The following is a 71,520-nucleotide window of genomic DNA, read 5'->3' as shown; positions in this document are numbered from 1 at the left end:
AATTTTATTTTTATCTATTTTAAAAGCGGTCAGAAAATTTAAATTCCTTACATTAATTCTATTAATTCATTAAAAACTCCATTGATTTAGATAGAGTAACTACGCATGAGAGATTTCCCAGAAAAGCTATGCAAGCCATTGTGAGAAGGCGTCGACCTCGAAGCAGACCTAGGACAAGGTGGCTGAATCAAATTCAGAATCTTGCCTTTGGAACGCCTTGGGATCAAACCCGAATATCTTCCTGAAGTGGCGGAGGATCGACAAGCGTGAGCTGCTAATTTGGATGTCATGGGCCCGCGACCCCAATAGGGATAAGCGGTTGAAAATGAATGAACTACGCATGAAAAGAAATTGATAACAAGATTTTAAATCAGGAAATAGATAAAGACCAATTTTATCTAATTCGAAAGGGAGTAAAATTTTCCATCTGCCATTTTGAGCAAAAACTTTACATGACTTTCAGTAAAGCGATAAAAGAGCAACAAAATGTATTTTTATATCTGTTGGGGTATTTTTCATAAGTAATTGAAAGACTAAAGTAACTTAAAATCCATTCCCGATAGCAATTTGGATATTGAGAATCACTATATTTACGTATGATGTGTAATGCTATAGTAAGGAATAGTAATTTTCAAATAGAATTTCAAAGTATATATTTGTTTTCATAAGTTATTTATTTAGTAAAATCATTTAACACTATTTAAATGATTTTTGAGAATTATTACGAAGATTTTCGGCTTTTTTGAAAATAAAGAATTTCACCTTGTTGGTCAATATATAATATAAAAATTTTTGAAAATACAAATTAATAATGAAAAATCAGTGCCGAAATATCGAATGAAATCAATGTTAGACGGAATAAAAATTATTTAAACATGAATTTCAAAATTAATAAATCCCACAAAATGTTAGAAATCAATCATATTGTGTTCTAAACTCAATCCCAAAAAGTAATAACAAACAATTTCAAAAAAATACAAAATTATTTAACTCTTTAAGGACGACAAGACCCGGTGTCCCAATTTTTTCTTACGGCCTTCTAAAGTTATGTTTTGCTCCCAGAAGTCAGAAAAAATGATTTTTTCTGACCCCCAATTTTTGACCCTCTCGTGTTTAAACCTTTAAGGGCGATTAGATCACCCGTGACCCATAGAGAAGATAATTTTTCCTGGTTACCTAAAGTAGTTTCGTTCTAATGTTTGTGTTTAATCGCAAAGTAGAGGGTTGTAGAAATCTAGGATATTTTTTGCAAATATCCAACTATTTGCTATGTAGCAAATATTTAAGCTCAAAAGGGACGAATTTTCAAATGACCGCAATAATAAATGATTTTTATTTATTTTTTATATTTCTAATTCTTCTAAACAGAGACCTCTTGACACTAGAAACTACAATAACTAAACATAATATTTTGCATTAGAACGAAAATTATCATTCCCCGGGATTGTCAGAAAAATTATTTAAATTTTTGGGCTATTTTCGTACCTATCGCATTCTTAGGAAAATGTAATCCCAACTACCTCATATATAGTTATGGAAACTATAAAATATAGTAAGCATAGACCCATCCATATATTTAGCTAGGGTAACCAAATGAAATAGTTAACCAATATTAGTTACAGTATCTTTTCATTTAGTTATCATAACTAAATTAGATTAGTAACGGGTACTATAACATATTAGTTCCAATAACTAAATAAATGTGGTTGATACCCATCTTATTGACTGTAATAACTATATACTATATCATATTAGTTGTTGTTACTATATAGACCGAAAAATCTTCAACAGATAAGTAGAAAACCACTCTTTACTATTGAAAAAGTTGTCAAAACTTTATGAAAATATAGGCCCACTTATTTGCATTAGTTGTGAGAACTAAAAGGAATTAGTGACCATTATTAGTTGGGATATCGATTTCATTTAATTAACACAAGGAAATATAATTATATGAAACCATTATGAAATAATTGCCGCGACTTATCCACGTAAGTATTGCCCTAGGGGGAAGTGGGGCACCTTTGAAATTGGGATTTTTCTCCAATGTTAAGTGGAACTGAGCCACATAAAAACGTAATTAGCTTCTCAATCTGTCCGTGAAGCTAAATTATATCACTATAAGGCTCAATTTTATTTAAAAATAGGTGAAAAATTCCAATTTCAAAGGTGCCCCACTTCCCCCTATATTCTCACTACTAATAAAATTATTATGAGTAAAATGTTTTAACCCGCGACCCCAATAGTGATAAGCGGTTGAAAATGAATGAATGTTTTAAGATTATAAGAACTATTTTAAATAGATTTGATAATAATCACCCGATCAATTAATTTACATTAATAATTATATCTAAACTTTTCTAAGAGTGCGTGTGTTAGACTTCCCAAGCATTGATGTAAGACGTTTTACAAATTTTGTTTATCGGTTTCATTTTTATTGTTAATTTTCGGTCCATAAAAAATGCCTCGTCCTTAAAGGGTTAAACTTTATGTTGAATTTCTGAATCCCACAATACATTAGAAGTCAATCTTATTTTGTTTCAAACTTAATCAATTATGAATTCTTGGTTCACTTTTTTAAAATTAATAAATAAATTTTCGAACAAATCGACAATAAATTTAGTGGGCTGCATAGTAAGGAAAAACACGACGACTTGGCATAATAAAGACTCTGTAATCTTTGCTGTATGTAGCCAGTTGTTGAGTTTATTCACCATGTCAGCCGGGCTGCTCTCGAAAGATCACGATATTCATTGAGAATTTTACTATTTCTCGCTAATGTTGTAATTATCTCATTCTAAGATACTTTTCCTTGTGAACTAGAAGAGAAAATAAAAAAGGCGAGTGTGCAATTTGCAGTTAAAATATTCATCTCGTAACTCCTTCGACAGTTTCTTGGTAAGTCACACATCTTGAGGAATTGGCTCTTCGGGCAGCTTTTAGCACACTTTCCGGTCTTATCAAAAGACGTAGCAAGAAAACACAAAATGCAATTGACCGTCTCAGAAGAAGATTTCCTCATTGCCAACTTTCCACCTCATCTCCATCGCAAGATGCATTCCCTCGAGCATAACCCGTGTTTGAGTGTTTCTGGTGAAAAAAACCAAAGGCATATTTATCCGAAATTGTCGAAAGGGGAGTTTCAGCACAAATTGACGTGATGTTTTCTCACCGGACTCCGAAAAAAAAAGTCAATTAAATGTTGCAATCAGTGCAGAAAGTGGTCGTAAATTGCATTATGTGCTCTATTGCGTATCCATTGAGAGTTAAAAGTGATAAGCATAATTAATGGCACAGAACAGGCATGTTCATTTTCATGTAATTTACTCACTATCGCTGAGGACAGAGAAATGAGAAGAAGCAGGGAATGGAGATGGTTGGGAGAATTGAAATTTAATAAAATCATTCTGCCCGTCGCATTAACAATGAAATATGAGGCGTGATATCAAAGACGATCATCTGCCTGAGACGTCCAAATTTATATTCCAGGACAGCTGAGAGGGTGAGTTGTCTCTCAAAAATTTCAGCTGAAGATTGGCCCTGGTAGGAGGCAAAGGGTTCCTCTGCCACAAATTAATGATAGGGTTTAATTTAGCCGGTGACTTTTGGATGAACTTCGAGGGCTTATCGGCGATTGTAATCAAATACTTGTTAGTGAAGGGGAATTTCTTTTTTTTTTTCTTGCCTTCTTGGAGCATTCAGCAAAAACCCAAACATTTGTCACTCTAGGACACTCAATCGTCGCATATTTTATTGGGAGATTGAGAGATTGTCCCCTGGAGTCTGGTGAAAGGACCCCAATAATTCAAACATGTGCAGAAAGGGGAAGATTGGGTTATATTTCATAGAGCTATTCTTATAAAGCAGTAACTTGTAGATAAACCATAAGCAGATGCATTAAAAAAAAAAAACGATTTTTCGAGTATCTTGTTTTGCTTTATACATTTTCAGCTTAATAAAATTCTTGATTATATTAATTAGGACGATGTATAATAATTAATATTATTAGAATAACCTCTTGATGCATTACAAAAAAAAATAAAATCAGTGAAAGAAAGATTGAATCTCGATTTAATGTAGAGTTTTCTTAAATTACAAATGTTTTATCAATGTCAAGTGACCAATTGACAAAATACACATCTCAAAACAAGTTTTTCAAGCTTTTGTAAAGTTTTTAAACTTTTAATCACTTTTAGAATAGAACTATTCCTCAAATAAAACTCATGAAATCAGAAATCGCATCCCTTTCTTTCTCAAAAGATTTGCATGAGTTTATTCCACTCTTTTGGACTCAAAATTGGACTAAACTAAATTTGGTCCAATTTGGATCCAATAAATTTGGATCCCACTGTCCCATCTCTTTTGGAATGACTATACATCTTTTTCCTTTTTTTAACAAAATTTGCTTGATCGTGGTTCAAAAAATCTAAAAGGAGCGTTGATCAATTTTTTTATGTTGATCAAATTTAATGTTTCCGCTAATATTTTATAAAAGTACCGATGAAATTTCAAATATGGAAGTTTTTACCATTTAGAACTTAGATGTTTATTTGAAATGAGTTTAATTTAAATTCAATTCCTTTCAATATAAAAATTTGCCTTACACTTTCCTGGCAATTTTAAGGTTTAAAAATTTTAAACACTATTCCAGAGTTCAAAACTGCTTTTTTCTTAGTTTTTAACAATTTTCATGTTGGAACTTTTAAAATTTAAAAATTTCGAAATTTATTTAAAAAAAACAATTTCTGTAAAATTGAGAAAAAAGAGGGTGCGATTAACTTTCTTTCCTCATAACTTTAACACTTTTTAGGTGTAAAAATGTATCAACATTTTTTAATGTTAATTTTACACCTTTTTAAAGGTAAAATTAACATGAAAAAGGGTAACTTTAACCCACAATACACCTAAAAAAGGATAATATTTACAATGATTTTCGATCAATACTGTAGAGTAAAATTAACATTTCCGGAATGTTATTTTAACTTTTTCGGATTTCTCTCAGTGTAGAAACAGCTTAACCTTTGATTCAGCTTGATACCCCTTGTTTCAAAGTTTAAATATTTTCAAGTTTAAAAACTTTAAAATATTATTGCAACCGATTGACTGCTGATCGTCACAGTTTCTTTCTTTAATTCTTATGCTAGCCAATCTCATACATGAAAAACTTTTACAATTTATATTCGTTCCATACTAACACGCTACTCTATAAAAAAAAGATTTTCTTTAATAAATTTTATAATTTTTAGGACATTAATTTGTGATGTGTCGTAACCCTTGTAAATTTGAACATCTTTATTTAAAAATCGGTTACTTTTAAATTGTCCTTCACTGAGAAAAAAATGGGGGTGTGATTAACTTTCTTTCCTCATAACTTTAACACTTTTCAAGTGTAAAAATATATCAACATTTTTTAATGTAAATTTTACACCTTTTTAATTGTAAAATTAACATGAAAAAGGCTAACTTTAACCCCTAATACACCTGAAAAGCATAATATTTACACAGATTTCGGATCAATAATGCAGGGTAAAATAAACATTTCCGGAATGTTATTTTAACTTTTTCGGATTTGTCTCAGTGTTTTAATTAAAAATGAGAATTAAAATACTCTTAACACTAAATAGGTTTTAAATTTAAACACAATTTGAGTATAAATATGTACAAGACAAGTACTGTTTTCTGTACCTTAATCAATAGAAAGTTAAAGCCAATTGATCTAGAAAGATTGCAAGAGATTTCTAGCTAATGTTCCCCAGTTTCTCGGAGTCTCAGAAGAGTCTCGCCTCCAAATGAGTAAGGTTCACACTGAGCTCATCATCATTGAAGTATGGAGATGATAAGAAGTGGAGTGAACTTCTTGTATGGTTCTTTGTCTTCCATTTGAACATTGCATGTAGAGGTTGAGTAAATACTGTGAAGAAATTCTTAGCGCCATTTGAGATGCAACTTGGTAACCGATTTTCCCACAAATGGACAGTTGGAAAAAGCCATAGCCCAGGTAATGAAGACAGATGTTTGACTATGATAAAAATTGAAATCACGCAATTTGAATGACAGAATGAATATCAAATTCGTGGCTCATCCCTTTTGTTCTGAGAAGTCTCTCTTTGGCTCTTTGTTTGAATTAAAAAAAGAAGGGGCTTTGTGTTGCGCATCTTCAAAAAGTTCCAAAAATTATACATCTGTCCGCTGAAGAGGAGAATATTAGTCTCTGGGCTCCAATCCTTTTCCTGCCATTGTCTATTTGGAACAGAAGCAGCCGCGCATCTGCCTCATAAACCTCATTACATTTGGACTGGATGTGATCATTTATCAAAAAATTATTATAAAACGATCAGTCCAATTTGGGAAAAATTCAGTCTCTTCTTTGCTTCTTGTACATATCTCAACTCTTTGACTTATTGCAATTAAATAAGAGATTTATATCTCAGAAAGAGGAATGAGAGAGCCCCTGTCAAGACCCAGATCCCTATGAAATGTATTGAAGAAGCTCCTGAATTTGATGGTCGAAGATGGGCACATAAGACAAAGAGGTCCATCTGTGCCCTTCGTCAGGCTGTTTATGGCTCCTTAAGGATTCCTCTGGCGATAAGGGATGCCTCACAATCTTTTTTCCCAGGCGCTCCAGATTTTTTTTTTGCTCTTGCAGCTTCTCATTCCCATCGAAGACCACTGAAAAGATTAATACACGCAGATTGTGTCGCTGGAGATGAGAAGATGATGAAGGCGAATGGTTATTTCCTGTTCTTTCGGCCAAATGCACTGGGTTTTAGCATTTTGGCAGCACAAAAAAGTTAAATGATGAGATAAATGATCCATCTGGTTCCGCTTCTTTGGCGATTTTTACACGTCTTTCGCAAAAATCTTATACAATTCTGCGCAGTGATGAAATTTGTCTGTATGCAATTTATAATAATGTTTTCTCTTCAAAATTCAATCTGACGAGACTTTCACCAGTACAAAAAAGCAGTCCAATGAAAAAAATAATCCAATTGTGAAATGTGTAACACCAATTATCTCAATTGCAAATTAACGAAAATTATTAAAGAAGCCACAAATTATTAAATCAACTTGAGTTGTGTTGCACATTTAAAACAGGTGATTACACCAACTTTAGGGAACATTCTCTTTAACAGTGTTGCAGAATTGGAAAAAACTAATTTACTTATCAATTACTCACTAATTCATTAAATGTTGGTGTGATTAAAAAAAAATTAAACTTTTAATTTTAAACAATATAAAAAAACAACAATGATTAAGTTTGACAATTTTAGGTCCATAAACAGCTCATACGATCAGACTGGATCAGATAATCTTCAAACCTAACATTTAGCATATTTAGCTGAGTTTTATTGCTTATTTAATAAATATAATAGGGGAATGTAGTTATTCTTCGAACTTCAAACGTTGTTAAAAATCCATTCTAAAAATCCTTTTTAATCCCATTCTATTTTATTCTAATAAAAGAATAGAATTCTTGATTTAGAAAAAAAATTGAAATATTCAAAGGCTGACAACCTACACCTACAATTCCTTGTTATTTAGAAATAATAGACCTTCGAACATTGCGTTAAATCTCCAGTCTGAAACGGGTGAAAAATTATAGTTATGTTAATGGTCATTGGACCGACTTATGTATTGGGTATCCTAGTTTCTAAACGTTTTGCCTCTTATAGTAACGGACGAATGGTTAAACGGTTACATTGACAAATTTCATGGCGACAAAAAACTCGAAATTTCGGATTTTCAAAATAAGTATAACCCCATAAGGGGTTAAAAGTCGAAATACATAATAATAGTAATAGATATAATCTTAAGTGAGTTATAGTGAGTTATTGTGTTAAGAATTACATTCAATCAATAAATATTAAATTTTTGGTTCGCATAAATCCCAAATTTTTATAACAAAATTATCTAATTTGTATAATTAATATATAAAATTAGTGCAAGTAACGGAAAAGCTCTGTATTTTCTCTTCGCCAAAATTTGCATAATAACCTCATTTGTTTTAAAAATGAAATTTAAGTTACTGCTTAAATTTTATTTTTGTCTTATTCTTAAATCATTACCATCGTTGCGGGTGACTTTGCACTATGCAGTCCGTAAGACTTTCCTTGATCCTAACACTTACTGATGGTCTTCACCGAACCGATTTACCATGTTAAAGTATATAGGGATATATTATGCACAAAGTAACGTACAAAAATTTTCAAAAGGATTACTTGTAGTTTCAGTGAAATAGAGTATAAAATGCAAAAAAAAGGTATTTTGCCAAAAAACGGCTCAGTGAAAAGGTAATCGGAAGGTCTAATTCCAAAAGCGGTTTCAGGGTAGTAAATTGTCTACCATACGTCTCAATTATTTTTAATGCTTACTGAGACATTTCGTTTAGGTCTCAAATATTCAAAATAAAAAAAAATAAAGACAGCCAAAATATGAATATTTCAAAATTTTATACTTTGAGCATCTATATCTAAGTAAATACTTGACGTAGACTGGAATATAGAAACACTCTGCAAAAAGGTCTTGACATCAGCTACAACATACTAAAATTTCAGCCCAATCGGAAGAATTTTAGGACTTGACAGTTATTCAAAGTTGTTGCAAGAAGGGCCAAATCAAGATGACAAACGCGCCATATTGTAGATCTCGTTAATCATACCTTTAGATGTGAAGACCTTCATTGTTCTTTTTTATAAGAAATTGTTGATTTTTTATTCATCAAAAATATTCATCAAAAAGTGCAAAGTCGCTCGCACCGTATCCCAAGTGCAATCCTTTTTCCTTAATTTTTTTTTAACATTAGTAAAATATTATAAAATAAGTTCTAGTAGCACAAAATCCATTCACTAACAACTGAATACAAATAATTTTGTGTCACACACCCCCCCTCCTTTCATTTCAACTATGCATCTTTAAAGGGTAAAATTAAAAAATAACGAAAAAGTGCAGTCAACCACTACGACGGTATACTTCCAATGCTAAGACGACGGTAGACGCAATAAGCAAATAGTTCCGTCGATGTATACATCTCTCGATAAACGAGGAAATGCTTTAAAACTCAATTTATACTTTACTAGAATTACATTTTTTTAAATTGTGAATTTCATTTATATTGAATTAGGATACCAAAATTCCTTAGATGTTTTTTTGTATTCCCCCTTCCCTAATCCCCCTTACTAAGGTTTCAGGTCATGAGAACTATTTTGACCAGTTCCCGATATATACAGTGGTCAAAAACAAAACTTAAGACATTTCACAAAATAAACTTTTAAAATAATATCTTCGTAACGTTCAACACATTCGCTACCTTTTACCAAACTAAATTGAAGAGACACCACACTGGCACAAAAGCCTAGCACATTATTTGCTGTACTCATTCCTTAGATGTATCTTTATCAAAATCATGTCGATATACCTTTGCAATTATGCGCTCAAGTGTTGGGATAAGTATAGTAAAGGACTGTCTAAATTTGCAAAAGCCCTGATATTTTCTCCAAAAACTTTACTACATCCCCCTTGAGCGTCAGGATTAAAGGACTAGAAGTGCGAGAATTGCGACGCCGAAAGAATTCTCAAGTGTCATTTTGGCACAACTCAAGAGGATCCTCGAGTTGCAGGACCCGTCAATCAGTCAAGCAGAAAATCTTCCCAAGCCATCATCCACGGAGGATTTTCGTTGATGAGACATCTGAGGTAGGAATTTTGCACAAAAGCTATACACACACCCTTTTGCTCCTCAAGTAGCCATTCTTGGGTCCATATGCTGAGAATAGGCAGCCCCTTTGCTTTTCCCATCCAAACGCGACAACAGTGTTGAGCTCAAGTGGTGAGGATTCCATGGGATTGTCGGGAATTTCTTTATTTAGCCCCAGACGAGAGGAGAGCTTCTTGGTATATTTATCTTTGCCACCGATTATCATTAAGAGAGGTGAGAGAGGAGGCAGGAGGATGGATTTTGAGGCTCAAAATCGATTTCTGGTGTTGCACATCTTGGCGAGAATCTCACCAGAATCTTTTGTTGTAATCTCATGGTGTATTGCATGACATAAATCAAAGGGATGTATACATGGAAAAAAAGAAGAACCCAAGACCCATCAGATGCATCTTCTTTTAATCATTTCGCGCACAAGATGCTGGCCTCACCAGGTGAGGAAAAAAGCGTAATCAACGATGTAATTGCATTTTATTTACATTGTATCCGAATGGAGCATTCTACGGAATTCCATGACCAGGAGGGTGATTGAGTGAGGGAATTCAGGTACTTCAACAATGACAATCAATTGTTGCCCCCGTGCAAATTCATTGTTGATCAATCAAACACATACATGGAGCAATTGAGGTAGATTTATTGTTGATGTGCTGTGTAATAAATAGAATTTATTTTTCAACCATTCATTCGCACCAATCAAAAGACATTCAACTTCTTTTGAGCGCCTTTTTTTGATTGATTCGGAGGCTTTTTTCACTGTCAGCCCATCAATGGAGAAATGATCAACATTTTGCGTGAATGTAGAGTAATTTCTCAGGGGCTTACGCACATTTGTTATAGCCTCGTTCTTGCTTAATTTCCAATTAGAATGGCTTCTTAGTGAATGAGAAATGTTTGGGAATCAATTACATTATGATTTATTGGTTAAGAAAAATGTGAAATGTGACCGTTTGGTTTGAAATTAAATTAAATAAATGAAATAAATGGATAAAACACTTTAATTCAATTGCAGAGGAAGATGGATCAATTCCCGTAACCTGACTTGTTATTACTCAAAGTCCATTGATGTTGCAATAAGTGAATGGAATACCCTGATTATTGAAACTGGGTTCGTCCCGTTCGTCCATTTGTATTTCTGCCAACGTCCATCCGCACACTATCCTAAGCAAAAACGTCTAACGGTTAAAATTAGTAACTTATGATCTGCTAGGATCCTTCACTTGATAAGTCGAGTTTCGCATAATCAACATTATCTTAAAAAAAGAATTATAATTTATATTAGTTTAGGGGTGACTCATTCCCATCCCTATTGACAAGGATTTCTGGTTTATAGGATATCGCTTTCACGAATATTTCCAATGGTTTCTTACGTTTCGCGAAGCATTTTTTATTTTTTTTTGGTTTTCGCGTTTTACGAATCAATTTATGTTTCCTCAGATTTCACGAAACACTTTTTGGATTTCTCGGGTTTCGTAAAGAAATTCTTGAATTTTTTGGATTTTATGAAGCAATTTTTGGTTCTCTCTGGTTTCTCAAAGCAATTGTTCCGTTTTTGGGTTTCTTCAAGCATTATTTTTTTGGTTTCTTACACTGAGAAAAAAACGGGGGTGCGATTAACTTTTTTTCCTCATAACTTTAACACTTTTTAGGTGTAAAAATATATCAACATTTTTTAATGTTAATTTTACACCTTTTTAAGGATAAAATTAACATGGAAAAGAGTAACCTTAACCCCTAATACACCTAAAAAGCATAATATTTACACCAATTTCGGATCAATACTGCAGGGTAAAATAAATATTTTCGGAATGTTATTTTAACTTTTTCGGATTTCTCTCAAGTGTAGGTTTAGCAATGCAATTTCTCGGGTTTCGAGGAACATGTCTTGAATGTATTGGATTTCGTGTAGCAATTTCCGAGTTTTTTTGGATTTTGTGGAGCAGTTTTTGAATTTCTTAGATTTCACGAAGCAATTTTTGCGTTTCTTGATTTTCTTGAAGCATTTTTTTGGTTGTTTGGGTTTAGCGAACGAGGATTTGGATTTCTCAGGGTTTCTCGAACCAATTTTGGGGTTTCTCCGGTTTCGTGATGCAATATCTAGATTTCTTTGGTTCCGTAAAGCATTTTTTTATTTTCTTGGATTTAGCTAAGCAATTTTAGAATCCCTGTTTCACGACATTTATTACGTTTCTTGGAGTTTAATTTTTGTGTTTTCCAGGTTTCGCAAAACAGCTTTTGAGGTCCTTTTTCTTGAGTTTCACGACACAATTTTTAGGTTTCTCGGATTGGTCGAAGCATTTATGTTTCGCACAATATTTCTCTGGTGATTAAGAAAGGTTTCTCCATATGAGGCACCCCTTGAAGTTAATTCATTCATATACAAAATCTGGAAAAAAATCAAGTATAATAGCCTTCAATGTAGAAAACGATTAAGACAATGAGATAGTATGTATTTTCCTTTTAGGAACAGGAAGTGTTCGAGATGAGACGTTAAAATGGGCCAAAGATGTTATGTTATAATTTTGATAACTGAATGAAGCATTTCCTATTTCTGTCTCCCTTTCATATTCCAATTCAAGTTATATCAAATACCTCCTTCATTTCCTCAACAGAGGCACTTTTTGTCTCTGGCCACTTGAGAGTTGGATGCCTCTGAAGACAACTTGATCTCTCTCGAGAGTGCGTGTGAATCAAGTGGATCATGTAAATATTTATACATCAATTTCCGTCAGTGAGTCAGTAGGAATATTTGCACTGTGGTTTCCCTTCCAATTCTCAGAATTTCACCCTCTAAAAATGCCTCTGGAAAGGGCGTCAAATCCCATTTTTCGTCTCTGAAGCATGTCTGATTTTTTTTTTCAGAGTTCTTGATCCAGGATGGACTGTCTATGGGAAGGAGGAATGTTTCAGAGGCCAAAGTGATTGAAGTTGGTGCATTTGGTGTTGAATTTATTGAGCTGTCAATTTTCTAAACAAAAATCCCCTCCTTCTGAGCTATTAAGCAATTTAATCGGCATCCTTCTACTCTGCAAGATGATCACAGAGTTATGATGAGGCCATGACCATCACTAAACTCCCGTGATTGCTTCTCACCTCTTCTCCTGGCTCCGCTACAACCCCGACAAATCACTCACAAACCAGAGACCTTTTGGAGGAATATGAGTGTTGGCGAAGAGAGATGCCCAAGTGTTTTGTCCAATTCAAAATGGGAAAAATCTGTTCTTGGCTCTCTCCTCAACATCGCATGGATGATTCTCAAGAGGATTATGAACATAAATTTATATTGTGCAGCATCCCGGCTCTTTTTTTTCCTATATATAACCATCATTGCGCACACACTCGCACAAAATTTCACAAGTACCTGTTGATGACTCTTGAACTCTCCTCCAGGTTTTTGAGTTGCTTGTGGGCTCTTTTTCTCCTATTCAACTGTCCTTCTGCGAACTCCTAAATGCTCCCATCCAGTGCATTTATGCCTTTATGTGATTCAATAAAATTGCTGCTGATTGAAGAATTTTATTTCATTTTTTTTTAGATGCTAACATGCTTTTTTTTTCTTCTGTCCATCCACCTCCTCCAGAGTCTTGCAGCAATTATTTCTTGGGAGGAAAGAGTCTGAAGAAGAACTTTCGGATGATGGTGGTCCAGCGCTCTTTGCCTCCCTGGCAACATCGATTTCTTCCGATGAGCAACAATTCAACATTCCACAAGATTCGTGATCAATCAAATTGGAATTCTTTTTCACTTCTTGTTACTCCACAATTTGACTTTTACTCACCTCTTCTATTTTTATCCACCGACACTCTTCAATTTGGATACTTTTTTTTGTCTCAACAATATAGCTAATTTCCATGCTTAGTCTTAGGGTTTGCAATAAGTTTTTACTTGTATTTTTTTTTTAATATAATAAAAATTTGTTTTTTTTTGTTGTTATTTTCTGAAAGTTGCGTATAGTCAACTAAACATTCAATTATGCCGAAAATTTGCATGATAATTTCAAAGTTTATAATACTAAAATTAGTTAGAAATAAATATTATAATAAAAAAGAGAATACAAAGTTGTCCATGGTGAATTGATGTTGCGCATGATATTGTCGTGCTTACTGATCTGCTAGCGGTTAAATTCATTCATAAATCGCAAAAGCATTTTAAAAAAATACTAAAGAATGATTATATTAGAATGTTCTGACATGTATTATAAGGACACGGACAAATAAAAACTGTAAATACGAGAAAAATAAATTATTTACGGATATTTCCCAATTGATTATTAATTTCAAGACCTTACCAAAAATTCAAATTTAACCAAATCGGTTGAAAATAGAGTCTAACTATTAGACTTTAGAGACTGTATTTCTGGACGAAATATTCATTCGAACTACCTCCAATACATCGACCACTCAGAATATAACTCGAACAACTCGTTTTTTTCCAAAAATCGTTTTATTTGCATTTGGATACTTCTTTATATCCTCTACCTTCCCTGTGAATATTATGCTTAAAAGATATTTATTTTCAAAGTTATAGAGATTTTAAATCTCAAAAAATCCTTACTATGCATGTAAAATTTCAGCTTCAAATCGCTTTCCTGTAAAATTTTCCTACTGCGAGTTATTCATTTCTTATTCTGAGTGGTCGAATCAAAAAGAAATACTGAGACAAAAGCTTCAATACTAGCAGATATCTTTTTAATTTTTATTAAATGAGTTTTACAAACAATAACACGGTTTATTCTAACCTTAACAAAAACTAATTTTTCGTATTTTTATTAACAATTTACAATCATGTAAATTAATAAGAAAATGTTATACTTTATATTCTTATGAAGTTATTGTACTCTTCGGTCATTCAATATGTTTCAAAAGATATTGTATTTTTTGTAAATAGTTTGAAATATATTTGTTCGGTAAAAATAAAAATTAAATTAATTTTAAAATAAATCGCTATATTTTAATTCTTAAAAAAAAGAAAAACTTTAAGTTTGTGATATAACGGCATCTTTTAATAAATCATAAGTTATTTCAAAACGAAATACTTTATTCAGTATTTAATTGTTTTTATTAATAAAACTCATTCGCTATCTAAAATTATATTTCAATTTTCGAAATCATAAATATTGCAATTTTAAAACTATAATTCAAGATGATAACGCACAGAATTATGTCGCGCTTAAGCATTTTTCTGGGTTTTTTTTTATTGAACGCTACGTTATTACTTTCTTTATATAAGACAGGGTGGGAAGTTTCTAAAAAAGTAATTTCATCTTTCGTGATTTTCCACAATTCTTTGAAAAAATGGGCTAATACATTCATGTTACTGAATCAATAAATTCATATAGTACTTGAAGTTTGAGTTCTGTAATTGATTTTATAAAACTACACAGAAAAAAAATATTTTGTAAAATTGTTCGTAAATGTTTGTGAAATCCTATGGCAGACTTACGAAATACTCGTGAATCGTGTAACACACAAACAAGTTCGTAAAATTTTGTACTTTTTTCACAAACATTGTTCGTAAATGATCATTTGACGAACATTTTTTGTACTTTAACAAACATTTGTTCGTAAATGTTCGTAAACACACAGAAAAATGTTCGTAACATTTTGTCATTTGTTCGTATTTGTTCGTAAATTTTTGTTGGCAAAAAATTACGAACAAATACGAACAAATGACAAAATTTTACGAACATTTTTCTGTGTGTTTACGAACATTTACGAACAAATGTTTGTAAAAGTACAAAAAATGTTCGTCAAATGATCATTTTACGAACAATGTTTGTGAAAAAATACAACATTTTACAAACTTGTTTGTGGGTTTTATGATTCACGAGCATTTTGTAAGTCCTCTATAGGATTTCACAAACATTTACGAACAATTTTACAAAATATTTTTTCTGTGTATGCATGAAAATTAAACTGTTTAGAAGTTCGACAATATTTTTTATTGGTAAAATAATAATACGATTATAAGCACTAGATGAATTGTAATACGGCCTTCAGACCTAATGTGTAGTCTTATGACTTAACTTGTCCAATTTTTTTATTAAGGTGTCTACACATTATAAGAAATTTCTATCAAAAATGAGCTTCAAGAAGTGTTCTTCAAGAAAATTGCCTACACATTGGTAAGCATTTTTGACAAAAAGATGGATTTTTGAAGAAAATTTGTCTAATGTGTAGACAAATTTCTTCAAAAATCATATCCAATTGAAGGTAATTTCCATCAAAAAATTTTAGAAAGAAATTACCCGCTACACATTGGAATAAATTTCATCAAAGTCATTCTTGACAGAATTCTTGACGGAAACCATCACGATTCAAGATTGTTTTTCACGAAAATTTGTTATTTTCTGCTGGAAAAAGTGAGAAAAGCGTTTGGTGAAGTTCCTTGAGATAGTATTTAGTGAATTTCTAAAGAAAATCTTCTAAATATGCAAGGGAATAGTGTTTTTCTGGAGATGTCTTTCCTGGTGGAATCCAACCCAGCCTTTGAAGGAACATTTCCTGTGATTTTCCTCCAGAAATTGCCGGAAGTTAATCCATCTGTGTATTCTTGAGGTGTTCCACAGTACAGTGGTCTCGTACTCCATGGATTGCAAGATGGATGGAAAAGAGATAATTTACGGGCACTCTGGAATCTCTATATGTCTTAGAGACCAATTAAAACAAGAGCTAACCAGAGCCACCAAGGAGATCTCAATGCGAACGAGAGCTGTCTGGAGCTACCAGAAGCCATCACTTGAACCCCCAAAAGAACATCAGAATGATCTTTTATATCATTCACTTTCTCAACCACTAGGAACTATGTGGGATTGATTCCTTTCGAGAACACCAGAACTGGATAGCCACAGGCCTTCGATTCCTCCGTGGGACTCCCAGTTTGAGTAGTAGTGCATGAAAAGGTGGTGAGAAATAAAAAAAAATCTAAAGTAAAATCCTTAAAAAAGTTTTTTATTGAATCTTTCTTCTTTTTACAAGGAGATTATCCCGAAAAAAAAACAACTTTTTCTCCACAGCAAACTGCGAATATCACACAATTTGTAGATGAAAATAAAAATAATGTTTTGAGGTTATGGTCCCGTATTCCGAAATTACGAAAATCGACCGTCAGTCATCCAATGTGAAGTTGGTCAAATATCATTCATAATTTCCCACCAAGTGTTTTGTGATCTTGTGTGTCGAATTTGAGAACATGGCGGCAAGACGAAAATTAATTATTTTGAGCTCTTTTGTTGTAAACTTGGAAGAAATGATGGAGGAAATACCTCGAAAAAGAAGAAAATGGTGCAATTTCTGGAGGAAAATCACAGGAAATGTTCCTTCAAAGGCTGGGTTGGATTCCACTAGGAACAACATCTCCAGAAGAACACTATATTCCCTTGCATATTTAGAAGGTTTTCTTCAGAAATTCACTAAATACTATCCCAAGGAACTTCACCAAATGCTTTTCTCACTTTTTCCAGCGGTGAAACAACAAATTTTCGTGAAAAACAGTCAGAAGAGCAAGAGACTTGGAATGATGGCAATCTGTCAAAAAAATGTTTGATGGAAAATAAAAAAACCCAGTGTGGAGGCATTTTTCTTCAAAAATTCCTTCAAAAATATGAATTTTTCTTTAAAAAATTCTTGAAATAATTCTTGATGAAATCAGTTCCAATGTGTAGACACCTTTAGTCGAAATTTTTGTGAAAATTTTGACTTAGGATTAGATATTGAGGGTACACTGAAAGAAATCCGAAAAAGTTACAGTAACATTTCGGAAATGTTAATTTTACCCTGCATTATTGATCCGAAATCGGTGTTAATATTTATTTAGCTTCTTAGGTGTATTATGGGTTAAAGTTACCCTTTTTCATGTTAACTTTGCACTTGAAATGGTGTAAAATTAGCATTAAAAAATGTTGATATATTTTTACGCCTAAAGAGTGTTAAAGTTACGAGGAAAAAAAGTTAATCGCACCCTCTTTTTTCTCAATGTATGTGGTTGACATATTGCGAAAAACCATTAAAAGACAGTCGAGAACTAGGCTTAAACTCTAATCTGAAACCGTCTTAAGATGTTTCTGTGTTTTTTTTTTATTAATAAAAATATGACTATGACTGAGTTCAGGCTCACAGATCAATTCCTTGTATTCAAGAATTAATTATTACAATTTATATCAACTTAAAATAATGCTTTCAAGGACCTCAGAAAGTCATTTGCTTCGAAAAATTAATTTTTTTTTTAATAAAAAATATTTTTATTTATTTTTTGATAAAATTGAAATATTAATAATTTTTAAAAAAGATTTACGTTCGAAAACTGATACTCTTTTAGAATTAAAAATTTTAAAACGTTATTTCAAAACTATTATATTATATTAAATTATATACAAAGATTATATGTAAGGAAAAAAGCTTTGGAAGCTATGTAGCGATTTTTCGAACTTTCAATATTAAGATGAATTTTAATACTTCAAAATCAAAATTGAACTATTTATGACGATGAAAGCAATATCTTTTGTTTATGAGTCTTACCAAATACTAAGCTTTGTTACAAAATCATTGCCATTTCATAATGTGATAACGTCTTAGAAATACTCCATAGTATCACATGGTAAAAAAATTTTGAAATTTTTGTGTGAAATAAATTTTGACGAAAATATTTATGTAGATTCCAAAATTATTGCCAAAATGGATAAAACTATTGCATAGAAATATTCATATTATTATTAGTAAAAAATCATTATGATCAGGAAAAATACTGCATAAATCTGCACTTTTTCTTGCTTCATGATTGATTGATTTTTATGAAAAATATTTCTAGCAAAGTTGTTGGAATTATTGGATAGAATGAATTGAATATTTTACGAATTTCTTATAATAAGTCGAAAATATGGTACCTATACTGTACAAAAATGCTTTCAGATTTGTAGAAAAAAAAACATTTTAAAATTTCTTCGATTATGCCAAATATGTACAAGAATTTTTTTTTCATTGTTTAAGAGCCCATAATACTCAAGGTGCGATATTATTTGTGCTTAAGGATGAAGTACGCATTAATTGAAATACTTTCCATATGAGATTTCTAATTTCTCTACAGCAATTAAAAATGTGTTTTATTGGAAGCGGTGAATGTCTAGTATCTTACAAAAAACCAACGGTTCTTGCTATGACCAAGAAAATGTGTATAATTTAATTAATTTAATAATAATCTATGGGTACTTTCTGTGGCCGCCTCCTAAAAAACCCATCCCATCTAGCAAACCTTTTTCTCTCTTGGACTCCTTGCATGACTTTGTCACGGTGACTCCCACAACTGCCCATTAATTGTGATATTTTAATAGATGGACTAGGTGAGAGAGAGGTACAGGCTACGCCTTAACATGATTCTTGGGAGATTAGGGAGATGGGAGGTCTTCGAGATACTTCCTCACCCGACCTGCAGTCATTTAATTTTGGTGCTCTGAATGAGAGGAAATTGGTGGACTTTCCACCCCTCTAATCACGATGGATTTGTCTCATTGGAGCATTGTTTTATTGCATTTGATTGCCATTTCAATGCAAATTAGCCAGATTGTCTTGACAGAGAACCCGTGAGATCTGAAATTTTGATCGCCAGAAGGATTTTTACCATTGAGACTGTGGGAAAATTTATTAATGTGAGTGGGTGGAAAATCACGATGAGTCTCTGCCCACAAATTTATTTCTGTGACAGTCTCACAATTATTATTGCACCCATTCGGTGAATTTTGTTCTTATGCTTTAAAATACGAAAGTAAAGCATTTTGAGCTATTTAATTTTAAGTTACAATCACTAGGACAGAGTTCAAACATTTAGAATGGTTTCGAAAAGTTCGCAATGAAGGGGAATTGTATCATCGAAAGCTAACCTAAGAACGTCATATTCACGTGGAGCAACCCTGGGATAAAGCTTGCCTGTGTGCTTCTGTTTACATCACACCGATAAGCTCTATACAGTCAGCTGTTCACCTCATCCCCCAAGCTCCCAAATATTGATTATTTCTTATCCAATTTGCAAGAATGTGTTGGTAAATTATCTTGATTCTGTGCAGAAACTTGCTTCAGTTGACCCATTTTCTCCACCATTAGACGTCGACATTTTTCAAAGCTCCCAGAAAATTGAGCTTTTAGAGAGTCATCCCTAAAATTCCATCCCCAAAATACTGCAAAACCCTCCTGGAACCACAAAGTTGGTGAAGTGAGTGTGAAATTTTGCCAAAAAAGCTTCAATTTCTAGCCAAATAAAATCCATTTGCCAAAAACTAAAAAAAAACAGGGCGTCAACCATGGAAAAGTGAGTGGTAGAAACCCCCAAAAAGGAATTTTCTACAAGTTTTTTTCTGCACCTTCCACCCTTTTTAATAGTGAATGCCCAATTTTATGCTCTATCTTTAAACCTTTTTCACCCAATTTTATTAATGCAATTATTCTGTATTCGTAGTTTTTATGCAAAAATTTGGAACTGAAAAAAATGTAGAAATTTTTAGCGGCCGCCATCTTGAAGCTGTGAAAATTTTACCAAAATTGAAAAAAAAAAACCTTTGTAGTGTTTGCGAGTAGAACAATTTTGAGCTTTTAGCTTGTCCAGAGCTTTTGATGCTATGCAAAAACTGATCTAATGGTTTTTCTGTTACTCCAATGACGGGCAGTTTTCGGGTACAACTCATCAATATGGGCACAAGAGCGGCTGCTTGTGAGTTCTTGAGCTTTTTGTTTGAGCTTTGGGGACTGAAAATCATTTTTGGGTATATTTGCAGATCAAGCCAAGCTCAGATGTCTCTACGATTATCATCTAAGACTTCTGCATAACATAATACCGCTCCCATCCGGAGTGGACATAGCCAACAATATCAAGTACTTCTCCCAGACCCTACTCAGTAAGTTTCCTTTGAGCTTTTGCAAAAGCGCAAGGGGTTGATAACTACGTGACATTTTTTAAATTTTACTTTTCATCCAAACTTAATTTAAAATAGCTTAAAATAAGTTGATGACTTATTAATATTCTACAAAGATAAAAAATAGAGAATATTTTCTAATTTAATTTTTATAGAATATTTTATTGATTCTCAAAAGAATAGGGTAAGTGTACCAAATTCCGGCAAGCTTGCAATTCCGGCCACCTTTTTTGTTCCTCGAATTTTCATAAATTTTTAGTTTTTACATACTCAGGAGATTATACAATGCAAAAGAATAACAAAAAAAATAGCTTCGACAAACAAGATGACGTGAAAAAGACATTTGAAGAATTCCCGAAGGGCAAGGAACTATGAGAATGAAGGTGACCGAAATAGGACACCAAAGCTATGTCTACATTTTTATTCATTTTAAATTGTATTAAGAATGATTTTAAAGTAAATAAAGACGATAAACTGTCTACAAGGTTCTAAGCAACACTCCTTAAGTAGAAGGAATGAAACAAATCAATTTCTATTAAATATATTACATTTCAAACTTGAGACTTTGGCGCTTGCATGCAACTATGCCGAAATTTGGCACACTTATCCTATATAAAGAAATTGTTAATCATTATTTTTAATAATTAGTAATTTTCAATAATCCTGAACAATAATAAAATCGAAATAGAATTTAATTTTCGGCATCTGTTGAAGCAAAATCATACGCAACTTGACACTAACTTTTCAGACAATTTTCCTACAACAATGAATCCGAGAGTTATCATCCCCTAAATCAATAATTTAATGCCCCAAATACCGACTGTTATCTCATTTCTGCGCACTTGATACCGGCAGCTCTTCTGAAAGATGTGCCAAGCTCTCCGTACCAGATGATTAAAGACCCAACTCAGGACCAAGCGCGCATGTCCGCCTACCCCAACCTCGAATACGGGAATCTGTACAATGCCCTCAACATGCTCCTCGATGTGGCATCCAACATCCAGTACGGCTTAGTGATGTTCGGCAAAGCGGTACTTCAGTGCCTGGGTTGCATCTTACCCTTTCTGGATAGGGATCTCATTGACAACCTTCCTTACTTGACGGCATCGTGCATCTCAGTTCTACCGCCGTCTCTTCACCAGGATATCATAAATTCGCTATGTTTTTATATCCTTCCATTCACTATTAGTAAGTTTATGAAAAATAATATTCCAGATGTATACATCTTAACATTTTTTCTTTAATAGCTCGGCAAAGCGTTGAGGACCAAGAATGCCAAGCTTGTCAATCAGTCTCTGCTGTAATAATGCTGGTATTCCAGTATTCTTCAAATCCAGGACATCATTGTCAATTGCTAGAATGCTTAATGACGCTAAAGCACAACGTTGTCAAGGATCTACTTTGCGTTATTGCATATGGAACGGCAGCTTCTAGGTCCTCAGCTGCTAAGCTGCTTTTCTACTACTGGCCGGCCTTCAACACAAACCTCTTCGATCGACGAGGGTTACTTTGCAAATTTACCAGTAAGATTTTTAACTTATGCTTTAAATTTACGTTTCTTATTCAAAATATCCTTTCAGATGACTTGGTTCCTTTTGTTTGCCAAAGAGAATCCTGTCCAAATGCTGGCAATGCTGAAGCAGTAAAAGTTTGCTATAATCACAACATCAGCATCATTTACGCTCCCGAGAGTCCTCCACCTCTCTATCTTTGCATTGAATGTGCCAACGATATCCACCGAGAGCATCCAGATCAGACCTTTGTGGACATTCTGCATCCGATGCAACAGGTTTCAATGGTTTGCGAAAACAAAAATTGCAGATCTACAGATAAGTCAGCCGTATCCATTTGCTTCTCAACTGAATGTGCCAGTTACAATGGGAATCATCCTATAAGGTACTGTCTTCAGTGTCATGGGAATCGTCACAATAGTAGAAGAGGTGGTGATCACGTCGTTCATCAAAGTTTACCTGTAGCTTGGCACATGGATGCCGAAATGCAAACTTATATGGTAGAGTCTGTGGTAAGCTTACTGCGAGAATCAAAGCCTCAGAACTTCGAACCTGGAAAAGACTCAACCGTAGATTCCACAAAACCATCGGTTTCAAATGCTCCACAAGACAACATCAGTTTGGAGGAGCGTCAACAGTTAGGAAGATACGGGATTTGGTTGCTTGTGGGAAGATGTACTCCTACTCAAGACACTCCTGTGGAGATTTTAGGACGTCTACTCTCCATGTTGTTCCACTGGTTCCATGTAACAGCTTACTCCACTGAAAGTCAGCTTGAAAGTCCACTAGAGAAACTCAAAATTGAACATGTCTGCGGATGGCTCAAAGACATCTGCGAAAGTCACTACAAGGACTTCATCGCTTGTCTACTGCCACATCCCCCGGAATATTCAAGAGTCGGAGGCCATTGGGACACTTTAGCTTCTCGAACTTCGCATCTCAAGGAAGGTCTGCAACGTCTGATCTGCCTGGTTCCGTACGAAGTCATCACTTCAGAGATCTGGGATTTTGTGATGCCTCATTGGATGGAAGCCATCACGAATGATGTGCCAGAGAAGGAATTACCTGAACTCAAAATAGTTCTAAGTAAAATTCTAGATCCTGATATGTCTCCCCTGGGATTTGATGCAAAGACAATGTACAACTTCGTAACGATTCGTTTCGAAAAAACTACGTCGAAAGTTCAGCAACAAGCTCTGCATTGGCTGCAGATCCTGACGAAACTTGAAATCTTGATTCCGCTTCCGCAACTCTTTGCAATGTTCGGAGATGGTGTTAGGATTATGAAACAGGGAGCTCATCATGACATGAAGGAGAAGGAGAGAAAGGATGGGAAACCAATTGAGAAGAAAGAGCAGGCTCCAAGGAGATCGTCGATTTCACCGGTGGTTGAGGATGATTCAGACGGGAACACCTCAGCAATTTCTGATGAAGATGCTCCTCAAGCAAAGACAACGGAATTCGCCACAGATGCTGAGAACAACCTAACTTGTTGCATCCTGATGTTGGACATCTTGCTGAAGCAGATGGAGTTGCAGGATATTGAACAACACATGGGAATCCATACTAGTGTCTGTGAGAACGTCTGTAGACTACTAAAGTGCATGGTTACAGCTGCTAAGGTCGGAATGGGCAGTCACACTTGTGGCTTGAAGATAGCTGAATGTGGGTACTGTGAAGCTTCTGTAATGTGGCATCAACTTTCTACAAAGCTCGTTCAATTCATGGCACCTATGAATCCTACAAGGCCTCCTGACGTAAGCATCTCTAAGCCTTTAGGTGACAGATTATTACATTTGATTCTTTTTTCAGCCACCAATTGAAGAGATCTTTGATGACGAAAGGTCAGCCAGGAAGAGTCCTCCTGAGACTGAGAAGGAAGCCAAAGGAAGGGACCGGGACGTTTCGCTCTCCATGGCACCTTTGCCAATTCCTCTCGGACCTTTAGGTGGTTTTTCAGGTATTTCTATGGGTGTCTCCTCCAAAACAAACCATTACTATCTATCTATCTGTCTGCACTCTACACTCTACTCTAATTCATCTATCGATAACAAAGTGTCTAGTGTTGCAACTAATCTTTCAATTCTCTCCAGTGATCTTCAACTTCCTGCAGCTGCACTTTCTCTTCTTTCCTCTCCTTCCAAACACAACAACTTTAGTTATTCCTCTATCTCTTGAACTAAAGTGTTCCTCTGGGTGTTGAAGAAAACAAAGTCCTAAATAGAAGTTTAAACGTAACAAATAGTTCCTCTCTATTCCAGATGATCCTGGCAAGTTAGTTATTATGGCAGGTGATTCCTCAATTCACAAACAAAATGTTGTCTTATCTGTTCATTGTCGTCTCTTGCTGTTTTTTCGTAACACTTATTGCCTCTTTTCTTACAAACTTAACTCTATTTTGTGGATCAATGTGTGTGTCTCATGTAAATATTTTTTCACGTGACACGCAAACTGTGGCTTTCTTATGTATGTCTACTTTCTTGGATGATATCCCAAAACACATTTCACATCAAAATCAATAACAATTGGGCAACACTTTATTCAGAAAAAAACTCGGAAACATTTGAAAATTGGCTTAAACACTCACAAAAAGACACTATCAGAAACATTAAAACACTTTAACGGAGGACACTCTTGGGGCCTATAACTCCTTAAAAAGCACTTTGACAAATAATTAGAAAAAATACTTAAACATTTAAAATAAATTTTATAAATAAATATCTGGACATGCAACAATATTTTTTTAAAGGTTTGTCAGGGATATCATTTTGCAAGTTTTTTTTAAGGGGTGTGGTCTATTTTAACCATGGGTGTGGCTTAACATTAATAGCCGTTTTTAAATTTTAAATTGTGAGATTTAATAAAATCGGCCTAATAGAAATTGATAGTTCAAAATTTCTTTGCTAGTGGACGATGTACCCTGACGAGGCGTCGCCTAGAATGACATCTGTTTTTCGAAGTTTGAGGGGAATAAGGGTTCTTCGCAGAAAAATTAATCTCTTAAGGGTACTCAAAGGATTTCAAGGTAAAACGCTATGAAGCAAGTGCCTCAGGTTCAAGTCCTATTCGAGTCACAATACAAGGAGTTTCGGCTTAAGTGAAAACGGATTGAATGAATTAGATATGAATTGCCTACAATTGGGAGCTCTTTGTAAAATAATTTTTGAAATACCCCTAAATGTTTTACGGGGTAAATTTTAAATGCATTTCTTATGAACCGTTAGCGCTGAAAATAGGCTGAAAATAGGCTGAAAAATTGGCGCTGAAAATGTTTTGCATACATCACAACGTTTCCGTAACTTATTCCAAAAACCTCTCTTGTGGGTATGCAATTTTTCTATGTCACTAGAATTAATCCACGAGCTTTTTTCGGTCCTGAGAATTTTTTTGATAGCGGAACTCCCTGTAAATTAACTGGCGTTAAATGTGTTCAAAGTTCAAATTGATTTCAGTGGGCTCCATTGCATTTAATTAACACTATACATTTGACAAACTTTTTGAAAAATTATTACAAATCAACATTTTGAGTAAATATTAAAAATTTTGCTTGCGAGTTATAGATCCCATTCACAGTTCCCATCCAAGAAAGTGACCTTCTGACCAATGCCAGTGAACCCTTTTAAAGGGGGTTTGTGTTTTCTAGGTCCAGTACCAGTTGTCCTGCCACAGCCGCCAGAGCCACACTCAATCGGAGGGGTCCTGGTCTCCATGCCCAACGTGTGCTCTGTATGTATCGTTCTTAAGTGTCTCAAATCTAATTCTATTCGTCCCCTGTTATTTTTTTTCAACACCCTCATAGTTTCCGAAAAGAACTCAATATAAACAAAACTTTAACAGTAGAGACTTTCTTAAAGCCAAATGATAAATAAAATTAATAAAATAAAACAGAAAAACTTCCCAAAATGGCGCGTAATTAGTGATTAATTTCAGGGACTCTTTCTTGTTTCACTTTTAATTTTTCTCCCAAATTTTTTGTGTTTTAAGTGGTAATTTTTTAGCTATACTTTCTTTCTCAATTTGTTTTTTCCCACCACAGGGACGTGAACAAGACATTGCGCGCTTTATTCATGCCACAGACGAGGTACTTTGTCCAACAATTATCAATGTTGTAACAATAAACATATCTCTTGCTGTCTTCCCTATGTTTTTTTATATATAACTGTATACTTTATACTCTCTTTAGTGAAAGTGACCATATTGACCAAGAAGTTAAAGAATATTAAAAATATATATATACAAATAGTATAATACAAAATTAGGCACAGATATCACTATCATTGCAAAAGAAATTTAAATATATATAAATATATTTAAATCAATTGAAATCTTCTTTTCAATTGATAAATTGGCTGTGTAAATATGTGGATATGTCACTTAGTTTTCTAATATTTAATTGTTTGCTTACTAAAACACAATTTTTAATCAGTTTGCTCCAAAAAATAGCTCTCCTAAAATCAAAATAAAAAATTTAGAAAATCAGAGATTCATTTGTGAAAATTACCTCCATATTCTTGTGCTTTAGTGTGTCATTTTCTACCATTTTTTTAAAAATAAAAACAGAGCCACAATAGCTCATTCAAATCTTGTTTTAAACACTTCACCAGAAAACTTGCAAAAATACGATAAAAACCGTGTGCTAAATCATACAAATGGATGTTTGTCCCAAAGTATCTTGTATGTGTGTTTATCTATCAGTCCTATCTATTCGATGTTACAAGAAATATCCACCTTAGTTCTCATTTTCTCTTTTGAGTTATTTTAAACCCCTTTTGTTCTGTATACACTTTTAGTTCTCTCTTCTTTCTCTAGTCTCCTCTGTGAACTTCATTAACATCAATTAGACAAGATGATAATTATGCAATAGATTCAGAGATATTTAACATTTTAATTAATAGACTCAATAGACTCAACACTGTGAAAATTATCTGATAAAACACTCTATAAAACACCTCATAGTAAGATGGACTCCTTGGGAAATTTTATGACCACACATCTCTTAAACAAGATGATTGCGGTAAAACAATTATTTCAGAATAAGAATATTGACATAACAATTTTACATAGTTATATGTAATTATAAGTTTACTAAAGAATTTACCTCATGTATAACTAAATATTCCATAAAATAATTTAATGCAATAAAGTTGTCTGATTGGCTAATCAGGAAACACTTTGGCTCTAAAATATTTTAGGAGATTGCGTTTTTGTTTACATCTGTATATGTATGACCTTGCATTAAAGCCCAATGCACAATAGCTTTTATTTTGAAAACATATTTTTGACATTTCAATGAGAGCGAGTGAAATCTAGATCTAATCATCTTTTTCACTCTCATAGACAATTTTGAAAACATGTTTACAAACTAAAGTTATTGTACGCTAATCATTATGCGCTGGGCATTATTGCGCGTTGGTCATAATAATCTTAATGCAAACAATCAGAGAAAGAAAACTCTGCAAAACATGTCTAAAATTTAGTGTTTTTCATAAAAACTGCATTTCAACTTCTGAACAAGTTCCACTCACAAATAATTTAAATTTATGTTTCTTTCAAGAACTAATGTAGAAATTTTAAATGTGTCTTATTATATGTACACTGAGAGAAATCCGAAAAAGTATTCCGGAAATGTTAATTTTACCCTGCAGTATTGATCCGAAATCGGTGTAAATATTACCCTTTTTAGGTGTATTGGGGGTTAAAGTTATCCTTTTTCATGTTAATTTTACCTTTAAAAAGGTGTAAAATTAACATTTAAAAATGTTGATATATTTTTACACCTAAAAAGTGTTAAACTTATGAGGAAAAAAAGTTAATCGCAACCTCTTTTTTTCTCAGTATAATTCAAGACAGTGTGTGAAAATTCCCCCTACTTATATCAATCCGAAAATTACAATAATTAAAAAAGATTATCACACCCCTTGTATAATTTTTAAAATAAAAAAGGGGTGGAAAAATGTCCCAGGCTCTGCGAAGTGCTCGAACTCGTGACTTAGATGCTATCCCTCAAAAGTACTTTCGCATCATTTATCGTTTATCGGTTCTCAACCGATTTAAATCGATTTGTAAATCACTCGAAAGATGCGACAAAATAATTTTAAGAGTAATAAAAGGGGCAGATAATCCTAACCGGCTTATGTAGGTGAGATTCTTAACGTGAGCTAACTCGGAGTGCATGCAAATTCGATTTGATGCTGAAGTAGGGAGGCGCCATTCAGTTATCTTGAATCAAATTCGTGAAATTATACAAGTTTTGTATTTGAACCAAAATGTCAAGGATTTGGATGAACTGGCACAAAAGTGATATATGGGTGAAATGTAGACCAGAATGTTCTCTATAATTTTGCCGTAGAACTTGAACTCATCGATTACTCAGAAGCCAAGATAAGCGAGGTTTTTTGTTTCTTAACTCGTTTTTTTCATCCAGAGTGCCCCAAGTGTTCATTTGTTGAACTTCAACTAAATCAAAGAATTGTTGTATTTTGTGGGACTTTCCATTTAAACCCCTATTTTAAGTGTCTTGGTGGAGTAGAGGCAGTCAAATTGGCATCTGAGTGATTTCAAAGCGTTATTATGGGAAAAATCCATTTTTTCACACTTAAACGACAAAATCGGAGTGATAGCGTAGTCTGAGCGGAAAATGATGTATGGACGAAATGTAGAGACAAATGTGCTCTACAATTATGTTGAAGTAATCATCAAAATCGGTTCAGCGACAGTCGAGATAATTGAGGTTATGTGATATTGAAATTGGTTTTTCGACTGTGGCGCCCCTGGTGTTGGTCCCACGAAGTTCAAATATTCTAGAAAGTTGTAGCATTTGGTGAGATCTTTCGATTAAGCCCTCATTCATCAAAATCGGTCATTTAGAACCGGAGATATGATTTTTTGAATTTCGTGAACTTTGACCCCTCATATCTCCGGTTCTATTGAAACCACAGCGCACATACGCACCATTTTGGAAACGTCCTAGACTGGACTACAACATACTAAAATTTCATTAACTTGCACAATGCCGTTTTTGAGAAAAGTGACTTTGAATTTCGATGAATTTTGACGCTATCACAGCGCCACCTGTGGTGACTTTTTGAACTTCCATCTGAAAGTGCTCATCGAGACGAAACCAAAAAGGTAAAATTTAGGTCGCTATGTTAATTAGAACCGGAGATAGAGGCCGGTCAATGTTCGAACTTTGACCCCTTATAGCTCGGGTCAGGGGTTATGGATCGACTTAAGGTTTTTTTTGTTTGATAGGTATAATCAACGGCTACAACATACTAAATTTTCAGCCCGATGCACAATGGAATTTTTGAGTTATTTAACTTTTAAGATTTAAAAATTTTCTTTTTAAAAAAAGCGCCCCTAGCGGTGGTTTTATGAACTTGCGATGTTAGAAGGAGAAGTGGCATTTCACGAGAGCTTTCCAAAAAGCCCTCACTTTTTAAATTCTGACAATTAGAACCGGAGTTATGGCCATTTTAAGAAATTTTTTTTGGACCCTTATAGCTCGGGTCAGGGGGGTCGGGGGACCTTAAGTTTGGTATTGATGGAAAGCTCTAAGACCCAGCTATAACATACTAAAATTTGAGTCCGCTGAATGCCATAGGGGCGGAGCTATTAAGAAAACAAAAAAAGGGGGGTCTTCAAAATGGCGGAAGGAGGGGTGGGGGGTGGGGGGTCTATGCACCAAGTTGCAATTTTCACCCGATATATAACCTTTGCCGAAAACCGCAAGTCGATATCTTTTTTAGTTTAGGAGCTATTAAGCGCCAAAGAGCGGCCGGCCAGCCGGCCGGCCGGGAACGTAAAATAGCCACATATATATTCGTGATCAGGAAGTGGCGAAACACATTTTGGCCAAGTTTGAGGTCGATCGGACGACATGAAATTTTGTTAGGATTATAGTAGGTGAGATTGTTAAGAATCTCACCTAATAGATGTTCGTACAAAAATTACGTATCGGTTCATAACCGGTTCATAACCTGAAATCCAAATTTCAGCAAATCCAAATTTTCAAAAAATCCAAATTTAAGCAAATCGATAGAAAGACTTTCCAAAGTGGTTAAACTTTGATCTTCGAAAATTCGATATCGAAATGGTTTTCAGACATAGGTGTCCTAGGACCAAATATGCGCTTTAACTACCTCTAAAACGTATTCGAAAATGAAAGAAATCGTATAAGCCGTTTTCGAAATAAACCAAAAAAACATGGTTTCGGAGGGGAAGGAGAGGGGTTGGGTGAAAGAAAAACACACTGTCCTAGATAATGTTAACTTATGGTGGGGTCGTCGAAGACCGGAAGTCGATATCTCTTGCCGTTCGGCCTCTAGCCTTGTCAAAAGTTGAAAAATAGTAGATTATATAACTGCTTTCTTTTTGAGTTCGAGCAGTGATATACAAAATTACAAATAATAAATCTGGAAATATGGAGTAGATAATATAGACCATGCCAATCAATGAAGAAGACCTAAATTACAAATAAATGTGTAAAATCATCAGAAACAACTAATTAAACTTAATTTAGTTCTACGTTGAAAATGAAAATTTAAATAATATACTTTCAATCTAGAAATTATGTAACGAAAATATAGGCCACCACTCATAAAATTTTTTCTAATTGAGTGTTCCATATTTCAGAATTATTCATTTAAATTAACTCATTTTAACAACACGATATTAAAATTTTTATATAAGTTTCTAGAGGCGTGGCTTGTTTGTTACAAAGTTCTACTAGGAATTTTTGCTCCGAAGATTGAAATTTTCAAATCATAATGAAATAGTATCAATTTTTTGATTATTTATAAGCAGTTCAAAACTTTAGCTTTACTTGGTTATACACTTGAAAATGCGTAAACCAAATCCGTGGGCGGAGCTAAGTCAGGAAAAACCAATTATTTATAAAAAAAAAACATGGTTCTGATGTAATGTAAAAATTTCTACCATTTCATTATTGAAAAATATATTGCTCTTTAAAAAAGTTATTTTAAAAAAAGGCAAATAATTCTTTCTCAGAGATAATATTTTTAAAAAATCAAGGACTACAAATGAAAAATAATCCACTCCCCCTCCAATATTATATCTTTATTTTTTAGATTCTTTCTTTACTCTTGTTCCCTTAACTTCCCAAGGAGTTCTGCTATTCAGATCATGAGGAAGTTTCTGTAAAATTTGCTGTAAATATTCTATTGTGTTGAATTATCTCATTTAGTTAATCCTAATTAAATCCCTTGGTTTTACTCTTTTAAGAAACAATGGCACTCTCTCTCAATCTCTATCTCTATTTCTCTCTGTCTTTATCAATGTGGATGAGAGAAAGGAATTTAAGATCTCTATCAGTGTTCTATAGATGTATATCACATTTTCCGCGCAATTGTCAGCTACTCTTTCCCGCGCTAAAGTCACTCCAGTGCACTTAGAATTCAGCCGTTGTTTCAGATAATGACTGCCACGGTGGAAACAGTATCGGAGCAGCTGGACCTGGCTGCTATTATGCCCTCCGAGAAGGTGGTCACGGCTGTGGCGAGGTCGGTTACCCTTTCAGATGCTGACGTTGGTAAGTTTTGAATTATTTTTGTTGCTTTAGCTTCCTCTAACTGAGTTTTGTTGTGCAGCAACTGCAACCGTTCAAGTGGCTAAGCCGAACCTAGTTGGACCTGGTAGCGAAGGTGATAGGAGTGGAGACGGAGAAGATGGAGGAGATGAACTTGAAGATGGAGAAGACTTCTGGCATACTTCAGTTGGAAAATTCAAATTTGCTTTAGATTCCTTACCGCAACAACTTCAGTACATCCATCAGTTGCTTAAAGTAAAAACCGGTATCTTATTTCTCAGTTCTTCTATATTGAAAACCTTTGATTTTTAGGAGCTGCCGAATATTGAGAAACCAGACATCCTCTATCACATGCTACAGTGTCTAAATATCTTAGCTTTGCATGGAGATGCCTTATCCAAGGCAGCAAGAGATCAACGGGGATTTTTCATTTGGTGCCAGGAGAACTTAATAATCAAGAAGTAAGGAATGTTAACTAATTATTCGAAGTTGATCCTAATCAGGTTCTTGATTTGTTACAGCCTCTGGGACCTCTGCAATGCTGAACATTCCCATATCTGCGAGTCTGGAGTTCCTTTGTTGCTGCACTGCATCACCCTTCCTCATGGATCCGACGTCTTCTGGCGCATCGTGCAGGAAGCTTTCCACGATTCCGACTGGCGGGTGCGCTTCACAGCCGTAGAAAGAGTAACGGTCATTACACGCTTCATGGATTCAACCCCCCTGAGATCCGAAGTCGGTCTTCAAACTGCCCTTGCAACAGCCTTCTGTCATCTCATCGCCAGCATGGATGACATCAACGTGCATGTTGCTCAAAGGGCTACTCTGTATTTAGGAACCATCCATGACAATGCCGTCAAAAGCTTGCTGTTCTGCCTAGAGTCGCAGTTCGATCTCTTCATAGTTGATCGACCTGTTGTACTCCAGAGCGTATATCAGCTGCACAATTCGTTGTCAGATCGGCATGTTTTGGCTTGGGACTTCTTTCTCAATCGCTTCGATACCCTCTTCGTGGAAGCTCAGGTTAACCTTGAGAAGAACGGAGATATTTCCTATCTCAGAGGTATGGAGCTCTTTGTTGCATTTCTTGGTAAGATTTCTTGTCATGCTCAATTTGCAGATCTACGAAATTCGGAGAACGGTAGCGAGATCCTATCATCGAAGATCAGCAAGGCCCGGGAAGCCCTAAGTCAGTCAGATGGAACAGGGAGTATGGCAAAGACACTGAGTGCGTCTTTTGGCCCCAAATGGCCGTATAAGCGCACAATGTCAGCACCCGCCAGCATCATCCCACGCCAGGACTCGAAAATGGGTATTCCGCTGACATTTCCATTCCCGAAGATGTTTTTCAGTAATCAAGTCCCCTCCACAACAGAGAAGGAGAAGGTGTACAACCGGCAAATATCAGCGCCAATTCTCAAGCGGAAGAGTTCACGCTTCGGACTGGGTCAGTTTCTCCTTTCGGGAACTAATCATAGTCACACTTCTTCAGTAGCCACACAGCATTCTCACTCACACCACCACCATTTCGCTCATCCCCATCCGCACCACAGCTCGCCCGCTTCGCAGTCGGGCTCGGGTACGGCCCCCTCGACGCCCAATCTCACCGCCGCCCACCAGCATGTCTATCAGTTTCCGGCGCCGGGCGCTCCGGCGTCCGGATCAGCATCGGGGGCGCCAGGTAGGTGGCTAGAGCATGCGTAGTCAGCTCTCGATCTGGGCCAGTGACGACCTATGCCAGCCAGCTTTCGTGGATACCCCACAAAAAAAACAGACAAACTACCGCATTACTACACCAGAGTGCCGTCGCACACTTGAGTGTTTCTTTCTTGTTGTTTCAACTTCCTTCCCTATTTATGTTACCCACTTACAACCCATCTTTTCCTACTCTCCTTTACCGCGTTCTAAAGTGGGACCAGTGTTTTTATGCTGAAGCTGTTCTGTGTTTGATTTATTGAAAACCGATTCTTTAAAGTGAAGGCATTGTTCCTTGAATGAGATGAATCCTGTTGTTTCTTAGATTTCTTAGAAATGTACATTGCAATGAAGACGCTTCTTCACCGCTCTCCTAACTAACATTTTCTTACCAAATTCAAAATGTAACGTCAGGAAATGGTAACTTTTACGTTACAAAAGTTACTTCGAGCGTAGGTAACTCGGGTAATGTGAGTCTTAAGTTGCTTTGCTATAAAACTGAGGTGAGGCAAATTATGAATAATAACAATATTGATGGCGCATCGCTCCATAGAGGAAGTTAGGCCTTCCCTCAAGGGGGATTCGGGACATCCATTATTTCATATACAGGGATGGTATTGTTAGTCCCATGCTCCGTAGAATCAAATGGAATGAAGCTCACTGGATACAATTCTAACACCTTTAATGCCAGAAAAATTCTTGATGACCTAAAGGGGATTCGAACCCGAAACACTTCTATCATAGAACGAGTGCTCTATCACTTGACCAATTGAGTGTGCTTTCACTACATCTAAACAAACTATGACACTACATCTTAGCAAGTTAATCTAAGCAAATTAGCACTAAGACGACCAAGAGAATTGTGAGTGACAGATCGGCTGATTGGCACTGATCATTCACTTGGATGATCGGCAGTCGAAGTGAGCTGTTAGCGATAAATTTGCTAACCCCCTTAGGATTAACAATTTCTTTTCTTCTTTGAGTAATAAACATATAGCCCTATCCGGTAGTTTATGAAAAAGGTTTCAATACAAATATAAAGTGATCATTTTCAATATGGCCGACTGTAAAATGCCGCTTTTAATCTTATCTCAGAAGGATACACGTTAATTGAACCGCACCTTCCGGATGATATTCAATTTATCAAATCCACCTCTATAGAAATTAAAGAGCGGATCAATGAATTAACAAATTAATTTATCAATCACCGCAATCTCAGCTAATAATAGAGATATGGTTGTTAAATTTTCAACCGTCCAAAAAATATCACTGTTGTGGCCATAAAGATCTCTGAAGATTATCTTCATTAGCTCGTACCATTTAAAAAATCAATTTTACAGCCTCCCCGGGTCAGATACTTTTTTGTTAAATATAGAAAAACTCTGGGAATACCTCAAAAAACCACTTTTCCACCTTTAATTCCCCTTCCGATTATCCTATATGTATACAAATTCACCCCCTATAAGTTCTTTATTTAGTCACATCTTTAGTTTTGGATCTTTTTTTTTATGTTCTTTGTGAATCCCGCCTCGTTTTTAGTTCGATGTCTTCTTCTACTCTCTATACATATTTTCTCGAATCTGAGAACTTTGTCATCATGAGTGTTCTTCTCAGTGTGATTTCGTGACTCTATGTAGGTGTACCTGTGTCTCTGTCAACTGGGCCGGTATGTGATGAACTCTTTAACCACAATTCAAAATGCAGACAATAGAAGTAAACGAGAAATCCGCTTTTATGTGCCATTTGAAAATAAGCATATTTTTTTCTTGCAGTATAAGACTCTTTTCTTCTAATTCCTCTTCCCGTAGAAAGATGTCTTTTAGACTTTTTTTTTGCATGATAAACACAGCACGGAATTTAACGTGAGTTGCGCTTTTTGACACAGATACCACTCAACACGTTATTTATCGAGAGATTATCAACCATGTTGTCTTAGCTGAGTGACCTCTTGTAAAACTCCCACTCGGTGTCACGTGCATTGGAGCACAGGTAGTTACTTTGGATCTTCTTCTTCCTCTCCACAGATGGGCATTTCCATTCATTCGGTGGAGCAGGAGAGGATACTCTCTCCAGTTGTCTACATCGGATTATCGATCTCGAGGAGCAGGATAAGGAAACCATCCACCTGTTGGTCTTTCTACTCATGCAATTCATGTCTAGATCTGACCAAGCTTTCCCAGCCGAAGAAAATAAACCCATGGCAAAAGCTCAGTCAATTGTCCTGAGGCACTTGTACCTTCTCTTGGGATTTAGTCAGCATGAGAAGAACTTCCAGATGTCCCCAGGCAGACTAAGGAATTCCACAGTCTTCAACGTTTTCCTGGCCAATCTTCCCCAAGTTCTGGATCAGAATCATCTCATGGGGTGGACCCTTTTACCAACTGCTCTGCAAGTTCTTCTCTATGCTCCAAATCCCATGAATGGGTCATCAGCACCAACAGCTGAGGCTCAGGCCAATCTGGCCTATACCTATTCCCTGTGGTACTTGGAACCACATCAGAGGAGAAACTGGTTGATGGCAGTGATTGTGATACTCTACAAGTATCAGTACACTCAACCACCCTTCTGCACCCAAATCAATCACATCATTAGGATTGTGCTCAATTGCTTGGAATCTCAATTTCATCAGTGCAAAAGAATTCCAGCCACAGTAATTATGGATCTTCCTGTGTCAGCACGATCCCGGGGTAAACATTTTTTTTTCTATTTTAATGACTCTTTTTATCATATTTACCTTTGCAAATAATGTGTTTTTTAAATCTCCCTAATTTTATGGATACTAATTAGAAGCCATAGGAGAAAGTACTCTCCCTTCGAACGTTCATGCCTTCGAATAATGTAAATTTCTTTTACTTTTCCTAAAAGACTTACACATACTACATAATTATCAATAACACTAATTGATTATAAGATAACTAATATTTAACTCTTTCGCGTCTTTAGGGTCATATATGACCCGGGGAGAAAAAGAGAAAACCCTCATTATTTCACACATTTTGACTTTTTCTTTTCAAGTTTCTTTTTGGCTTCATATTTCACTTGTGATTTTTGACAAAAATTTTAAAGTGCTCTATTTCGGGAAGAGGCCAAGATATTTTTTGCTATTTTTTTTTTAAATCTGACATGTAATTTTATTCTCTTTAAAGGCGTCTCCAAACTTTCCCCTATCATTGTAGGAAGCAACGTCAAAATAAAAAAAAGGCAATTTGTTTATGAAAATTGATTCTAGTGTATAGACACCATAAATCGACATACTTTTGATTTTTTTTAAATTAAAAAGTATATTATTAACATTTTTTTGTTGAACTACTTAATTTTTTTTTTTTTGGAAATTCCCCAAAACAATTGAGTAGTTAAACTCAAAAATGATAGACTTCTTTTCAGGGAGTATAGCACCACAGTAGTATTTACCAAAAGGAAAAATATTGAAACTTTTGGATTTGGTATTTAAAAAAAAGAGTCCAAAAAATTTTTTTTTGTCAAAAACAAAACTTTAACATATATTTGGCACATATACTATATTTTGAAAATGTTTTAGACTCGAAATATATAAATAAAAAGTCCAGTACGACTCTGATAGTATTAATTCCTAAAAATTTCAAACACAGTGAAAAATATGTAAAAATATGTAAAATTTCAAATTTAATGTCAAACTTTTAAACTACTTTTGTCGAGTAACAATCTGAGTCAATTTTGAATGAGTGAAATAGTAACTTCAACAAGAAAAATAACTTAGAATATTGCAGACATGACATGTGTTGACTCTATTGGAGTCGACTGTATTTTTTTCGAAAAGTAAAGTGATCAAAGTCTAAAACATTTTAAAAAAAAATAGCGTATATGTACTAAAAATGTGAAAAACTTTTGTTTTTACCAAAAAAAAAATTTGAACTTTTTTTTCTTTTAAATACCAAATCCAAAAGTTTCAATATTTTTCCTTTTGGTAAATACTATTGTGGTGCTATACTCCCTGAAAAAAGTCTATCCATTTTTGAGTTTAACTACTCAATTGTTTTGGGGAATTTCCAAAAAAAAAAATTAAGTAGTTCAACAAAAAAGTGGACCCTCTTTCTTTGAGGGAATGTAGTTTTTTATGTTAATAATATACTTTTTAATTTAAAAAAAATCAAAAGTATGTCGATTTATGGTGTCTATACACTAGAATCAATTTTCATAAACAAATTGCCTTTTTTTTATTTTGACGTTGCTTCCTACAATGATAGGGGAAAGTTTGGAGACGCCTTTAAAGAGAATAAAATTACATGTCAGATTTAAAAAAAAAATAGCAAAAAATATCTTGGCCTCTTCCCGAAATAGAGCACTTTAAAATTTTTGTCAAAAATCACAAGTGAAATATGAAGCGCGTCACGCCATCTTTGAGACTGTGTATCTTGGGCTAAGAAATTTTCCGATGTAAAAGAAAAAATATGTATATATTTATTAAACTTATGCAATTTAGAAAAAGTATGAAAATATCCTGGATTTACCTCAACTTGAAAAGAAAAAGTCAAAATGTGTGAAATAATGAGGGTTTTCTCTAGTTGGCTGGGTGCTCATTTTTCGTTTGAACCTCTATTTCGAGGCTAAAAAATAATCTGAGCAAAAAGTTGTATATGAACAAAAATGTAGCTAATAAAATTCTCTATCAAACCCATAAATAAGATTGTTAAGAACAGTTTTAGTTTTCGAGATATTCTTGATCAAAGTTGCTACAAATTTTGATTTTTACATGTTTTCTGACATTTATGGGACTACAGCGCCCCTGGTGTCGGTTGTACTGAGAGATATCCGAAAAAGTTAAATAACATTCCGGAAATGTTAATTTTACCCTGTATTATTGATCCGATATCGGTGTAAATATTACCCTTTTTGGTGTAATAGGGGTTAAATTCATCCTTTTTCATGTTAATTTTACACTTAAAAAGGTGTAAAATTAACATTAAAAAATGTTGATATATTTTTACACTTAAAAAGTGTTAAAGTTACGAGGACAAAAAGGTTAATCGCACCCCCTTTTTTTCTCAGTATGTAAGTCTCTTAGGAAAACTAAAACAAAATCACATTATTTGAAGGCATGAACGTTCGAATAGAGAGTACTTTCCCCTACTTCCCCAAAGAGCATTTTCTGACTAATTCAAACCATAAACAAAATCTGGGATTTTGATTTTTTCGTCGCCCGTCCAAGTCTTGCTAATTGGGATGATTCTTGGGAAACTTCGCATTTTGTTCTCAAGAATCAGGTAATTGAAAAAGTTGGAGGGAAAAGTTGGATCATTTCAGTGATAAATAACTTTCATAAATACAAAATAATTTGACAATAAATAAATATGTGGACATGCTGTATTATTTTGAATTAGCCAATACCCAAGAGACACTAGATTAAGTTAGTTAACTTGAATATTACAGGGAGTTCAAACTTAAGTGAAAACGGATTAAAAGAATTTGATATGAATTGCCTACTATTGGGAGCTCATTTATAAAATAATTTTTTAAATGCTCCTAAATGTATGCAAATATTTTTCACGTGGTAAATTAGAAATACATTTCTTATGAACTGAAAAATTGGCGCCGAAAATGTTTTGCATGCATCACGGCGTTTTCGTAACTTATTCCAAAGACCTCTGCTGTAGGTATGCAATTTTTCTGTGCCACTGGAGTGCATTCGCGAGTCTTTTACCGGTCCCGAGATTTTCTTTGAAAGCGGAACTCCCTGTGGCACACAAATAAATGAGTTAAGAAAAACTTTAACTGTCTGATCCGACAGATCTTTTATATTCTCGCCCTCAATTTTTAGACAAAGAATGCAAAAAAAATGTCAGAAATAGAAATATTGAAAAATTAAATGATAAATAGGAATAAGACAAGAAAGTAATATAAAATATTGCAAATTCAAAACTTCAAAAAGACTGAAGTCTTTATGAGAAAAACAATTCTTGTTTTGTAGCAAAATTCCCTGGTTTCAAACTGGATTTGTAGAATACAGTAGAGTCTCCGCTATAGTCCATATTTGGTTCCAGATTTGACACTTGGGTCGCACTATAGTCCATATCATTTTTTAAAATTATCAACGACTTTTAGTATTGAAATTGCTCGACGGCTTCCACTTTCTTTGCAATTGTGGTACTTGTCCTTGCTCTCTTCATTATGGATCACAATTATCACAACTACTCATTAAAGTTTGCCAAAAATATTAAAATAATTATGACAACATTGCATGTCGCGTACTAAAAAACATAACCTCAGTGATTTGATATCAACGGTCGATAAATTGTGGACTATAGAGCGATGGCCTATAGCGAGACTCTACTGTATATAACGTCGCTTAGATCAGCAATTGTCGTAATTTAGGGGAAAGCGCGCCACCTTCTGACACAGAGGTGTGCAAGAACCGTTTGAAACAGAACAAACGTCAAATGAAACTTGTACGTCAATGGTCAAAACGGTACCTGAACAAACTTATTTTGACGTTTATTCGGTTTCAACGGTTCTGGCGGTTCTGGCACACCCCTGTTCTGAAAACTCAAGCTTCGGACAACTCATTTTTTTCTATGTACTTCATGAATTTTACTCATAGTTTTTCTAAAAATAATAAATGGGTTAAATTCATTTAAAACACATTGAAAAATGAATTGTTCGAAGCTTTGGTTAGTCGTCCGAAGGTAGCGCGCTTTCTCCTACTCTTCACATACAATTCTTGTATAGTCCGTGCATTTTCATATTGCTACAAGAACTTCTGATATAGGACAAGATGAAGTTACAATAATTGCAGATCTGAGCGACAATAAGGAGCATCCTACAAAATACACTTTGTTGTAAATATTTTCTTTCTTCCGAATGTGGCTCATATAACTGCTGGAACTCAAACATAGATAGAACTAGCTAAAAGGCCTTAGCTAGAGGTACAACGGGTACAACCATGTACGGTCATGAAGACGTCGTTTAAACTTTAGTATACTCCGTTAAGGCTTGTACACATTATTAAGAGCAATTTTCGCCAAAAATTGCTTTTTTGAAGGAAATTACCTGCAATGTCGTAGGTGGAAACGTCAAAGTTCTGCCAAAAAAAGCAATTTTTGACGAAAATTGCTTCCAATGTGTAGAGGCCTTTAAGAGAACGACTAAAATTTATTTAGTTTAAAAGCAATACAAATTGATCAATTGCCAAATCAACGACATCATAGCTATCAATTATTTATTATCATGTGATTTATGACCACAAGATGACAAAGCGTTCCAGGATTTGTGAAGTACTCGAACTCGTGACTAGAAAAAACTTCAATATGGACATAAATTCCCCTAGTGTGTAGAGATCATTAGATGCTATACCTCAAAAATATTTTTGCATAATTTACTGTTTATTGGTTGTCAAATAATTTAAACCGATTCACGAGTTTCTCACGTGTGAAAAAAATCGAGAAACACATTTTAAGTTCACTAAGGAAAAATACAGTCAACCTCTCTAAAATACTGTACATTTCTCGATTTTTGTACTCACGTTAGAAACTCCCGAATAGCGGAATATATCCCCTGGGAACCCATATATTTTTCAGAGAATTCACGGGGAATTTGGGGAACCTGTATGTAATTTCGGGGAACCATAAACACGAACCATTCTGATTTTTTATGAGTTACCCCTTATTTTATGATAAATGAATCGAATTGAATTATCTGAGGTTCTTTGCACTATTCTAATAAGAAATAAAGAGTTTAAAAAAGATTCAAATTGGGGGTTTGACCTTTCCTGTGACATCTGTATTAGATTTATATCTTTACATTTCTTTTAAAATAAGCAGCAACATTTAAAAATCCGTAATTTTTCAGAGTGTGTACATAATAGCACTTCCATTTATCCCAATGATATTTATGATCCCTCTCAGCAATTCACTTTAATTAAACATTCACAAGAGAGGCGTCGTTTTGTTAATTGTCCAGCAAATTTCTTCTGCCATTCACTCAGTGCTTCATTAGTCTGCGGATATTTACACCTTAATTTTTTGGGCGCAATATCGGGGCAGATAATGAGACAAATTTTAGGCTGATGTCACAATGATGAAGAGTTTGTTAACTCCTCTCGCCTGATAAACCCATAATGAATCAATTAATCAAATCTCATTGCTTTTCCTTCCATGCAAATTAACCGTTGCTGCGGCATTTTCTTTCAGTTGAAATTTGTGACAAAGATCTTAATGCCAATCAAGGGAGTGTTACTCAATTAGGGGACTAACAATTTCCTCCATTGCTAATTACTTTGCAGACGTTAGTCAACCATCTTTGGGCACTGACCCCGATGACAAGATCCAGGAAACTCCACCAGCTTCTCCAATTTTAGTTGCAGCTGAGTCATCTGGAGCATCTTCTAGGACTAAACCTACTCCTAAAGCTACTTTCCGGAAATACCACGATTCGAGCTTGGAAGCCGATGATACAGAATCAGAACTCGTAGCCATTCCTGAGAGTGATTTGTCGGACAGTACTCTGCATGGAAGTAGTGCTCCAGGATCTTTTGATGATCCTCTGCATTTCGAGGAGATCTGTGCTCCTTTAAAGCCGGAAATCTTGCGAAACAAAGCTACAGCCCATGTAACAACAGCCAATCTCGCCACAGCTCACGTGGCGATGTCAACTCTTACTCCCGGAGATCGTGTGGAGGAAAAGACAGAAACTACAATGTCGAGAAAGACTCAAAGGACCATTGTTGCATCTGGTGCTAAAATCAATGAACCGGTTGTACATAAAACCACAACTTTGGAATCAACTTCTGTGACAACAACCAAATCTTCAGTTGTTACAGTTCAGGATGGAGTTAAGCACTTAATTGCAGCTGGTCAAGCCAAAGAACGAGCCATCCTGAATCCCCCAGTTACTGTCCAGAGAGCTGTTGTTGTCAGTCAAACAACAGTTGTTAAGGAGCCAGAAAAGAGTACAGGAAATGAACCAGATTCTGGAAGTGAAGCAAAGAAGGGTACAAGCAACTGGACTGAACAACCAGCTCCATCACCAACTCCTAGAACTCTAGGGAGACAGAAGAGGGTCATAGAACCTAGTATTACTCCAGCTAGCACTCCAACATCCAATGCTGGACTTCCGTCACCATCCAATGAGGATACAGCCAAAGGAAATAATTCCAAGGCAATCAACAAAAAAAGCTTCAAAGTTATTGAAAAGCCCGAGAGCTTTGGATCTCCTGATTCTCCCCTCTCAAAGATGAGTATCATGACTCAGCCATCACAGGACAGCAGTGATGGCTTACTGTCGCCAAAGAGCATCCAACAGCTGGAGATCCCTACTCCTGAGCGTCTCCTCCCTATTGGTCAGCATGGAAAGGAAGGGATAGCTATGTTGGCTGAGCGTGTTAGGGAGGCTCTGACTATTCCTGAAGTCTGTCACATCAAGCAGGACAGCCTAGAGAAATCTGATGTAGGTTTCCTCAGAAGCTAATCTGATTATTTCTATTAATGGTTATAGACTTTATCGACATGATCGTGGCTCGGGACGTGGTGGTGGCGTTGCTGCATTTGTTTCTATTAATTTTGTTGGTAAAATTGTTAACCGTGGGACTTTTGATCACCTCGAATTTCTTATAATTACACTTACTGCTAAAAATTGATCTCGGGGACTATTGCCATAACTTTAATCCATTATATTCATTTCATGATAGTTGGTGATTTATACATCAACTTGTTGATTTCATCTCCCATTTGTAGGGAACTCAAGCACTTAATCAACTTCCGCAGTCTTCATTATCCACCCCTCAATCCTACACGAGTGAACGATCTTCTTGACATTTTCTTAATAAGAGAAAGTGACATTTGCCTTGTCTCGGAGTTTGGTCAACAGCATGTGCCTGTCATCTGTGACCATGATCTGACTTTTATTTCACTTAGGATCCCATCTACTCGTCAGCCACTTCAATTTAAATGCGTGAGATCCCTCAGGAAAACAAATTGGGATGCTGTACTCCGCGACGCTTCTCAGTTGGACTGGAACTTTCTCGGTATTATTCCTGACGTGTCTGAATCAATCCTACACTTCAATTCACTTGTTTCCTTTCTATATGATAAGCATGTACTGGTCAGTAGAATTTTAATTCCCCCGGATTCTGCACCTTGGCTGAACTCTGCCATTGTTAGCAAATCTAAGAAGCGTGACAAATATTACGAGCGCTGGCGTCGCAGTCGCTTGGAGTCTGATCTGCTTCAATATCGTTCGCTTAGGCGTGCTGTAAAGGGGATGATCACGTCTTCCAAGAAATATTACTTTTCCAGTCAGCTTAATCCGAACCTACCTTCGAAGAAGCTTTGGAACAACATCAACCGGTTAGGAATTACCGCTAACTCATCGAAAGATAGCCCGAAGGGTTTCACCGCTGATGAATTGAATTATTTATTCACTGGTGGTGATTTGCCTCCTAGTACCTCGATTCCCTTGCCCTTCATCTTTTTCCTTCAGATGCGTTGATACTAGTGAAGTGCTCTCTGCTTTTTCGAAGGTCACTTCAAACGCCTTCAAACACGATGGGTTCCCTCTCGGATTCCTGAAGGGTCTACTTATTATAATTCTACCATATATTTGTGAGGCTTTACAACTTCTGTATCACCTGTTCCTATTTCCCTGACTTGTGGAAGCATGCTTTGGTTATACCTATTCCCAAAATTTCGAATCCTTTAGCTGTTAGTGATTTTCGTCCTATCAAGATCTTGCCTTGTCTGTCCAAGCCCTTGGAGATAATCATGAAGAACCAGATTGAGGATTCCGCAATTCCAGATTTTCGGAACCAGATTCAGTCTGGTTTCCGCAAGCATCACAGCACAACTAGTGCATTTTTGCGTGTTAATCATGACATGTACTCTGCTTTAGATAATAAGCAATTTGCCCTTTTAATTCTACTCGATTTTTCTAAGGCTTTTGACAGCATTAATCACAACATTTTTCTTTCAAAGCTTCAACAATTTTTCTATTTCTCCTTACCCAGCATTAAATTGATCGAATCTTACCTTGTTGGTAGAACGCAATCAAGAAGGATATTTCTTTACCTTTACCTCTCTCCAAAGGAATTGGACAAGGGTCCGTTCTCGGACCACTTTTTTTTTCCTTTTATATTAATGATCTTGCCAATACCCTCGGAAATCATAAATTTCATTTCTATGCAGATATGACTTGCAAATTTATTGTTTTGGCAATAATAATGCTCCGGACGTCTGCTTCTCTGAGGCGAATTGCCTCCTAAGCTCAGTAAGTTGCTGGGCTAGTTCTAATGAACTGCTCTTGAACCCTAAAAAGTCCCAAGCTTTGATCATCTCGTGTGGGAGATCCCGTCCTTCTCCTAGTCCTCTTAATCTCAATGGTGAAATTATCCCATACGTCCATAAGGCTAAAAATCTTGGAGTCATTTTCAACGATTCTTTGGCCTCGGACGATCATATCTCCTACATCAGTAGGAGAGTGAACTTTTCCCTCTATACGCTTAGAAGACATCAATTCTTCATCCCTCAGGATATTCGGCTACTTTTAGTTCGTGCCCTGCTCCTTCTTTTTTCCTATGGTGCTGAGTTATTTTTTTCGTGCGATAAAGCCTCGCTTCGGCGCTTGACCATAACTTTTAATAAATGCATTCGTTTCATATTTTCACTTCGTCCTTACGACCATGTCTCTCATTATCATAATGTAGTATTGGGTCAATCTCTCCCACTCTTCCTGCAGTCACGAGCAGTCGATTTTTTATGTCGAGTGCTTCAATGCGGTCAGCCTGGTTATCTGGCTGAGCTACTGCAGCCGATCTCGTCTACCAGGTCTTCCTGTGTCATCGTCCCCAGGTCGGGGAACCTCATTCTTCATTGCTGACTCTTTGTCATGAGGGTGACTCTCTGGAATGAGCTACTCATAGAGAAGAAGCAGCAGCGGCTCATTCGATCCTTCCTGTCGTGTTGGCTACTTGTCTTTCGTTTTTTTTTTCTCTTTTTACTTTCAATTTTGTACAGTATATACTTTTTGGTATTTGTTTTGCTCAGATGGCTTATACAACCTACGAAGGAGCATTTTCACCGTTTGGCTCTGGAGGTTGGTCACCAAAACTAAGACGGCGGTGGACGCTAACCCTATCTTAAACCATTTATAACTCTTTGTGCTTTCAAGAGGACTTTTCTCAATAGCACTTATTTTATTAATAATAAATAAATAAATAAATAATAAATAAATAAATAAATAGATAAATAAATAAAATAAATAAGTAGTATAAGAATTTTCTCTTTCCAGAGCGATCAGAAACCATCCAGCAGAGGAAGTTCTCCAAGGAGGCTAATCAAACAAGTTGCCCTGGTTGAGTCCCCTCCCAGTGATCTCCATCAAACTGTCCTGAGAGCTGTTACCCATGAACCAAGAGACCGAATCTCTGGAACAAGGACTCCCGAGCAATTCAGAATCCAGAGAGCTCGAGCAAAAAAGGTTTTCCCCGAACCCTCAACATCTCTGGACCGAACAACAGCAAAGTATGCTGGTTCTTGGCAACCTTTGAACTTCAAGCAGGAAGATTCTGAACCCGAAGATGACAGTCATCATTCCCAAGCTTCAGAGAGTCGAAGAGTAAGTCAATTCCTCTGTTCTCCGAATCACTTTTACCAACCCAGAGAACTTCTTTTCAGAGCTCCTATCGTGTTGGAGATGACTGCGTTTGCGGAAGATGCGGAGAATGCGGTGCAGTCCTTGAGGAATATAGTGATGAGGAGATTGGCATCCTCATCATCATCTTGGGAACTTTTATTCACAGGGAACCCACCCTGGCCGCACCTTTTCTCCCAGAAATCCTTCTGGTTGTCTCCAAATTTGCCATGCAGTTCACATTCCCATGGCAATGCGAGAGCACTACCCATCTTCCAGGAGGATCCCAATCTGTTGCTCACCAGTTCATCCGATGTGTTCTGCATCAGTTGGCTCCCAATGGAGTTTTCATCCAAATGTTCTTGACTCAAGCTAATGGTAAAGTTCATTGGTTGTCCCTAGGTTTTTCAGATCCTTGAATCCCTAATTTCTTTGCTCCAGAAACCCACCGCAGGAAGTTCTTCAAGAGCGTTGCCCAAGCCCTAATGGACTTCAATGAACTAAACCCAACGAGTCCCATTCATCTTCTAGTTGAAAGTCTAAATTCAAAGAAGACTCTTCCTCTAGACACCCTTCCAGTGACTCTGCGCAACCTGGCAGAGTATCTCCAATGCCTACCATCGGACATTGGTCCGGGTGTTTGGTCTACAACCATTCAGGGCATTGATGCCCTGTTCCGTCGTCTGGTTCTAATTCTGCACAGCCTTGAAGAGCCAGAAAGTTTACTGGACATCATGGTGTGTTTATTGAAGATTCAGGGAGTCTCTAAGGCAGTTTTAGATCCATTTTCAAAGGTTCTCAGCTTTGCTGTTCAGAATCTCACCTTGAAGCACAAAATTATGCAGGATCTCTGTCTGTACAGCAGCAGAGCCTTCTCCCGGGAACGTGATAAGCTGCAGCTTTGCCGTCAGATGGTCTTTGAATTGGTGCAAGCCCTAAAGTTCAAGACCAACATTCCTGACGCCAATCTGCTGCTTCTGGTGGGATTTGTCTTGCAAGATGCTGGTGGAGCTGTTCCACCAGGCATTGTAGCAGGGCTTCCTGACCATCCACCAATTTACACCAACAATTCAGGCGAATGCATGAGGCAGTACTTGAATGACGTGATGGACTTCCTGGCGGACTTCCACACGCTCAGCAAGATTAAGAACTTCAAGAGTGGAAGTGTAGCTGCTGGTTTGACTGAGGATACCCTCGGGGGCGTACTAAAGGGGGCTGTGGCTCAATACCTAGCTCTAGAGATGTCACGGGGGAATTCTAGAGACAACAAGGCAGTAGCCAGGTACCTTCCCTGGCTCTACAATGCCCCTTCGTCACTTCAGCAAGGACCTAAGGAGTTCACTGAGTGCGTGGGACACATGCGACTGCTCTCATGGCTTTTGATGGGATCCCTGACCCACACTGCCCTCATGGCTCAACGCAGCGGACCCATTGGACAGCATGGTGCTTCAGTTCACTACCATCTGCAGCATCCTGCTCACACAGTCACACAGCCTGTGCCTCAGGAGGCCAGTTGCCACATCGCTGATCATATTCAAGTGATCTTTGCGGGATTTGCTGAACAGTCCAAGACTTCTGTCTTGCACATGTCCTCTCTCTTCCACGCCTTCACACTGTGTCAACTCTGGACAGTTTACCTAGAGCAAGCTTCATGCACAGCAGCCCCATCTTCTGAGCCTCACAATGTTACCATGTCGATTCTCCTGGAGTTCTGGGCAAAGGTCACACCCTGCATCCTCCAGCTCATCACGCATTCCAAAGTTGTGAGTATCCAAAAAAAAAACTAAACCAAAATCCCTCCTAGGCTAATACTTCTCCTCCTTTGACTTACATTTAGCTCTCGGAGATGGTCAATCTGCACTTCCTGAGCCTTCTGGAAGCTCTGAAAGAGACCAAGTCAACCATTCTGGCCAAACTTTTGCCTCTCTGGAGTCCAGTTCTCTCTTCAAACACTCAACTCTCTGGCACTCTTCACGTGAGACTTCAGAGCTGCCGAGATCTAAGTCCCAGTCCAGCCGAGCAGGATCTCCATGCCTCAGATGCCCTCCTGAAGTGGCTACAACGCCTCCAGTTCAAAATGGGCCAGATTGAGCTGCAATCCTCCACGGCAACGCAGTTCTACTCCATCTAAGAACATTCCAAAGAATTCCTAGTCAACCCTAGAGACTGCTTTTTGGCAGATTTGCCCCAGAATCTCGTGCCAAGTCCCCCTGTTTGTCGTTTTAAATGTTTAGGAAAAGACTCTCATTGTTTATTGGCAAAATAAATGGATTTATTGGCTAAATTTAACTAAAACTCCTCCTCTAGGCTCCACAGCATCGATGTCCTCAACTTCATCTGCGCTGTCCAGCTGCATAGATTCGCTGGACTCTGAAATGTCAGACAGGGAGTCGGATTCGGGCACTTCACGATAGGTCTTGAAGAACTGACTAAGATCCTTGGCTTGGAAGTCTACGGTCATCTTTAGAGACTTCTGGAAGAGCTTCGCTTCGGCCTGTTGCTTCTCTAAGGCCTGTAAATCAATAGATATCTTGCTAGATCTTCTTTTCAAAGCAAATTTATTGTTCCGATAACCGCATCCTAATTTATTTCAGTTCCGATTTTGGACATTTCAATTTTCTCGAGGGATTTTTTTTTCTAAAACTTCTGTAGAATGTTACTGAAAGTCCCGTTCTAATTGTCAGAATCTAGTCATTGATGATGCAGATTAAAAGTTTTGTGAAATTAAAAACTTAACAAATTATCGAATGTTCACAAAACCACGGCTAGGAGCGCTGTTATCCATAAAAAAAATTTCCACCTTTCAATGTAAGATATCGTATAACATGGATTCAAAGTCGTTCGGGATCTCGGTTCCCCGGTAAAAGCAATGGGTTACTAAGTGTTTTACGGGTTTCCAAGAGTTTTGTTCCAAGAGTTCCCATACGTATTATAGGTTCAAAACCGCCCTATAAGGTCTCAAGCGTTTCCCGATTTCTTTGTAGAGTTGCTCAAATTTCCAGGTATTCCCCTGGTTCTTTTCCGAGCATTCCTCTACACCCATTGCATTCCTTGGTTACATAAACGTTCCCGAGTTCTCATGCGTTTCTCAAATTTCCAAGCGTTTTACGAGTTCTCAAGCCCTCCTTGGTTTCCCAAGCGTTCTCCTAGTTTTTTATCTAGTTCCGAAATCATTTCCGGGTTTCCAAAGCTTTGCCAAAATTCTGAAGCGTTGCTCAAATTCCGAAGCGTTTTCCTAGTTCGCAAGCATTCATCAAGTTATAAAGCTTTCCATAAATTCTCAAGCGTTTCCCGAGTTCTCAAGCGTTTTTCAAATCTTCTATAGCATTCCTTGAATTTCTAAACGTTTCCCGAGTTCTTAAGCGTTATCAAGTTTCAAAGCATTCCACGAGGTCCGAAAGACTTCTCAGATTCCGGACCGTTCTTAAAATTCCAAGGTGTTCCCCAAATTACCAAGCATTTCTTGATTTACTAACCGTTTCTCTAGATCTCAAGCGTTCCTCAGGTTCCTTAGTATTCCTTGGTTAGTAAAACGTTCCCTGAGTTCTCAAGCATTTCCCAAGTTTTCGAGTGTTCTTTTGAGTTCTTAAGCACTCCTCAGTCTCCTAAGCGTCCTTTTAGTCTTGAGGCCTTTACACTTCCAAACTGTTCCCAGTGTTTGAAAACTTTCTTCAAATTCTCAATCATTCATCAATTTCCGAAGCATTTTCCTTGATCACAAACCTTCATCAAGTTATAAAAGCTATCCATGAATTATCAAGCGTTTCCCGAGTTCTCAAGCGGTTTTCAAAGTTTCCAGCATGCCTTGGTTTTCTAAATGTTTCCCGAATTCTTAAACGTTATCAAGTATCCAAGCGTTCCACGAGATCCGAAAGACTCCTCGGATTCATGACCGTTCTTCAAGTTCCTACGCGTTCCCCAAATTACCAAGCATTCCTTTGTTTTCTGAGCGTTTCTCTAGTTCTGAAGCGTTCCTCAAGTTCCCTGGAATTCCTTGGTTAGTAAAACGTTTCCTGAGTTCTCAAGCATTTCCCAAGTTTTCAAACGTTCCCCGAGCTCGACTCTTCAAGCGTTTCCCACGTTTTCAAGCGTTCTATTGAGTTCTCAAGCACTCGTCAGTCTCCCAAGCGTTCTTCTAGTTTTGGAGCTTTTCAAGTTCCGAACTGTTCCCACTGTTTCAAAGTATTCTTCAAATTCACAAGGATTCATCAGCTTCCCAAAATTCTGAAAACTTTCCACGAATTCTCAAGTGTTTTCTTGGTTTTCAATCGTTCATCGATTTTCTAGACGTTGATCAAACCCTTAAGTGTTTTCTTAGGTTTCCAAGCTCTTCTAGAGTTCCTAAGCATTCGTTTGCTTCCCAAGGGCTCTTTGAGTTCCCAGGTGTTCTGAACTTTAAAAGTTTTCCTTGATTTTCCAAGAAATCCCCGGGTTATCAAGCATTCATCAATTTCCTAAGCGTTTCCCGAGTTATCAATCATTACTTAAGTCTCTTTGCATTTCTTGGTTTCTAAATGTTCCCCGAATTCTAAAACATTCTCAAATTGTAGCACAAACACTACAAACCGATAGACCGGAACATATTCGCTAGCCCATCAAAAAGGAGCCCCCATGGCACTATTCCAAGAGCCACGAATCAGGCCTCCTCACATGTTCAGGGTTGAAGTCCGACCGAGGAGCCGATTCGTATACGCCTTCGAGATGATCCCTTAGGCGCTCACCATACCATCTCCATCTATCGGTAGAGCCTAGCGATACAATGCTTCTAAAGTTAACCGTTATGACACCCCTCAGAGTCACCACCTCAACTGAACAGTGATTGGTACTGTTGGCTTAAAAGAGTCTTCGTCAAGACGGACATTCTCCCTCCAACTCCTCTAGGCTCCACAGTTGTACTACAAAATTTCCAAGCGTTCCACAATTAAACGTTTCCCTATTAAAACGGTCCACTTTTGTTCTGAGCGTCTCAATTGTCCTAATTCAAAACCATTTCCAGACGCTTTAACTTTCACAGAAGATTCAACACATTAAGTTCATATTTTTTCTGAAGAGAATTACATAAATTTGCCCCTAGACTCTTCTAAAATGTTACTGTTTAGTGAAAATTCTTTAGATATAATTTAAAAACTTCTTAAATACAAGAAAAATACGCGAGCGTAAAATGCTGCTATCGGAAACATATTAATTTAAATGGAGACAAGGGAAAGTTTCTAATTGGAGACAAGCAGTTTAAGTGAAACCGCGACGAAAGGCTTCCAAAACCTTGTTTTGTTGCTTTTGAGTGCAGGATTTGTTCTTATTCCTGGTCTTTTCTCCTTTCCCATCTAAAACAATAAGAAAATCTCTCCAAAAAATCACATTTCCGGTGTTTCCAATTGAAGCATTTGCAGACACTTCAGAAAAACCCTTTTTGTTCACGAAATAGGTAATTATTTCATTTCAAAACTTCACGTACCGTTAAAAATAAAGATTAACACTTTATTTAACTAAAATTAGCCAGAAATATGACATAAATGTTAAACAAAACGAATAAACAACAGTCACATTGTGTTTTTCATTGAAAAACATGGTCGATCGATGAAAAATTCGACGGTGAAAAGGTACACTTTTAATTTTTTCTGAGAAATTAACAAATTAAAATTTGTGAATATGAATGGATTTTCGCTTTATTTGGAGTAAAATTAACAAAATAATTAAACTGTGGTATAGAAAATATATAAATATAACAATTTAGTACTGTATTTATCATGAAAACAATGACGTTTCCATTTGGAGTAGCGAAAAATTTCCATTTGGAGAAGGTTTTGAATCAGCTTAATTTACCATAGGGTTTCCAATACTGAATCCCGAAATTTCGGGATTTCGACACTTTAATGGATCAGAATCAATCCCGGGACCAAACATTGATTAAAACGGGACCCCAGGATCTCATCCGAGAATTTTGGAGACACGGGATTTTCGGGATATACGGAAATATCCCAAGCGTTCCTTAAATTTTCAAGCGTTCTTTTAGTTTTTAAGCCTTTTTTGTATTGCGAAGCATTCCCTTGAGTCCCAATGGATACTCAAACACCGAAGTACTCCTCGTTTTCCCAGGCGTTCCCGGAGACCTCAAGCTTTCTTCAAGATTCCAGGTGCTTTCCAAATTTTCAAGGGTTTTTCAAGATCACTAGCGTCCCCCCAGGTTCTCAATCGTTCTTCAAGTTCTCAAACCCTCCCAGGTTCCCAAACGTTTCTATTGATGTGAGTTCCTGAGGTTCTTGCACATTTTTCATGGATTACTAGGATCACTCGTGTTTCTAAGTGTTTCCAGAGTTCTCCAAACACGCGTTCTCTAGCTTCCCAGAATTAAATTATCGCCCAGATTGGGACAAAATTTCACTATCTCAACACTTCACATTTTTATCAAAAATAAAACTTTTTGACTTTTGATTGGGGCAATATCAGTTAAAAAGTCAAAATTTGGAAACTTAGGTTCAAATCGCAACATTCAAAATACCATATTCCCGGTTCTATCCGACCGTTTTTGACCATTTCAAGCGCAAATGAAAGGTCTTGTAAAATTCTATAACTTTTTATAACATTCAAGTTTATCAGATTAACACAAGGGGCGCCCTAATCGCAAATATCAATTTTCATCATTCCCTCGGATATTTCCATTTTTATTGAATCCATTTTTGGAAAAATTTCATTTGAAATTCATTTAAAGAAGTATTTTATAAAATAATCGAATTATAAAAGAATAATTAAAAAATATTTTTCAAGACGATTATTTTGCAAAAATCGCCGATTTCATGGAAAACTTGATCTCTATTTTGATTTTTTTTGTTGGAATTTGATTGTATTTTTCTGAAAGTTTTTTAAAGCATTTCCTGATATTCTACGAAATTTAAAAGCAGTTTGAGTCAGAATCTGTGGAGGAATCTTCTCAGGGCATCGTAATCTTCAATCCCGGAGATGGGAAAAACTTCAATGAATGCCTTAGCAAAGAGATAATGCATTACCTTGAGTTCCTCTTGCTTCTTCAGCTGGAGCTCCAGGGACTCCTGCAGCGTCAGCATCTTGACTCCCGGATGTGAAAGCAGAGGCGGAGTGGCAGCTGTCAGATCCCATTTTTTTCTACTTCCTCGCTCAATTTCCGCCTCTGGATTGTGAACATTGCTCTTGGTTGTTTGATACGGTCGAAATTTCTCCTTTCCCGTTGTCGCTTGCTCCTTTTCACACAAGAAAACAGCGTGCCCTTCCAATTCTGCTGAAGTCCCGGAAAGTGATGAAGTGCTCCGGGATTCATCAGATTGTGGCGGTTTTTGGTACTTCTGTCTCAGTTTCTGCAGTTTATCCGAATTTCTAAGCTCAGTCTCCACAAGATAGGACGTTTGCGGAGTTTCGGAAAAGGATTCAATCTCCTGGAGATCCTCTTTAGTTATCAGAGGAGTTTCTTTGAGAATTTTGACAGTTTTCTCGAGATTTCTACTCTGAGCCAGGACTTTTATAGGATCTGGCACTTCCTCATCATCACTGTCGACCACGATATCTCTTTGAGGATCACATTTTCCTGTCCACTCGAGATTTGTCAGGGATTTCTGCCCACGGGAAGCGATATTGAGGTCAGAAAATAACCTTGCAGCCTCATCGATTTCATCGAGATCCCGGAGCCTCTTTTCTACCTTTTCTAGCATCTCCTGGATTCTTCTCCCTTTGTCCGGAAGCTTCTGGAGGCGAGACCTAGAAGAAAAACTCAATGATTAGCCCTGTAGCGAGCTTTGGAAAAGACTTTTTCTTACTTATTTTTTAGAAGGAATTTTTGCCGATCTCTCAACTCCAGAAGCTGCGGTTTTGTCAGTTTTCTCAGATCCGGAACAACTCCTTCAGTTGTTTTGTTCACTGGGCGTGTGAGTTTCTGGGAAACTTGGTCCATTTCTTGAGGATTTTCCATGATTTCGTGAAAAATTGCAAACAAATCGTCTCACGACGATTGTTTTGTTTACTGACTGCAAAAAACTGACAGCATTTACACTGTAAAAATCATTTTCAGTCAGAAACGTGAAATTAATTATTTGAAAATTTCATGAAGTATTGGAAATATTACCAGTGAATCATGGAGTCTTTTCCTAAAGAAGAATTGACGTCTGATGCGTCTGATCTCTGATATATTTCGAAATTGTGCATTAAAAGCTATCTAGAAAATGTAGAAAATACATATTTCATAATGTTCTCCGAAATAATACAAGAACTACGAGCAAATTTGTTTAAGTCAAGATGAAATATCTGCAAAATTTGCAACATTTTTACAAGGAAAAGTGAAAAATAGCTTCACTTTTTATTAGGCTTGATGGGCCCCTGTTGGAAGAACACAATAATAAAAATATTATGATAATTTACAACGATTATGTTAGCAATTAAGTTGAAATGAGAAGCAAGCCAAGTTGAATTTTCCTACTTGACAATTGAAAGAACGGCTGGGGAAGATTAATGCAAGTAGAAAATCGGGTTGCAGCCAAATGAAAAAACGGGTGTTAATTTTTCCGCATACTAGCGACGTTTCGTGCTTCATTTGAGCACTTCTTCAAACTCTGTACATGGAGATATACAAAAAAATTGAAATTGAGACTTGGAGAGACAAATTTACATCCTCAATCAGAAATTTAAACTCACAGAGCGACAGGTATAGCACCCTGGTCAAAAAACACAATAATTCAAACATCCACGACGGGAAATTACAATGCAGTTTAGGACGATGCACAGCTCAAGAACAACGCACAGAAACCATTCCGATCAACTTATCTCATTGGATAACTCCAAATCAATGGGGAGTACCAGTGGCTGAGGGCACTTCCCTCCACCCGATTATTCACACATTTACTCTCATGTCTCTGGATGTAATACATCTCCATCACATTGAGATGATGTGCTCTCCTCGTGCTATCCACAATGTTTGTGTGATCAAAGCTAAATTTGTGTTGCTCTACTCTCATATGTTGAACCAGCGACGTAGCCTCTTTACTAAAATCTTTAATGCTTAATTTGTGTTGTTTTATTCTGTTGTCCAATTTTTGTGAGGTACATCCAATGTAGATTTTACCACATTCGCATGGAATGCTGTAAATTACATTGGATTTGTCCTTCGCCGGAATACGATCCTTAAGTTTAGTGTACAGACGTCCCAGGGCATATTTTACACATGGCGCACCTCGCGGATTTCAATAGAAACTATAGTGACTTTTGACTGATTTTTTACATCAAATAGAAAATGTGCAAAAAGTTGTCACATAAAATTGGTGTTAAATGCTGTGTATTTGTGAAAGTTTTCGAGAGCTATTTCTTCTGTTATTTTATTAAAATTCTATTGAATTTGGGAATTCTCTTGGATTATTAGGAAGAAACGGCTTTAACACTTGGAAGGACCCTAGTGGCAGCCGCTGCCAATTTAGTTTTCAATTTAATTTTTTATAGTGAAGAATATATCATTTCACCTGGATGCCTGATTGAATGCGTGCAGAATTTATCTGGCTATTTTTTCGTTATAAAATTTTTAATAAAAATTAAATATTAATGTAAATATATTGCAATAACAAAAAACTGCACTCGGAAGGACCAAGTGGCAGTTGCTGCCATATGCATTTTATATAGGAGTTTGACGTTCTGCAGATGTAATTTTCTTGATTGTTAGTGTATAAAAGCCTTAAAAGAACAAATTGAAAGTGTTTTTGCAAATTATTGAGAAGAATTATGGAAAATATTGAATTGGGAAATATGAATAATTATGGGAATTATTCAATTTTTCTCTTATTTCCCAAAGCTAAAAATCCATTTTGTTAAGCGAAGTTAATAGAAAATAGTTAATAGTATTAACTATTGTACATAAAGTAGAATTTTTGCTTTGAAAAATAAGAGAAAAATTGAAACATTCAAAGGCTGCCGCATTCAAAGGCAGACCACTTTCCCTTACTCCATGATTGTGATAAAGATGAAAACATCGAATGGTTAAAAATCTTTAGATACAGTACCCAAGGAGATGAAATTTCTGATTCGGACACCAGAAAAGAACTGACTGAGGCTCCGAATGTTAAAATATATGTAAAAATATTAAAATATTATGTAAAATCCGATAAATGGCAGCAGCTGCCACTTGGTCCTTCCGTGACACTTTTAGTTAGGGTTCTACGAAGTGTTAAGGTATCTTTGTACAAAATTTCATTTTATTTAAATAAAGATTATAAAAACTACAAGCACATGAAACCTTAAAGTGGCCAAAAGTACTTACTCCACCCTATGTATATGTATTGGAAACATTAAGAACCCTGCTCTATGGACATGATTTATGAATTAATATTCAAAAAAGTTTATATACTTTACAAAATTAGGAGACTGACATCTTGTAATGTTTCACTTGAATTTAATAATATTTTGTATTTTTTGTGGAGTGAAATGTTAGAAAACATTTTCATGAATTTTTGCAAATTTTTCATACCTGAAATAAATGAAAAATTCCAGGAGCCGTTAATGAAAAATTCAAATGACAAAAACTGACAGCATTCTTTTCGCGCCAATTTTAAAGTAAGGTCTTTTGCAAAAGGTTCACCGTAGTAAAATTTGTCACGTCCTCAGCTGCATTTGTTTTGGTTTTCCTGAGAAAAATTGTATTTTTCTTTTCATTATCGCTATTAGCATTAGATTTATTTATTATTTGATTTTCAAAGTGATAGCGCGTCAATTAAGCAAGAATTTCGGTGAGAATCTTTGAAAGAGCAATAATTCAATCCCGTTGTGCAATATTCCTAACCAAACTTTTTCTTGATTTTTCTAATTTTCTTGAGTTTTTGCAATTAAATCGTAGAAAATGACCAGTGAAGAACTTCTCCAGAAGTTTATCAGTCTTGGCATGACTGAACAAAAGGCCAAGGAGACGCTGAAGAATGCCAATGTTACGAAAAATCTTAATGAAGTGCTGCAGGGAATTGATCCGGGAAGCCTTCCGGAAGGTTCTGGGATGTTGCTTTACCATATGGCCTCGAAGATAAAGCCACAGATCTGTGGACACTTGGGTCTCCTCGGTAAGTACATTAAAGAGCAGAAACTGGATACAATCCCACGAGTTGACGCTGCTCTGGAGTTTCTCCTGACGCATGGAGTCAAGGACTCTAGTGTGAATCTTCAGGATTTTGAAAAGGCCTGTGGTGTGGGCATTGTAGTGACCCCTGAGGAAATTGATAGGGCTGTGGAAGGAGTGATTGGGAAAAATCGGGAGGCGATCTTGCAGCAGAGGTATCGTTTCAATATCGGGAAAATTATGCAGGAAGTACGTACAGCTTTGCCATGGGCTGACGGAAAAGCTGTCAAGAGTGAGGTTGAGGTGCAAATTTTCGATCTGTTGGGCCCCAAGACTGAGGAAGATCTGAAACCTCCGCCAAAAGTTGAAAAGAAACCCAAGAAAGAAAATGAGGTTAAGGTGAATGTCCGGGAGGATTCTGGGGATGGGGCTTGCAACATCGCTGAGTTGATGCGTACAAAGGTTCATTTCCATGCTCCCGGGGAGAATTACAAAACCGATGGGTATGTGGTGACGGCAAATACGGAAAGATTGCTTCGGGAGCATCTGAAAGCTACTGGAGGAAAAGTCCGCACGCGCTTCCCACCAGAACCCAATGGAATCCTCCACATTGGCCACGCTAAAGCTATTAATATCAACTTTGGCTATGCTCAGGCTCATGGAGGCACGTGCTACTTGAGATACGATGATACCAATCCAGAAAAAGAGGAAGAGAAATTCTTTGTGGGAATCAGGGATATGGTGGAATGGCTGGGCTACAAACCCGCTAAAGTCACGCACTCCAGCGACAATTTCCAGCAGCTCTACGAATGGGCAGTGCTGCTGATCCAGAAGGGCATGGCCTATGTCTGTCATCAAAAGGGCGAGGAGATGAAGGGATTCAATCCTGAACCTTCTCCTTGGCGCGATCGTCCGATCCAGGAGAGTCTCCAGCTCTTTGAGGACATGAAGAATGGGAAGATTGCCGAAGGCCAAGCTACGCTGAGGATGAAAATCACATTGGAGGAGGGAAAACAGGATCCAGTAGCTTACAGGTAATTGTGAAAACTTTTCTCTACATTTTTTTTTATTTAAAAATTTTTCACATAATACAGTGGGACCTCGATAGAGTCAACTTATTATTTCCCGGCCTGTTGACTCTATTGGAGTCCGAAAAAAAATCAATTAGAGTAAATTAAGCTAATTCAAAACATGCTCCAAATGGAAATTTTTCGCTACTCCAAATGGAAACGTCATTGTTTTCATGATAAATACATTACTAAATTATTTTATTTATATATTTTCTATACCACAGTTTAATTATTTTGTTAATTTAGCTCCAAATAAAGCGAAAATCCATTCATATTCACAAATTTTAATTTGTTAATTTCTCAGAAAAAATTAAAAGTGTACCTTTTCGCCATCGAATTTTTCATCAATCGACCATGTTTTCCAATGAAAAACACAATAAAGTGACTTGTTTATTCGTTTTGTTTAACATTTATGTCATATTTCTGGTTAATTTTACTTAAATAAAGTGCTAATCTTTATTGTTAACGGTACGTGAAGTTTTTAAATTAAATAACTACCTATTTCGTGAACAAAAAGGGTTTTTCTGAAGTGTCTGCAAATGTTTCAATAGGAAACACCGGAAATATGATTTTTTGAAGAGATTTTCCTATTGATTTAGATGGGAAAGAAGAAAATACCAGGAATAAGAACAAATCCTGCACTCAAGAGCAAATCAACAAGGTTTTGGAAGCCTTTCGTCGCGGTTTCACTTACACTGTTTGTCTCCAATTAGAAACTTTCCCTTGTCTCCATTTGGATTAATATTTTTCCAATGTAAGCATTTTACGCTTGCGTATTTTTCTTGTATTTAAGAAGTTTTTAAATTATATCTAAAGAATTTTCACTAAACAGTAACATTCTAGAAGAGTCTAGGAGCAAATTTATGTAATTCTCTTCAGGAAAAATATGAACTTAATGTGTTGAATCATCTGTCAAAGTTAAAGCGTCTGGAAATGGTTTTGAATTAGGACATTTACCTTAAAATGTGAAATTTTGATAGAAAGGGGTATTATTTTATATTTGTACTAGATCATTTATAAATTCAACACGATAGTCGAATATTATTCAATTAACACATAAAATCTACAACATCTGGCCCAAAAAAGTCGTATATTTGGGCAAAAGTTGGAGATTCAAGAATGATTTTACGGAATGTTTTTATTATTAGTAAATACCTTAAGTATAAATTACTCTCTTTGTGGTAATATTGAGATCAACCACGATGTTAAAAAAAGGAAATGGTGGTTTAGAGATTTTTGTATTTTTTTGAAGAACTCTTGTAGATATTTAATTATTGAGAATACGATGCAATTAATATTATTAACTAGATTTTTTTCAAACTTTTTGATGAATAAAAGAAGAGACTGATAGTTGTTTTCGTTATGATAGCACTATGGCACTAGACTTCACAAAGAGAGCAATAAAACTAATTTTTCACATTTTCTTCATGTTTTGTAATATGTGCGCTGTATGGTTATAAATATCGATTTGGTGTCTTCAGATGACCCCTTAATAAGTCAACCTGTGGATTATTAATATGATCCTCATTCCCTCCAAATTTTGTTCCAAATTTGCTTTTGAGATACTAATCCTTTTAATTAAAAATGTAACTTAAAATAAATTTACCCGTTTTTTTAGTAGGGTAATTTTTATGATCGTTTATCATTTAATTTTTTTAGGAAGTATAAGTTCTTAGAACAAACAAAGTTAGAAAAAGTTTGTTCACTATGTTATACTCAAAAAATCTAGCATCCTGTACGTTTTTCTTTACTTTACAAAACTCCTTACAATGCGATCATAGGATAATCAAAAAATTTTACGACAAGAGAGAAAAGACAAAAGAACTTTCAATCTGTCAAAACGCTTAAAATCACGAAAATAAGTTTTTTTTGTTTGTTGGAAAATAGTTATATGGTTAATATACGAATTTTATCATAATAAGAGAAGAGCACCGGCGAACTGCAGTGTTCCTCGGATCGTCAGGTTATTACCATATTGTTGCACCAATTCAAATGACTCTTTAAAAATTTATTAGCTACTTTTTACCATTTAACTCTCACAAGAATACAGTGCATTATCCCAGATTTAATTTATAAAACCAATTTTCCGTGAGACATCTGATTAAATTCGTGACGATCCGTGGTACAGAGTACATAATTGCAATTACACCTATATTTTTTTATTAATTTATTGTAAAAATAAGAATCGCACCTAATTTAAAATTCAATTGCACAGATATAGTTAAATGGATCACTAATAAACCGATTAGCATTCACAAAAATACCAAATACTAGGGGAAGTGCTCATAATTTTGGACAGTCTGCATATAAGCATCGATATCCTAAGTTTGAAGTGCGATATTTTCAATACTAATTGACTTTTTTTGTTACTCTCTTTTCAGAAGGATTGTTTAGAAACTTGGCAAGCTATTTATAATCTCATTTTTACTAAAATTAGTTTTAATACGTTTAAAAATGAATTGATATGTAGAGGTGAATTTGACTCTTATTTTGGACAACTTGGTTATTAATTTTTACAACTTGTCTGTAAATTTGGACAGATAATCCGCCTCAACAGGATACCCATTGTTCTTCATTTTATGAACCAATCTTACCAAGTCCTCTTCCTGGTCATGTAAGAGAAACGTGGAATGTCACAAGAAGCCCAGAAACTTTCCATATCATTCATTAGAGTTGACTTCGGTACTCCAAGTACGTGCGGATTCGCTCATTCCCTGCCCTTTCCGGGAGCCTTTCAAGGCATTTCTCACTGCATCTCTTTCGTAGAGATGATGCTCCTTTGTTTCTCCAGGCATTTGTCCAACCTAGTCATCACAAAAGCTAAAACTTCACGAAATTTCGTGAGAAAAACACCTGTCCAAAATAAGAATCATCACCTCACTGGTGAATGTCTTAAAAAATTTCCCATTTTTTACACGAAAAATATAATTCACAAGGCAAATCTCACTTCAGGTCAAATGTACAAATCATCAGTAACGTGAATCAACACAATATTCAATGAATATTCAATAATATCACTCAAAAACAGCGAACAAACTTTGTTAGTACTTCACCAAAACTAAATAAGACTGAAGTAAGCCACGAAGTTCTGTCATATTTCTCGTAAGCAATTGCTCACACTGAATTTTCAACAAAGCAATTTCAACTCAAATCATATTCAAATTTTAACGTATTTAGTGTTAAAATCTTCCAAAAAGAACAAATATTTAGATAGAATTCATTATTCATCAAATATTGGAATAAAAATCCATCATTTTAATCAATTTATTTTTAGTGTCCAATGTTATCCTCAAAGTGTCCAAAATAAGAAACTGGACAAAATTATGAGCATTTACCCTATATTGAGGCTAATTTTTTCACCTAAATTTCGAGCATTTCTTTTAACATTCCGATCCGGGGTGCTCTTTCCGTATTACCATGTACTTACTTTAACTTAAAAAAAAAATCATAATATTGTTATTTCATTAATAAAGGAAAAGTTGACTCTATCGGAGTCAATTTGGGTCCCAGTTGACCCTTTCGGAGTCCGTAAAGTAAAAAAAAAAATAGCTGTTGACGCTGTTGACTATTGGAGATTGACTCTAGCGGGAGTTGACTCTATCGAGGTCCCACTGTATATTTAGTTGACTATTAATAGAATCTTTATGCAGAGAAATTTTACTCTTTGTACTTTACAAATTTTGAAAATAAAAAGTAAAACCCTTTAAGTCAGAAATTACGTTACGAATATTGCAAAACTTAAAAATAAAATAATTTGTCCAGATAAAAAATCCAGGCTAGTGAATTCTCATGCTATCAGTTTCTATTCAGGCTCCAAAGGAACAAAACATATATTCTTTTGATCTTTCACCAGGATCAAGTTTATCCCTCATCCGAGGACCAGTGATTGGTGCATCTATCCGACGTATGATTACACTCATTGCCTCTGCGACAGCATCGAGAACATCACACACAGCCTTTGTACGAAGGAGTTCCAGTCTCGTCGGAGTTCCTACTACTGGCTCTGCAACGCCCTGGATATCTACTGTCCTGTCCAGTGGGAGTACGGAAGGCTCAATGTTAACTATACGGTGGTGTCGAAGCGCAAAATAGCCAAGTTGATCACGGAGAAGATTGTCCAGGACTGGGATGATCCCAGACTTTTTACTCTGACTGCCCTACGTCGAAGGGGCTTTCCTCCTGAAGCCATTAATAATTTCTGCGCCCAAATGGGTGTTACTGGGGCTCAGGGAAGTGTAGATCCTGCCATGCTGGAGGCTTCTGTGCGAGATGTTTTGAACAACACAGCTCCCAGGACGTTGGTGGTCCTCGAACCTCTGAAAGTCACTCTCACGAATTTCCCCTATAGCAATCCTGTTGCTAGAACTGTGGAAAATTTTCCAGGTAGCCCAGAAAGGGGTACCCATGAGATAGTTCTGGACAAAGTGATCTTCATCGAAAGATCGGACTTCAAGGAAGTTCCCGAAAAGGGCTATCGTCGCCTGTCTCCGGCTCAACCTGTGGGATTACGGCACGCTGGACTCGTGATAGCAGTGTCTGAGATTGTGAGGGATACTGCAGGAAATATTAAGGAGCTTCTGTGCACGTGTCAGACACTCGAAGTGGCTGAGAAACCCAAAGCTTTCGTGCAGTTTGTGTCTAAGCCTTTGGATGTCGAAGTGAGACTCTATGAATCACTGTTTCGTCACAAGAATCCCGAGGATCCCAACGAAGTGCCTGGAGGTTTCCTCAGTGATTGCAATCCCAACTCCCGGACGGTTCTTCGGGCTTTAGCTGATGGAAGTTTGAAGGGGGCTAAAGTTTACGAAAAGTTCCAGTTTGAGCGAATTGGCTTCTTCTCTGTGGATCCGGATTCCACTTCAGAGAAGCTGGTCTTCAATAGAACAGTAACACTAAAAGAGGATGCTGGGAAAATGTGAAAAACCCTAGCTTCAGACTAAATAAAAAATTATCAAGAAATGAGCTTTTTCTTTCGTTAAGTTTTAGGCGTCTGACGCCATCTTGCTTTTAAGCTTTTTGGTTACTTTTTTTCTTGTGGCATTGCAGGGATTCTGCGGAATTTTAAGGATTATAACCAACAAATTCCTGGTAAAAAAATATTTGATTTAGATATATTGCCCGATATTGCGTTACATTTACTACTCGGTAGGTAAATAATTCAGTAATTTTGAGAGAAAAAATTTCCAAAGCATACATAACCTTAAATTTCAAGCAATATTGCTGCGCGCCCTTAAAGTTTTTGAGAGTTTTCCGAGTTTCTACGTGAAAATCAAGAAAATCAGCAGGAATATGAGTGCATCAAATGGAGAATTATCATCTGCAATAAATATTCAATGTGAAAACTTGAGGGAAATTCTTAAATCTTTAGAGGAAAAGCGATTGGTGCTTTCTCGTGCTGCTGAAGAGAATTTGATCATCAGGTGCCAGTTGCAGCTTTTGTGCCAGACAATTTTCAACCATCATCTCCAATGTGGGTAGTTCGGGGTAGTTTTATCTAATAATTGTTATTTATTGGGACTTTATTTGAAAATTTTGAGGATTTGCAGGTGTTGGGACTGAAGCTTCTGATTACAGACACGAAATTGAGTTGCAGAAATTAATCAAAGAGAATAAGAACTCTGAAATACTTATAATGAACATGTGCAAGACAATCGCCAAAATGTGCGATGAATCTTACAGACTTCTCAATCTAATCCAGGGAATCCAGGACAATCATCCTGAGTTGTTCTCCGACTTTGAGGAATCTGAGGAATATTCAATGGATGAGATTGAGGCTGATAGTAGCGAGGAGGATGAAGAAAAAACAGATGATTCGATTGAGGATGAGGAAAAGGAAGATTAGGAGATGTATTGAATTTCCAGGGTGTGCTGTAAAACGTGTAAAACGAATTCTGAAATAAAAATTTATATTTACAATTTTCCCGCGCCACGAAAAGGCGCCACAATCGAAAAAGAGTTTTTCACACCAAAATACGGGACCTAACCTCATTTTTTGTTAAAAAATGTCTTTGATTCGTGTTCAAGTGGGATTTTCTCAGTTTTTCCGCCTCAATTGCCGATATTTTGCCACTGGAGCTGCTCCAGCAAGTGAAGAGTATGTGACAGAGGCACAATATCCAGAGATCAAGGATCCCAGCTTCCATGCGAGAATGTACCGGCGAAAGGAGGAGTGGCATGAGAAACTCCGGAAAGTAGCCACTGTGGAGGAGAAACTGATAGGTATCAACATGCCCAGATACTATGGGTACAAGTGTGTGATGCTGAATGATCAGAAATATCCCTACAATTGCTTGGCACTCAATCAATTCTGCACTCGGACAGTTTTTCACGAGTCTGAAAAACTTCCGGACTTCTACAGGAAGTTCGATGAGACTGTGGAACGGATGGCAAACAGCCTGAAGGGGGCCATTGAAGAGACAGTCTGGCATGAACTGAGGGGCTACCGGAGAGCCCATGAGGTAAGCAATGTTGAAATAAATAAGGGAGATGAGTTGGATATTGTGGCTGCGGCTGTTGTCCGGGCAATCAATAGAGTCCTCCTGAACAGCATGTGCGAGGAATTTTCGCATCTGGATGAGGTAGATGTTGATCTGACACCTCGACATGAGGCTTTTTGGACAGTGGGAGGGATAAAACCGCCTGGAAAATTTGTGAAAATCCGAAAAAATTCAGGCTGGGCAAAGGAATATAAAGATGATCCTGTAGATAGATTTTTCCAATATCGAGGGTCTCCATATCTTGCTCTGAGGCATGAATTCCCCCTTGAGCCTCTGACAGACGTTTTGCAGGATTCCTCTAGTGTCCCAGAGTTCCTCTATGATCCCCATACCATCGGCTATGCTACTGACCACTGCCACGGAACTTGTATTCCTGGCTTCTGGCCAGGAGAACACAGAGAATTTGGGACACTCTCCTTTCAATCAAGGAGTTACTTGGTTAACAGGAATAAGAATTACGGTGCCCAGGATGAACAGGAAGCTCTGCATGCTACAGGAATAACTAGTACTTATGCCTGGCTTCTGGCCCAAGCAGCTTATCAGGGTTTTAACACCTACAATGAGCTCACTTATCCCCTTGTGGGGCAGACAGTGGTCACAGATGGTCAGAACTGGTCATTTTATGCCTATCAACTCAATACTCTTCTCCTGCATTCGCATTTCTGGAAGGAAAATCCAAAAGCCAACGAATGCTGGGGAACTCCTGAAGAAAAACTCTTCCAGGAGATTGATGACCAAGGAAAACTTATCGGATTCAATGAGAAAGTCCTCAGAAATCTCATAGCTTTCTACTGCAATGCTCCCAAGAAGCGAAACATCGAGATGAGGCCCTATTTGGACCCAAAGGAACAGCATTTGGCAGATATTGAGAACCCGGAGAAGAGGAAATGGCTCGAAGAGAGATTTAAGTTCATCATGTCCAATAGGCCGAAGCACCATCAGATTCCAGAGATTCAGAACTGGGAGAAGATCTACCAGATTGACCACGACAAGAGACCCATGGATGCCAGGAGAAAGTTCTTCCAGCTCAATGTGAACCCTTTCAGAAGGCGCTTGAATGAACACATGCCTAGGTATATTCCCAAGCCCCTTAGGCCAGGAGGACCCAAAAGCAAAGACAAGTTTGTCAAGGAGTGGTACCCAGATTGCTGAGCATTTTCTCTTTGTAGTCTCTAGTTCAAATAAAGATTTCTCCATGTTTTTGATTCTTTGCCAGACTTTGGTCAGACAGAAATACTCATTTTTTTTTATTAGAAATTCATCAATTTTACAGGAAAGTCAGACTTAGAGGATATCTTCAGTTTCCTTATTCTCATCCTCAGTAGAATCATCTTCTCTCTCTCCATTCTCCTCGCTGCCCTCATTATCCTCAGTATCATCTATGGAAGATTCCTCGGAGAACATCTGACGATTGTTGCCCTGGACGAGATTAACCAAAGTACGACAGTCGTCACGTGTTTTAGCAACAGAATTGCTTCTCTGAACCAAGAGAGCTTCAAAATTGTTGCATTCTTTGAGTAATTTCTGCAATTCAATTTCATCTTTGTTTTCAAGGGCTTTATCTATGCCGGAAACACCTGAAATTACTCAAAAATCCTAATTGAAACTCCATGGAAAGAATACCCGAAGTTAAGAATACCCACATTGCAAATTATTGGTGAGATTATTCTGGTACAAAGGCATCATCTTGCCCTGGTTTATAGCCAATGCTTCAGCAGCACGAGAAAGCTCAGATCGATTTATTTCCATAGATTCGAGAATTTCTTCCAATGCTTTTATTTCGGAATGGATCTCAGATGATGATTCTTCATCAGATGAACTCATAGTTGCTGCTTTCGCGAGGGAAAACTCAGAAAAATATGAGCGCGAACTTGGTTTGGATTTTTGAGGTTATGTGTAGCTCGAATAAATAAAATTCCTAAATTTCGACGAATATATTCCACAAAAAATCTCAAAGATAAAGTAAAATGTAAGGTAAGGTAAGTCATAAACCCCAATTTACCTGAAAACTGTTGGCTGTAGTGGCGAGTAGTTCTCCGCTGGCTTCTCTGACCCAGGAAAAATCAAGGAAAAGTTAAGAAAACAAAATGGCGTTCTACGCCCAAAACTGAACGAAAGAAAAGCTCTCCTGTGAACTATACCCAATGGCCGCAGAAATTCCACTAGATTTCCAACAATCTTTTCTGGAATATCCGCAGATTTTCCAAGAGGAGATATGGAGATATCTCGTCAGTTAAATCAGCATTTGTCGTAACTTCATTTTTGCGATTTTGGGATATATACATATTTAGAATCGGCGTAATTTTGTTTAATAAACTCACTTGAGAAAAAGAAACATTTATAAGCCCATTAAAAATTATTTTAAACAAAAATTATCGTAAGTGCCCTTAATTAATAAAAATTTATCAGAATTTGTCGTAACTTCCATTTTTGGGGAAGTTACGACAAATTTTCATTCAAAATTTGCTCTAATCAGCCGTAACTTTTTTAGCTCGCTTGCGTGGCTTGTAATTTGCAGCAAAATTGTAATATTTCTCATTAAAACGTTCACAAACTCTTCCATATATCCAAAGACAGTGCGAAAAATGCAACATTAAATGAGACGCTCAGAGCAGAAGTGGTCTCCTTTGCATGCATTTCCCTATTAAAACAGTCCACTTCTGCTCTGAGCGTCTCAAATCATTTTAATTCGATACAGTGCCCGCTCTCTAATCCGGATCGCCGTAATCCGGACGAGTTATCGACGGTTACATTTAAAATACTTTTGAGGTTATGTATGCATGCGTGTTCAGCAATGAAAATTAATTATCCTGTGATGTTTTTGTTTAATAAATGAAGTTATGATAACATAGAATTCTCTAATTATGTCTTTTTAATCTTCTTTAAAACTTTTATTCTAATTCTACAAAAAAAACCTTGTATTATATTTTCGAGACGTTGAACAAATTCAAAAAATCCATCCGGATTACGAAGCGGACATCTGTCATATTGTCTCCCAATCATCCGGATTACAAAGCGGGCACTGTATTTGTGAGAAAAAAGTGAGGAAAAATTCCTGCCCACCTGTCATCAATTCAAAACAAAACAAGCGATGCGGCGCACAAAATTTATTAAATTAAATTTATAAAATAAAAGCTTTTAGGGACAGAGACCACAGTTTAATTGACTAATTTAGTAAAATAAAGGCACTCATTATCACTAGAGTAATTAAAATTGACATAATGTGTTTTTGAAAATTGTCGTAACTTCCAAGATCTCCATACATTAGAAGTTACGGCTTTATAAACGATGCAAGTTACGATAAAATATTATTGTGTTTCTTCTAATATATATCTCAATATCTCAGCTTTTAAATCATTTTATAAAGATTTTTTCAAGTTAACTTACAGTTTATTAGTGCCACTTTTATTATTTTGACTTTTATTTATCGCATTCGGGGCTCATTTTTAAGAAAAATAATGCTGAACTGAAAATTTCGTCTCCTGAAAAGTTGTCAAAAGGAAGTTACGACAAATGCTGACTTAACTGACGATCTGGCGCTAAATTTTTTTTTTGTAGGGGAGACTAGGGCAAAAAGTCACAAATCGAAAATTTTAACTCTTTCGTCTCCTTTGGGACTCTGGGTACCCATGGAAAAAAGATTTTTTTTAGACTATTTAGAATCGATAAAAATCCGATTCTTGTGGATGATTACAAACTATAAGGATGTCCAAATCTAGGATATTTTTTGCAGGATCCCAATTACCTCCTGAGCTTAGATATTTTTGGTCAAAAATCGTGAATTTTCGATTTTCTGCTTCCATGCAGAAATTGTGACTTTTTTCGTATTTCTAGACCAGAATAAGGAAAAACCTCTCGGGGCCAATAAGTATGATAACTAACAATTACAGATTGTATAAATTCGAAAAAAAATTTTTTCTTAAATTTTCAAAAAAAAACTTGTCCAAACTTTATGGGTACTCTCGTCCCCAAAAGAGGTCAAATGTAAGGTTATCCTGCCAATGCCCGCCATTTGCTTTTCGACACCAACCTTGTAACAAAATTCCAAGCGGGAGTGACATTTTTGCCAATATGGCCGATAATTTTGACATTTGGCATCGCGGGAGATTGCTTTCGGGGAAGCTTTTCCTATTCTTCCTGATTTTGGTGAATTCTGATTGTCCAGGAAGTGTCTTTTATGCTTTTGAGAAAGCTTAATATGTCTACAGTAACATCGTGTTGAAAGAAATGTGTTTTAAAGCAGAGGTGTGCAAGAAACCGTTGAAACCGAATTAACGTCAAATGAAACATGTACGTCAATGGTCAAAACGCTACTATAAGAAACTTATTTTGACGTTAATTCGGTTTCAACGGTTTCTTGCACACCTCTGTTTTAAAGTGTTATGTGTAAAATATGATGAGGAATCTGTTGACAAGCAGGAGCTGGGTGTCTTTTTTTAGCACTTCCTGGACATCCCACAAGATACTGATCAATAATTCATCTTGTTTTAGTTATCAACATCGTACAGGAGTCTTTTGACACGCACAAATAGTTTACAAAATCGATAATATTGGCTTTGGGAAAATTGAAGTTTGTATCCTTTGCGTTCTTTTGGGGACGAGAGTACCCAAGAGTTTTCCAATTTCCCAGAGAAGGAAAAATTTTTTCTCTGTAAAAGTATCATATTTGACCACTAAGAGTTACAATAAAGTGAGTTTTACTGAAATTCGTTCGCTGGATATGTTGTGGTCCGGAAAGAGTTAAGGACGATTTGGTTACCCGTACCCGTGACCCATAGAGAAAATAAATTTTTCCTGGCTACCTAAAGTAATTTATTTCTGATGTTTATGCGTAATCGCAAAGTAGAAGGTTGTAGAAATCTATTTCTTTGCAAATCTCCAACTATTTGCTAATGCAGTAAATATTTAAGTTCAAAAGTATCAAACTACCGCATTTATAAATGATTTTTATTATTTTTCTTTTTGAATTTTATTTTTTTTTAAGCTAAAGTTCTTGGCACTAGAACAGAGGTGTGCAAGAAACCGTTGAAACCAAATTAACGTCAAAATAAGTTTGTTATAAGTAGCGTTTTGACCATTGACGTACATGTTTCATTTGACGTTAATTCGGTTTCAACGGTTTCTTGCACACCTCTGCACTAGAAACTACAATAACTATACTATACATATAATTTTTCATTAGAACTAAAATAATCATTTATCGGTATTGCCAGAAAAATTATTTAAATTTTTGGGCATTTTTAGTCCCTGTTCATAGAGTCAAAAAAGTTTCACAATTTTCTTTATCGATTTCATGTTTATTGTTGATTTTCGGTTCGTAAAAGTGTTTCGTCGTCTGTAAAGGGATGAGAAATGTCTGCGAGTTTCCACGGACTTTTCAGACGAATATTTCCACGTCTTTCCTACGGATTAGCGGTGCAGTTAACAACAATTTAAGAATTTGAAAAAATCCTGTTTACCTATTTATTGAGTCAAAATATGGAATGAATAAATGGAGGAATAAACGGAATATAAATTTCTGGATAAATATTTGTTGAGTCCTCAGGAGTAAGACTACGCACTACGGACAGGACGTGCTATAAAGCTAGAACATTTTTTAAGAAGAAAGTGAAACAATCTCAAAAACTGAAATATAATCGAGTTACCTCAATACATGTGTTTTTTTTTATTTGTTCTCCAGAATGTAAATAATATTTAGTGGACATTACTTAAGGTCAGGATGACCTCTTTAGCCAAGAACTGGAGTGAATAGTGTTTAGTTATGAAGTGCAGTGTTTGGAAGTGAAAAAATAAATTTCCATGATCAGTGAAAAGCTCGAATCTCAAGGGTTTCATTTAGTGAGTACATTATGAACTTTTTTTTTTATATTTCCTACCACCGAGGGCCGCCATAAAAAAGAAAATTCCTCCACAAAAGGAAGATAATATCTTTTCCAATTTTTGGTGAACCCTACGCTATTGGCCATCAATTTTATAACGAGCGTAACCAGTGCCGATTACATTCATTTTATTCAACTTGAGGAAAATTATTTTACATGAAAACTTGCACAGATTTCTAATTCGAACGTCCTCTCCGTACTATTACTTTAACACTAAATCTATAAATACCCGGTCAAATTGACCGGTTTAAAATTAACACATATTTAAATAGTACAAAGTCGCTATCAAACTTTATGAATTTCTTAAAATATGCATATTTTTCAGTATTTAAACTTGAATTTTTTGCTATTTTCCAAAGACAAATTTGTTGAGTACCCTATCCTACCGTAGTTTGTCATTTGACCGAAAAACGACCACAAACGCTCGGTAGGTTTAGTAAGGTTGAGTCAAACAAATTCATCAACCTTCAACCTCTAACAAAACTTTTTATGATTTTCTTTAAAGCATAATTTCAGGTTTATGCAATCGAAATGCGATTATCTCTTAAACTAAAAAAGATAGGACCCTTAACTCTTTCGCGTCATTAGGGTCATATATGACCCGGGGAAAAAACAATTTTTTTTTGACTATTTACATTAATTGAAATCTATCGATTTGTGCACGACATCATAATAGAAGGATGTAAGATTCTTGGCCAATTTTCTCAAGACTCCAGATATTCAGGAAAAGAAAATATTTGGGATCAAAAATCACTAATTTCGAACTTTGTAAAATGACTTTTCTTTTTCAAAATTTTTTATATTAATTTATTTTTTTCAGCAAAAAGTTCTTTAGAAACACAAAATAGAATATCCAAAGATTGTATATTGCATATTTTGATATAAAAAAACTACTTTCAATTTTCCGGAAAAGCGTGTAGAATTTTCCGGGTCATATATGACCCTAATGTCGGCAAGGGTAATAGTGTTTGCGTCCCAAACCTATAGCGAAATGTAGTTGGGACATTGGTGTTCTTTGTGAAATGTAGGTGGAACATCTTGCTCCTGGACATTTCATCTTGTATCTGGTTA

The 71,520-nt window shown here is 36.2% G+C and overlaps 5 protein-coding genes across 27 annotated transcripts; 3 read left to right on the top strand and 2 right to left on the bottom strand.

Moving 5' to 3' along the window:
* The first annotated feature begins 19,774 nt into the window (after positions 1-19,774).
* LOC129810289 (protein unc-79 homolog) lies at positions 19,775-48,237 on the top strand. Of its 22 annotated transcripts, XM_055860745.1 has the most exons (22): positions 19,775-20,005; positions 20,361-20,404; positions 20,469-20,588; positions 21,462-21,794; positions 21,854-22,129; positions 22,187-23,874; positions 23,930-24,077; positions 24,379-24,408; positions 25,761-25,843; positions 26,154-26,198; positions 31,538-31,667; positions 31,726-31,919; positions 31,977-32,125; positions 32,186-32,727; positions 32,785-32,976; positions 33,040-33,345; positions 35,384-36,046; positions 41,614-42,776; positions 45,612-45,938; positions 45,998-46,331; positions 46,395-47,716; positions 47,791-48,237. In XM_055860745.1, exons 1-22 carry the CDS (start codon positions 19,998-20,000, stop codon positions 48,082-48,084), a joined length of 8,391 nt encoding a protein of 2,796 aa, XP_055716720.1. In that variant the 5' UTR covers positions 19,775-19,997; the 3' UTR covers positions 48,085-48,237. The 22 variants fall into 22 exon arrangements, with proteins under 22 accessions (XP_055716720.1, XP_055716658.1, XP_055716652.1 ...); XM_055860683.1 differs by having other exon boundaries at positions 19,790-20,005; positions 21,854-23,874; positions 23,930-24,065; XM_055860677.1 differs by having other exon boundaries at positions 19,790-20,005; positions 21,854-23,874; positions 31,550-31,667.
* On the bottom strand, positions 48,204-53,962 carry LOC129810395 (uncharacterized). Its single transcript, XM_055860847.1, has 3 exons — positions 53,738-53,962; positions 52,958-53,678; positions 48,204-48,465 (listed from the first exon to the last, which is right to left on the bottom strand). The coding sequence occupies exons 1-3, from the start codon at positions 53,887-53,889 to the stop codon at positions 48,226-48,228; spliced, it is 1,113 nt and encodes a 370-aa protein (XP_055716822.1). The 5' UTR covers positions 53,890-53,962; the 3' UTR covers positions 48,204-48,225.
* Positions 53,963-56,506: 2,544 nt separating this feature from the next.
* On the top strand, positions 56,507-63,032 carry LOC129810264 (probable glutamine--tRNA ligase). 2 transcript variants are annotated; one of them, XM_055860613.1, is made up of 3 exons: positions 56,507-56,683; positions 56,771-58,037; positions 61,927-63,032. In XM_055860613.1, the coding sequence occupies exons 2-3, from the start codon at positions 56,794-56,796 to the stop codon at positions 62,990-62,992; spliced, it is 2,310 nt and encodes a 769-aa protein (XP_055716588.1). In that variant the 5' UTR covers positions 56,507-56,683; positions 56,771-56,793; the 3' UTR covers positions 62,993-63,032. The 2 variants fall into 2 exon arrangements, with proteins under 2 accessions (XP_055716588.1, XP_055716597.1); XM_055860622.1 differs by having other exon boundaries at positions 56,519-56,683; positions 56,791-58,037.
* A 256-nt stretch (positions 63,033-63,288) lies between these two features.
* LOC129810278 (39S ribosomal protein S30, mitochondrial) lies at positions 63,289-65,804 on the top strand. Its single transcript, XM_055860635.1, has 2 exons — positions 63,289-63,543; positions 63,620-65,804. Exon 2 carries the CDS (start codon positions 64,076-64,078, stop codon positions 65,720-65,722), a length of 1,647 nt encoding a protein of 548 aa, XP_055716610.1. The 5' UTR covers positions 63,289-63,543; positions 63,620-64,075; the 3' UTR covers positions 65,723-65,804.
* A 44-nt stretch (positions 65,805-65,848) lies between these two features.
* Positions 65,849-66,621, bottom strand: LOC129810281 (uncharacterized). The gene is made up of 3 exons (XM_055860650.1): positions 66,573-66,621; positions 66,214-66,418; positions 65,849-66,147 (listed from the first exon to the last, which is right to left on the bottom strand). Exons 2-3 carry the CDS (start codon positions 66,392-66,394, stop codon positions 65,855-65,857), a joined length of 474 nt encoding a protein of 157 aa, XP_055716625.1. The 5' UTR covers positions 66,395-66,418; positions 66,573-66,621; the 3' UTR covers positions 65,849-65,854.
* Between the last annotated feature and the right edge of the window lie 4,899 nt (positions 66,622-71,520).

The sequence above is a fragment of the Phlebotomus papatasi genome, chromosome 1 (genome assembly GCF_024763615.1).
Source record: "Phlebotomus papatasi isolate M1 chromosome 1, Ppap_2.1, whole genome shotgun sequence".
NCBI classification, from domain to species: domain Eukaryota; kingdom Metazoa; phylum Arthropoda; class Insecta; order Diptera; family Psychodidae; genus Phlebotomus; species Phlebotomus papatasi.
This window is presented reverse-complemented; position numbering and strand designations above follow the sequence as displayed.

Bases quoted from the DNA above. Each gene is read 5' to 3' on its own strand.
- LOC129810289 (XM_055860661.1), top strand. The intron at 31,668-31,725 runs GTAAGTTTTGAA...TTTGTTGTGCAG, and splicing joins CCTTTCAGATGCTGACGTTG to CAACTGCAACCGTTCAAGTG. The intron at 36,047-41,613 runs GTAAACATTTTT...ATTACTTTGCAG, and splicing joins TGTGTCAGCACGATCCCGGG to ACGTTAGTCAACCATCTTTG.
- LOC129810395 (XM_055860847.1), bottom strand. From the start codon at position 53,889: ATGGAAAATCCTCAAGAAATGGACCAAGTTTCCCAGAAACTCACACGC. The intron at 53,679-53,737 runs GTAAGAAAAAGT...TTTTTCTTCTAG, and splicing joins AAATTCCTTCTAAAAAATAA to GTCTCGCCTCCAGAAGCTTC. The intron at 48,466-52,957 runs GTAATGCATTAT...ATTGATTTACAG, and splicing joins AGAAGCAAGAGGAACTCAAG to GCCTTAGAGAAGCAACAGGC.
- LOC129810264 (XM_055860613.1), top strand. From the start codon at position 56,794: ATGACCAGTGAAGAACTTCTCCAGAAGTTTATCAGTCTTGGCATGACT. The intron at 58,038-61,926 runs GTAATTGTGAAA...ATCTTTCACCAG, and splicing joins CAGGATCCAGTAGCTTACAG to GATCAAGTTTATCCCTCATC.
- LOC129810278 (XM_055860635.1), top strand. From the start codon at position 64,076: ATGTCTTTGATTCGTGTTCAAGTGGGATTTTCTCAGTTTTTCCGCCTC.
- LOC129810281 (XM_055860650.1), bottom strand. From the start codon at position 66,394: ATGAGTTCATCTGATGAAGAATCATCATCTGAGATCCATTCCGAAATA. The intron at 66,148-66,213 runs GTGGGTATTCTT...GAGTAATTTCAG, and splicing joins TCTCACCAATAATTTGCAAT to GTGTTTCCGGCATAGATAAA.